This window comes from Dioscorea cayenensis, chromosome 15 (genome assembly GCF_009730915.1).
Source record: "Dioscorea cayenensis subsp. rotundata cultivar TDr96_F1 chromosome 15, TDr96_F1_v2_PseudoChromosome.rev07_lg8_w22 25.fasta, whole genome shotgun sequence".
Taxonomy (NCBI): Eukaryota; Viridiplantae; Streptophyta; class Magnoliopsida; order Dioscoreales; family Dioscoreaceae; genus Dioscorea; species Dioscorea cayenensis.
This window is the reverse complement of record NC_052485.1, coordinates 5,801,887-5,873,975: the sequence shown is the minus strand read 5'-3', so window position 1 is coordinate 5,873,975 and position 72,089 is coordinate 5,801,887. Positions and strand designations below refer to the sequence as shown.

The 72,089-nt window shown below is 33.9% G+C and overlaps 6 protein-coding genes across 7 annotated transcripts; 2 read left to right on the top strand and 4 right to left on the bottom strand.

Annotated features, from left to right (window-relative positions):
- Nucleotides 1-4,486: 4,486 nt before the first annotated feature.
- LOC120276759 (40S ribosomal protein S18-like) lies at nucleotides 4,487-6,448 on the bottom strand. Its single transcript, XM_039283450.1, has 4 exons — nucleotides 6,371-6,448; nucleotides 6,125-6,285; nucleotides 5,804-5,992; nucleotides 4,487-4,926 (listed from the first exon to the last, which is right to left on the bottom strand). Exons 1-4 carry the CDS (start codon nucleotides 6,371-6,373, stop codon nucleotides 4,821-4,823), a joined length of 459 nt encoding a protein of 152 aa, XP_039139384.1. The 5' UTR covers nucleotides 6,374-6,448; the 3' UTR covers nucleotides 4,487-4,820.
- Nucleotides 6,449-8,010: 1,562 nt separating this feature from the next.
- LOC120277461 (cysteine synthase) lies at nucleotides 8,011-12,792 on the bottom strand. The gene is made up of 11 exons (XM_039284318.1): nucleotides 12,656-12,792; nucleotides 12,383-12,437; nucleotides 12,157-12,266; nucleotides 11,984-12,041; nucleotides 11,022-11,285; nucleotides 10,807-10,944; nucleotides 10,614-10,665; nucleotides 10,152-10,231; nucleotides 9,551-9,610; nucleotides 9,359-9,439; nucleotides 8,011-8,257 (listed from the first exon to the last, which is right to left on the bottom strand). Exons 2-11 carry the CDS (start codon nucleotides 12,422-12,424, stop codon nucleotides 8,165-8,167), a joined length of 978 nt encoding a protein of 325 aa, XP_039140252.1. The 5' UTR covers nucleotides 12,425-12,437; nucleotides 12,656-12,792; the 3' UTR covers nucleotides 8,011-8,164.
- A 27,676-nt stretch (nucleotides 12,793-40,468) lies between these two features.
- On the top strand, nucleotides 40,469-42,914 carry LOC120276774. The gene is made up of 2 exons (XM_039283467.1): nucleotides 40,469-40,884; nucleotides 42,341-42,914. Exons 1-2 carry the CDS (start codon nucleotides 40,556-40,558, stop codon nucleotides 42,402-42,404), a joined length of 393 nt encoding a protein of 130 aa, XP_039139401.1. The 5' UTR covers nucleotides 40,469-40,555; the 3' UTR covers nucleotides 42,405-42,914.
- Nucleotides 42,915-44,322: 1,408 nt separating this feature from the next.
- Nucleotides 44,323-47,293, top strand: LOC120276811 (pentatricopeptide repeat-containing protein At5g03800). Of its 2 annotated transcripts, XM_039283527.1 has the most exons (3): nucleotides 44,574-44,632; nucleotides 44,730-47,178; nucleotides 47,271-47,291. In XM_039283527.1, exon 2 carries the CDS (start codon nucleotides 44,812-44,814, stop codon nucleotides 46,978-46,980), a length of 2,169 nt encoding a protein of 722 aa, XP_039139461.1. In that variant the 5' UTR covers nucleotides 44,574-44,632; nucleotides 44,730-44,811; the 3' UTR covers nucleotides 46,981-47,178; nucleotides 47,271-47,291. The 2 variants fall into 2 exon arrangements, with proteins under 2 accessions (XP_039139460.1, XP_039139461.1); XM_039283526.1 differs by having other exon boundaries at nucleotides 44,323-47,178; nucleotides 47,271-47,293.
- Nucleotides 47,294-47,501: 208 nt separating this feature from the next.
- LOC120276847 (protein MET1, chloroplastic) lies at nucleotides 47,502-49,464 on the bottom strand. The gene is made up of 7 exons (XM_039283570.1): nucleotides 48,908-49,464; nucleotides 48,724-48,830; nucleotides 48,548-48,642; nucleotides 48,388-48,464; nucleotides 48,197-48,317; nucleotides 48,043-48,102; nucleotides 47,502-47,974 (listed from the first exon to the last, which is right to left on the bottom strand). The coding sequence occupies exons 1-7, from the start codon at nucleotides 49,279-49,281 to the stop codon at nucleotides 47,831-47,833; spliced, it is 978 nt and encodes a 325-aa protein (XP_039139504.1). The 5' UTR covers nucleotides 49,282-49,464; the 3' UTR covers nucleotides 47,502-47,830.
- An 11,046-nt stretch (nucleotides 49,465-60,510) lies between these two features.
- On the bottom strand, nucleotides 60,511-64,967 carry LOC120277630. The gene is made up of 7 exons (XM_039284487.1): nucleotides 64,886-64,967; nucleotides 61,927-62,243; nucleotides 61,608-61,670; nucleotides 61,461-61,538; nucleotides 61,116-61,376; nucleotides 60,842-61,016; nucleotides 60,511-60,734 (listed from the first exon to the last, which is right to left on the bottom strand). The coding sequence occupies exons 1-7, from the start codon at nucleotides 64,935-64,937 to the stop codon at nucleotides 60,511-60,513; spliced, it is 1,170 nt and encodes a 389-aa protein (XP_039140421.1). The 5' UTR covers nucleotides 64,938-64,967.
- Nucleotides 64,968-72,089: the final 7,122 nt, after the last annotated feature.

Here is a 72,089-nt window from a genome sequence, read left to right as displayed (position 1 = left end):
CTTTGAGCATAAAGCGCGTAAGCGGATACGGTGATGGGCGCGCTTCTTGTGAGGATATGGCTCTTTGCTCGGCGACTTTTTGTATTATGCATCTGAGCGTCCATCACATCATCGGTGACCGTCTCCTTCCCCTCAGCGCGTGTATAATGCATCGGCGTGTGGTCTCGGCGATCATTCTTCCACACGACGGTCTTTCGAGGTTAGCGATAACGAGATATAATAAGACCATATTGTAAATATTTAAATGATATTATCAATTGTTACATGATATTATATATAATTAAACGATAAGTAGAAAACTTAAATGATAACATAAAGGTATTAAACACTATTAGGTAATAGTTGAACACTATAAGAAACTCTTTAAACAATATCATAAAAACGTTACACTTACCGATCCATAGAAGCGGTTGAGGAAGATCCTCATCAACTCACTGCTCGTATTTGTTAAAACGACTCGAGGCCAACCCATTTCTTCTTCTTGAATAAAAAGCTTTTCGAGCAAAAGTGCAGTCAATTTTTGATTGGCCTTGATCATCTCTCTCGTTGCTCGGTCGGGGTCTTCATCGGCATCTTCCTTCGATGCGGGGGACGATGGCGGCGACATCAGCTAGCAAACACATCACTTACATGGTTGTTCTTGTTGTGGGATTGTGTCACGGCTTCGATCGAGGGGGGACGAGCGGCAGACATCAACCATGAGACACTTCCTTACATGGTTCTTGTTGTGGTGGGATTGTGTCCTGCTTGGCTGCGGTACTGTCGGCCACGGCAACGGATTCGACGATCTTCTCAGCCGTGGCCGTGACAACGGCATCGTTAGGAGACACGCCCTTAACTTGTTCTTGATCTTCAGGGATTGTGTCCATCTTTGATCGCATGATCTCGGCGGCCGATTCCACGGGTCGGCGATTTCATCGAGAAGAGTCGACGACCTTCTCAGCCGCGGCAACGCCAGCATCATCTCCGATGTCCTCCAGCGTCGTAGCCATGTCATCAGCGGCGGCAGACTTCGATACTGACGTCGGTACCGCCCGATGGTGTTGCTATTGTTTCATCGTCGGCCCGGCGGTGGAGAGCGAGGCGATTATTCTCCTCTTTTTCGCAAGTCTCTTCGAATGTGGCCGCCTTGAATGACCTTCCGATGATGTCATCGTCGTCCAAATTCCCGACGCCTCGTTCGTCCGGGTGCTTCGATTCTTTCGAGGGATGGCGCGGCCGATTGTGAAACGTCCTTCGAGCGCCTCCCACGGCGACAATGCGGGAAACTTCGATCGTCAATATCTGGCATGACTGCATAAGAGTTGCTGGTGACATCTTAGCCCAATGTCACCGGTGGAAAGTGCTGCGGTCGGAGGGGTTGCCATGGTCGAGGGCCCATCGTTGTCGTGGTAGGGGGTTGTTGCGATCTGCGGGGTAGGGGAGGGCTTCTCGGTCGAGGGAATGCGTCGCGGCGTGGTGGGGTGGAAGTAGGAGAACGGCGTCCGGTGCGCAGCGATAGAGGTCGCCCTCTCATCACGCCTTGAGCAAGTGGTTCGGGAGCAATGGCATCCATCCGTCGGTTGGCTCCGACAAATATTTCTTCTTCGACGTTCGCGGAACCATCTCGAGGAAACTAACATATGTAAACCAAACAATTTCAGTGAGATCATTCATTTTTAAACTATAAAAAAACTATATTTAAAGCAGTGTTTATATATTTAAACGTTATAGAATATAATTAAACGGAGAACAGAATATTTAAACCAGTATGAATAATAGTTAAACGGTAAATACTAAAGTTAAACGCTAAATAAACTGTTTAAACATTAAAGACTTATATTAAACATTGTCCATGATTTATTACCTCTTTTCCATCGAGCGATGACAAGCTCGTTTCTCACCGTCGCTTGCTTCGGTAAGTACTTTCACCGTAGTAGCGAGCATCCTTGGGATCTTACCGAAAGCGGACTTTCTTCCCCGTTCCGGTCAGCTCGTAAAACCAGGCGTTAAGCGCGACCGAGCAACCCTTAATGTACCATGTGTTGGTCTTCTTCCCGGCGCATCTATCTTGCACTCGGGCGGCCGCTTGTGGAATATCCTCCATAAGCCAGCGTGCAGTCGCCTCGCGCCCTATGCGTGATCGCCCCCATGGGTCGGTAGATCATCGGCGTAATCAGCGATCCGATTCGGAACCGAGCATGATGTATTTGGGAAGAGGGCGTCCCCGTGAGGTACACCATCGGGAGTTTGACAAAAATTATCTTCTTCTCCCCTCCGTCGAACAAGTTGCACCCGAGTGTTCTTGATGGAGTCTCTCGTGTCTCGCAGGTCTTTGATAGATACCGCCCTTGAGCGACCGACTGGTTTTCTTCTTACGAAAGACCAGCTGCGTCGCCATCGCAACGCGAGACCGAGAACGAGGGCCACATCTTGAGGTGCTGAAACTCGGCAGGCTTTCCCGATCCTCGAATTTATTGGTGCGGCCATCGCATCTTTGCAAAAGAGAATCAAGAAGGGCCTCTCTTGGTATATGGCTTCGACTCGATGAGCAGCGCAAAGCGGTGTCCTTCGAATAATCTCCCGAGTGTCGAGGGGTCATGTTAACTTTCAATTCGACTAAGGTCTCCATAGCCGGTGTCAAATAGCAACGCCCATTAACTAGGTTGACCGCCATAATCACAAGCTGCTGACAATAACAACACATTCAACATGCGGTATTGACAAAAAGTTTAAGCGGAAATATAAGGTTTTTAAAGCGGTAAACTCTCGGTTATTAAATAGAGATATAAAATGTTAAGCAGAGACCCATTTTTGTTAAGCAGAGGCGAGAATACTTAAGCAGAGACAACAAATGTTAAAGCTGTAACATCTCATTTCTTAAAGCGTCAACCTCGTTTGTAAAAAGCTGCAACCATATCAAGCGAAGCGGAAATGTACATTATAAATATTACACAAATCATAACAATCGAAAAAAACTATTTTCGATAGTGTATACATCTGAAAATGCAAAAACAAAAACCCTAGCCAGAAATCTCCTGCAGACTAACAAAACCCCGAGTAGAAATCCCCTGCGGACTTTCGATATCTTCCAACAAAAAGCAGGAGCACAAAACAAAACCGAAAAAAATCTTTCTTTGTAATGAGCAGTTAACATAAAAACCATACTCAATACCTTAGATTGCAAAGTCGATGAAATGCCAACTAGTTGCGCGGGGGACTTCTCCTTGAGATACCCGTGGAAAGGGAAAAGGCGATGAAATGCCAATTCACGGGAGGCTTCTCCGGTAGAGACAACTCGGAGGCGAGCTGGAAATGGAAAAGGCGAAGGCGTGAGTTGAGAAAAAGCGATTAAAGCGGCTCCGATAAATTCGTCTCTCGGGGTTACCCTACGGAAAAACCCCCACTTCCTCTCAAATCGCCGAGATAGGGTGCAGCCCACGACTCCCCATGCAAGGGCATTTTCGTCCAAAAAAATTTGAAACTCACTCCGTTCACATCCGTTCTAGGGGTTTGGGGGTTTGAAAAACATAGACTTTTAAAAAGGAGGGGGTTTTTGGGGATTGCAAAACTAACGGGGTGTTTTTGGCAATTTTACAAACTTAAAGGGTTTTTTTGGCAATTTCCACTTCTTTTTTTCATATTTTCATTATAGTTAAATACTATAAAATTCTATTTGCATGTAAATTAATTAAAATATATCTTAATTGGAATAATTGTGGTTAATTATCAGATATCAATGTATCATTAATTAAAATATATCTCCAAAAAGAAATTAACTATGATTGAGGTTATTGGTTGAAACATTTGACCAATAAATAGGTCCTTTTCAAAGAATAAACAAAGATTAAATTATATGACTAAATGTTATCATTTGGTCAAATTAAGATTATGATTTCATCATCATATAATAATAAGTATGAATTTGAAGAATTGTACCAAAAATTTTTATTTGTCACCCACCCATTTAAATATGGCTGAATATAACTTATATATAAAATAGGTAACTTGATATCACCCATCTCTCTTTCTAATACTACATCGTTTTACAATCATTCTTTGATAAAAACCCAAAAGTAGATCTTGCAGGGTTTTCTTTCTTCTTGTGTTTTTGGTAACTTCTTTAATGGTCTTTTGCAAAGTAAAAATTACAAAAAATAAAAATAAGGCCTCCTTAGTTTTTACTTTTTATTCAAGAACCTTTGTTTAGCAATGCATTAATAAATCCATATAAACAAGACAAATATCACAATCTAGCAAACAAATTGGCCTCTGCTCTAGAATCAAAGATGGCCTAGCTAGGACTAACTCCAAAATATTGAAATCAGAGTATCACAATCATCATCATCACACAAAGTAATTGAAAACCATTTTAAAACTCAAGGGTTCCTGCAATAATATTTTCTTGCAATCATTTACAACCACCAAAAGCAAATATAAATATACCACACAATAAAGAAAAGCATAACAAGTAATAGATACAAATATGGAGGCCGCCATTCATGTATAGAATTTAATTCTGGTTATAGCCAACATAATTCTTCTCATGTTCTAAACAAAGATTCAAAAACAAATTATGAAGACAACCATGGAAGAAGCTCACATAACACACATGGGAAAAGACATTCAAAACAAAGATTCAAAAGTAAAAGATTACATGGTTGCCAAACATCAATATTGCAGCAAGGAAACATGGATTCATGAGACACTAACTCAAGTTGCTAAAAACTCAAACATAACGTAGAAAGCATTCACGAAAAGACAAATCCTATGATAGAATGGTGAATTGCTCTCTTAACTAAAGTTCAAAAACAAATTATGAAGACAAGCATGGAAGAAGCTCAACGTTTCTTTGAGACACCAACGGTCTTTCCCCTTCTGCCGGTGGTCTTGGTGTGCTGACCCCGGACACGAAGACCCCAGTAGTGTCGCAGACCACGGTGATTCCTACAATAGAACAATATTTCACATTCTTTTAGTTACAAGTGATGGCCTAGAAATGTAAATGCTTCAATTAAATTAAGCAGTTGCTTGTTACTCAACAACCAAGGAAGGAATAGCATCAACTATTTACCAAAAGAATAAAAGGTCAAGAGAACATTTTGATAAAACCCACCCATGAAAACGGCTTAAAAGATCACAAGCAAACAAATACACACAAGAGGAGCTGGATTTTGAAAACTCATATTGCACTCCAAATTCAACAAAGGGGCACAAGTGAGTCATGCTGCCCTCATCCCAACATTTGTATTTTGAACATCAATGAACTTAAAATATTCAAAATTTAAACTTCCAGCATTTAAAGCCCTCAAGGAACAAAAGTATCATTGAAACTCAAAAATAAATTACCATCTTTGATCAAAAGAACAAAAAAAAGAAAAAAACACGCAACTTGTAAATCTACAAATTTCCAAAACCCACAATAACATCTACTTCACATATCTAAAATTTTATAATGATCAATGAGTAAAACAGGCATTCTAAAGCAAAAGGCATGAAAGTACACATGCCATATAAGAAGTTGTCATACAATACATACAAAATCACCACAAGAAGAAGCAGATTAGAAATATAATCATCTTGAGGTTTTTATCAAGTATACGTCTTCCAAAACTGAGAGACTGAAAGCCCCAATTCATATAAACTACTAAAGATTTTTATGAGTTCAACCCAAATACTTTTAGAAAAACCATCAATTTGAGTAGCATTAACAGTTCAAACAATTAAACTAAAGCGATATCATATCAAACATACAATAAGATCAGAATCAAATTATGACACATAAATTCAAAGATAGATACCGAAAGAAACAAAAATTACAAACCTGATCTTCTTCAACCGCTCAAGATCATCCCTCAGCTTCATGTCCAGAGCATTGGAAACCACCTGAGAGTACCTGCCATCCTTGTAATCCTTCTTCCTGTTCAGAAACCAATCCGGGATCTTGAACTGGCGAGGATTAGCAACAACTGTCATGATATTCTCAAGTTCCGCCGCAGAAAGCTCACCAGCCCTAAAAATTTCCAATAAAAATTTGATCTTTCAACATCTCAAAGCACCACAACCAATCCAAAATCAAGATCCCACACAATTTATCCAACAAAAAAAGAACCCTAAAAACTAAAACAATAGCAACAAAACGAACCTCTTGTTCATATCGACATCGGCCTTCTTGCAACAAATATTCGCAAATCGGCGACCAATACCCTTGATCGATGTCAACGCGAACATGATCTTCTGCTTCCCATCAACGTTGGTGTTCAGAACACGCAAAATGTGCTGGAAATCTTCGTTCGCGACCAGAGACTGCAAGATCACAGATCAAAACCATTAAAGAACCATTAGAGAGATCAAGGAGAACAAGAAGACGATCTGGAAGCTCAGATATTACCATGGCGGCGGATTAGGGTTCTCTAGCCCAAGCTCTCGCACTCGCTGAGCCGTGTCACTGAACTCAGAGAAACCCTAGATATATTAGAATGATGATATTTATAGATAAACCCTTGGTTTATCTATTAATGCCGAAAACACCCTGTGATTTCATTATTACTAATAAGTCCTTTGATTTTTATTTTTTCCATAGGGAAAAAAGAAAGTTTAGAAAATTAGTTCTAGATAGTAAATAGTTGAGAATGAAAAATAAAATTAATTGGTTTGTTTAAATTATGGTGAAGTAAAATAATTCTTAATTTTTTTTTTACTTTATATGATGAATTTAATGAATGCTTTGGTAATTTATACAGTGTAAATAATTATGTTATTTGGTTCACTCTTATTCATTTAATTGATAGATAAACTAAATATTAGTCAAAATTTTGAACTCCATTATATATGTTTATATACCATATATATATATATATGCTTATATACTGTATATATATATATATATAGTGACATATACAAGCATACTTTTTTTTTATTGTGAACAAACTATATATATTAGAGACAACCACATGTGTGTAGTGTAATCACAAACTTAACAACACATGTGTGATCATCCTGTGTGAGTTACGTTTTAAACTCATCTTAACAAGACACGAATATTTTATACAAAAAATCTAATATCAATATATATATATATATATATATATATATATCTATATTTTGGCAATGTATACAAACCACCGTATATATAAACCCTAAAATTTCAGTCATGTTTTGGAAGAAAATCAAACTCTCTATCACACTATCGCTCACTAATTGTATTATTGTAATAATAGCATGACATATACACTAACAATTGTATGTTCAGTATAATGGTATATTTTGATAAAATAAATTATCTATGTTTATAAAGCAGCAACAATTTAAAGGATATACCAATCCTATACTAAGACAATTGATGCTTTTTTCTTCTTCAAAGCCGAAGGTCAAAAGAACAGGCCAAGAACGAAATGACTATTGGTTTGTGGCTGCTCACATTTATACAAAATAATATTATAGTTTAAAGGGCATAATTACCGGTTTTCTTTTAAGAAAGGTTATATAGCATGTAAAACCAAATTTTATTAGAAAGAGCTAAATTATTGTTATCATTATTACCATTTCAATAAAAATTACCTTAACGCTTTAAGTATTAAAACTTTAAAAATTCCTTTAATTACAAGAACTACTGTTGCAAACTTTTATAGTCAATTTCTTAATTATTCTTACTCAAGTTTGGCTTTAATTACATCCTTAATTCGATTTGTCATTTATTCCATCAAACCAGATACTAAACCTAACAATCAAATTTTCCATAGCAAAACATCACAATCTAAATATAATTCAAATGACTTCCAATAATAAATGATCAAACATCTACCACTAATACCAAAAATCAATCAATAATCATCTCTATAACAAGCTCAAACCCCTAATTATGTTGAACAAGAGCTTAACTATTACCACCTGTCTTCAGGAGTACCTAATTCCAAGCACAACAAAAACAATTCAACCATTTCCTTTGATCTACTAAGTCAAGAAGCACACAAATTAAAATTTTGCTAGTCTGTGTCAAGAGCATTCATTCATAGAAATCAGGCAAAAATCTAATTAAAAGATTTAATGCTTAACTTTTAACTAATGCAAGAACATTATTGAACACATTGTTTTTATTCTGAAACAAGTCATACAAACACATTCAAAGCAATCCCAAAGATAGACAAGCCAATGTCTGGCAAGACCATGCAGATTCATCGATCTCTCAAGGCTCAACAATCATGGTCTCTGCTTCCTTCCTGATTGACTGGAAGAGCACAGAGGAAAGATAACGCTCTCCGAAACTAGGAAAAACCACCTGCATCCATAGAAGACATTGACTTAGAAACAGTATCAAGGACCCCAGATAATTATATTGTAGCTCGCCTTCATGAAAGACTTTCTCTTGATCCTCTCATGGCTATGCGAAACAGTTGAACAATGAAAATAGATGGCGAGCCAGGCCTGACGATTGATTAAGGAGGTGTTCTTCTGCTCGGTAAAAGCTTGAGCTTGAAATTAATTACAAGCCAAGATTGGCTTGAGCTTAAATTATTATATTTGTAATATAAAATATTTCATTTGAGTCATATAATCCTAATTATGAAATGTAAAATTTGGTTATATTGAAAATACAATATAGCTTATATTGTTTAGTGCATAGAACAATTTAATTTCAAGCTTTCAAGGCAAATTCAAGCTCTTAACGAAACCGAGCTAGGTTCCCGCTTTTGAAAGAGCTAAGAACAAATATATCTCAAGCTAATTTTGAGCACAAGCTGAGCCTGGCTTGTTTATAATCCTAATCTTACACTGCTGCCATGGGGGATAAAGAAAGTTCTTCAGATTTTATGAATAGTTCCCAACGAAAGTAGCAAAAGTTAAATATGGTAACCATATGTAAACTCAAAATCAACATTATCGGGTGAGATTCTCAAAGTACTTTTGAAAGCATTCACCAAGGGAAGGGATTTGTGTTGGTCAAGGTCTGAAACAAAAGGAGACTACCAAGAAATGATTTACCTCTTTTCAGATCTTTGGACCACCACAATAGTGAATAATTTTGGAGCAATAGAACTAGGGGCTGCACTTTCTATACTCCACATATGGGACAGGAAATTAAATAACTGGATTCTTTATAAGTCTTCACAGGACTAAAAAAGTTCAATGCTAACAGCAACAAAGAAGCGAGCACTGCATTTAACGACTATGTACGCTCTGGAAGAATAAGGATTGATTATCAGCAAAACATTAGCTGCCTATGTTTCACAAGTGAAGTTTTGCAAAGATATGCAATGCAATATTCATCTTGAAGGACATAGATTTTCTCAGCAATTTACTTATTTTCAGAGAACTTTCAGGATAGGAAAATTAAGATGCCAAAATAATCTCTAAAGGAATAGAAAAGGTAGATGCTTACAACAATGAGTTTCCCCTCCATTTCTGGTCTCTGGGCAAGCCTAATAGCAGCAGCAGCAGCAGCCCCAGATGAAATACCAACCTACAAAATATGTTCTACTTAGCTTCACAAACAAGAGACAAATGGCTCATCACAAGACAACATACAAACTATTACAGTACACTAAAAAGAAGAGAGCATTGACAAACTCACCAACAACCCTTCCTTCAGGGCAAGAATTTTTGCTGTCTCAATAGCTTCATCACTTGAAACCTTGCCAAGTCACCAACACAAAAATTTAGCTGTTTTGAATAATAAGATGCAAACAAATCTAGAGTAAAAGAAGTCAGAAAAAATAAATTCCACAAACTAAATCAAAATCAAGAAACAGCAAGTCGGTGGCAACATTTTTTATACATCCTCTAGCTGTCTACAAGTCAGCCCAACCCCTCTAAACTCAATGAATTAACCTCATTTTCACGTGCTTGCTAGGTTATAGGAAAATTCAACTTGTAAACTGAAGGAACTGTGGTAATGCGGATAAACAAATAAAATAATAAATAAATCCAAAACAATGTATTGTTGCATTAATGACCATATTTGTTCTTTTTATATACTTAATATTTTATGTAAGCTCACACACAAAATAAATAGTCTTATATTGCATAGAAACAATATATGCCTTCCTGAACTGATGTATTAGCCTTCCATCAGACCATGTCAAAAATTTGTCAAAGCAAATAAACCATTTCAAATTGCAAAATAAAATCATGAATGCGCACAACGTTGCCAAATGAGAATTTTGATGGCTTACCTGGACAACTTCATCAATAATATCAACATCCAAAACTCCAGGAACAAAGCCAGCCCCAATCCCCTGGATCTTGTGTGGGCCTAGAAAGCACGTATTTGGTCAAATCAAATCAAGAAAATATTGTCTAAAAATTAGTTTCCATTCCTCCAGACAGAAGGATTTATAATCTAATCTCTTTATATAAGTACAGAACGACCACCATGGGAAACATCGGAAAAAAAGGGGAACAGCTTACTGTACAAAAGTTATGGTGCAAATCAAATCCAGTTTAAACTGACGAATAAGATCTAGAAATAGCTGAAATTATTAATTGGGGGGCAATTTCTATTGGCAGCAATCAGCATAGTAATACCAAACTTGACAAACAAGTATGACATTTTTACTAGAAAAGTCAAAATTCCATTTTATCGAAATAATTCAATGGAAAATAGATAACACAATAAATAGAAAGATAAAACACACCAGGTTTTCCTCCGGATAGAATTGCACTTTCAGTTGGCTCCACACCATAGAGCTTGATTAAAAGAGAGAAAAAAAATTAGTGGAATATGTCCAGGTCAAGAAAATTGGATTTTACCTCATGAAATCCACTAGATCAATGTCTGCTCTAATTAAAAATCAATGAGGACTCTACATGGCAGCTATCAAAACAAACCTTAATATTTGGATTTTGCTCTTTGAGATACTTCCCACTTCCAGTGATTGTGCCTCCGGTCCCAATACCAGAAACAAGACCATCAATCTTACCACCGGTTGCTTTCCAGATCTCAGGCCCAGTTGTCTCGTAGTGAATCTACAGATCCATACAAATAATATCAATGAAACTATTCAAGAAAAATAAAAGCACAGTTCTTAACAACAATGTAATACCTTTGGGTTGGCAGGATTTTCAAATTGCTGAAGAATGTATGAATGGGGTGTTTTTGCTGCCAACTCCTCAGCCTTTGCAACAGCACCTTTCATGCCTGAAGCTGGATCAGTAAGAACCAACTCAGCACCAAATGCTTTCAGAATGATCCTTCTCTCAAGGGTCATAGAGGCTGGCATTGTGAGAACAAGTTTGTAACCCTTTGCAGCCGCCATGAAGGCCAGACCAATGCCAGTGTTACCACTAGTGGGCTCAATCAGGACACTCTTAACAATTCATAACACCAAAGAAAAGGAAACTGTCAGCTAAACATTCCAGCTATGAAAATAGACATGGACTTAGAAGAAATCAGTACTGAAAGTAAAGATTCAGCAAACAATCTAAATATGCTCAGGGCCAATCTAGTTACATAAAGACAGCTTTATCATAACGGCTGGTCTATAGAATTTGAGATAAACCCAGCCATATATTACCGCCTTAAGAAAAGTGACATGAACATTAGCAAATAAAATTCCTTTGCTAAAATCCTCCTGACACTTTGAAATTCACAGATGTATGGGCCAACATAGGCACTTGAAACCATGATCTTGATTGATATATTAAGCAATTAGAATGACTTTTCCACCAATGATCAATGATGAAAATGATGTTTACACAAATAACTAGCAGTCAGCACATACCAAATCTCTAGTATATGCTAATTTTGAAACTCAAATGAAAAGAGCTATCAAGTTTGTCATCCAAACATGCTATAGCTAAGAATATTATGAACAAAGGCAGATCATTCATGGACATCATGCTAAACACCCAAATTAGTCGCATTAGGTACAAAAAACAACCTTACATGCTTAGAGAAAAAAAATGAGTGTGCAAAACCAAAGTCTAACACTCTTCCTTCAATTATTATCTTCTAAAGAAAAGGTCAGAATTTGACTAGTCATTTTCAAGTCCTAAAGTTGCTAACCTTGCCAGGTGTGATAAGGCCCTTCTCCTCAGCATCAGTAATCATACTATATCCAATCCTGGTAAACAAAACATGCCGAAATCAATCAAATGTCTCCGAGCTACAACAAATCATACACAAGTTGTGATTTTTTCTCGGTAAAAAAACAAAAAGAAGGGATAAAAAGCCATTGCCTGTCCTTAACACTGGAGCAAGGCTCCATCGTCTCCAGCTTAGCAGCAATTCTAGCTCGGCAGCCAGTCACAATATTGTTTAGATACACCAACGGTGTATTCCCAATCAACTACCCATTCCAAACATGAAAAAATACTCAAAATTCAACTCCAAAACAACTCTTCACAGAAAAATTCATTGATTCAATAAATATTCTCAAAAAAATAAAAAAATAAAAAAACTCACCTCAGTGACATCCTTGGCGATCGAAGCACCAGCTTCCCCCATTTCTTCCGATTAACTGCAAATTCACCAACAAAAAAAAATACAACCACTTAAAATCCCAAAAAAATAAAGAAAAAAACGCATCAAACAAATCGAATTAGGGAGAAAGACGCCCATAAAACCAAATGTTATACCTATAAAAATCGCAGAAAAAAATCCAAGATAAACATAGATGAAACAGCATGAAACACTTGGGATCAGAACCAAAAACATCAAAAGAACCGAAGATCTCACCCAAGAGATAAAAGAAATCAAGGCGACGAGATGAAGAGAGACGATGAGGAGGAAGACCCTCAGCAAAGTCTCTCTTATAAATATATCTAAAGTCGAGCCCACGAGAAAAGGAATAAGAAAGAAAGATCCAAAAGTCATCGGGGGAATCCACAGAGCCGTCCGATCGAAACACTGAAGAGCCGGGTTGAATTTAACCGTTATTACGTTCTTGATTCACTTGGCTTGTCTTACAAGTTATTAGGATTTTTTTTTTTCTTTTAATAAATAAAGAATTTAGATTTCTTTTTATTTGGGTTTTTATTAGGTTAATTAATATCAATATTAAGTGAAATAATGATATGGATATTAGAATTTAGTGTTTTTTTTAACCTTTTTTGGTTCACAGTTTTTTTTTTTTGGGCTATTTATTGCTGTTGTTTTAATTTTTTGTAGGATTAAAGTCATTTTTTAAATTTTTTCAGATTAATTTAAATAAGAAATTTTTACTGATTTTGTTGTAATGGAAACAAATTAAAAAAAATGTAATGCTCATGGATATAAATAATTATTTTAATATATAAAAATATAAAAATATAGCACCAAAACTGATTTATACGTACAGGTTGCATATATTCTTCCAAGAAAATTCATATTTATTTTTAAACATCCACAGAAAATATGTTTATAGATATACTCCATTTGTATTTACGTATATATACATACATATTAATGTTTTAAATGTTTTTGTTATATTAAAAGTGTAAATATTATTTTATACATATAATTATGAGTTGATTTTTCAAGGGTGTATATGTAAAAATCATGATTGTTCAATAGTAAACAGTTTAGTCTTACAAAGAAATAATCAAATGAATTCAATTTTGTAGTGGTTACTATAGAAAGAAGTTTTGGTTCATCATCACCCATTAGATTGCCTCAATTTAATGATTTCTAAAATAAAAAGCAATAATATTTTAATGTAATTACTAACCGATCTATATATTATATGATTAAAAAAAAAAATTTATAAACCTATAATTAAGAATGAGCCATGTCTCAATTTTGTGGTAACTACTACGAAACCGAATCCACTAAATTATTTTTCTAATCGTCTTACATTAAAAAGAGTATGGCTAATTGGTGGGACCGATTTTTTTTTTTTTTTAAGGTATGGGTCTCACCTTTGTTTGTGTATAACAGGTCCCCCCTTCAAGTTTTCAACATTTCGTACTTTCAAATCTCGTCCTCATCCGCATGCACGACCAACCCATAAATAGACAAGCATCAAATTGCACTTTGATTTCATAGCAATAAATTACAATTGAACACTTCATCCTATAACTAATTACAACATAACTTCTATTTAATTTTTTTCTAATATAATTTCCAAATATAAACAATATAAGTTTTTCTAGCAAAGGACCATTTGGAGAATGTCAAACATATATAAATATATTTTCAAAAAAAATTATTTATTGAGTTTTTCAACATCTTATACTTGTCTTTAATCAGTCAAATAAACTTATCAATCAAATCATAATCATCATTTAGTATGTGTGATGTTGCTTTGGAAGTTATTTCAAAAATGTTGCTTTGAAAGTGGATTGATTAAAATTGGGATTTGATCTTGTGCTCAATACATAAAATATAAGATCTTGGTGGTGTTCGCAAGGTAATGAGATGTATAAATCTATAAAATATTAAGCATCGATTACACAAGACTTGTTATTTTCATACAATATATATTAATTAATATGTCCATCACGCTTGATATATTCCTATGAACATTAAAGAATTATATTAGGAATGCATAATAATTGCATGGTTTACATCTAAGCTTCTTGTTTAATTAGCTGTAACATTTAGATATATTATATAACACTAAAATATCACAAGGTAAAAATCTTTTGCTCTGTATCAAATTTTTACAATTTTGAGGGGTTGAGACAATATTGTATATTGATATAAATAAAAATTCTAACGTTATGCTTAAATGAATACCTTACAATTGAAATTAGAAATTGTTGACAAACCTTGATTTTGAAAAATCTCACAAATATTTATTATACAAGTAAATAAGTGTAATTAAAAAAAATTAAATATTAACGCTATATTTAATATAATTTTTTTTAAATGTAATAAAAAAAATTTAAATTTGTTTTTAGAAATACTCCAGGATAAGCTTATAAATCTACCTTAATATTATATAGATTAGAGTCTGGGTGTTTTTAACTTTTATTTATAAGTTGCTATTAAAGAGGATAAAAATTAATATCACTTTAGATAAGTGACTTGTTTTAGTAAAAACAAAGGCCCAATGAAATTGCAACAAAAATTTTACTTATTTTTATTAAATAATCAATAATTTAATAAAAAATTAAGAAAAAAATATAGTGTCATAAGGGACCGATACCGACTAAGAAAGGAAACATTCAAATTTTAGGTAATTACTTGTATATCAACTCATAAATCAATATGAATAAAATAGAAGCATTAATTGTCTTAATTTTAATAATTGAAAATTTTGATATGATTATATAGTTTTAATTTTTTTTTTTCTTTCATTTATAGTGAATGGTTATACTTTTCTAGGGTGTTGATATCGCATGAGACTTGACTTTAGAAACAAACAAACAAAAATATTAAATCAAGAGTTTCTATTGAGAAAGATGTTAGTAAACATTCAAAATTAGTTGTTTGTTATCAGTGGCGGAACTAGGGTCAAAACCAGTGGGTGCTAACTTTAATTTTAAAAAAATTATATTACTTCAAACTTAAAATTATAATAATTAATATTTCAAAAAATATACCATGATTATATCACTATGGGATAAGAGTTTAATTATTCCGTCAAATCCAATCTGGTTTCAATTTAAATATGAAATATTTTTATATTAATTCAAACTAAATAATAATAATAATAATAAATTTTTTAAAAAATATAAAATATATATACAGCTAACAACTATCATTACTAAGTAAAAGTTGAATCATTCGACCAAATACAATCTAGTTTTAACTAGTTCAATAATAAGACTCGTAAGATTACGACATTCAACAAAATCAAAACTGATTATAAAATTGTTTTTTAAAATTTGAAGATTTTATATAAAAAAATTATTAGAGTAAATTTTTAATTGGGTGAAGTAGCTTGTTACTATAGAATCTAAAAAATAAGTCCATGATATCCAAGATTATATTAAATATAAACATATAAATATGTTCATATTAATTAGAAATATAAATATAATATATATATATAAGTATATATGTGATATATGTGTGTGTGTATATATATATATATATATTGTACAAGATGGGGCCAAGGGGTGCTTGAGCACCCCCTTGACCCCCCTCCTTACGCCCCTGTTTGGAGTTACTATTTTATTTTATTTTATATTTTTTATGAAACAAAAATATTAAATCCAGAGTTTCTATTTGAGAAAGATGTTAGGAAACATTCAAATTAGTAGTTTGTTATAATTACATTTGTTTTGGTTTCTTGTGAAAAGAGACTTCATGGAATATTATCATGTCATTGTTTTTATTGTTATTATCTTTTAACCTTCCACAGTGGGGTAAGCCCTACTGGAACAACAGTCTTTTAATTGTTAATATTTAAAAATAAGAGTATCTTGTAAACACAATTTGAAAATACATTATCATGGGAATAAGAATTTTTTTTTTTTTTTTTACTTTTAAACTCTTGTAAAATAGATAATTATTAATATAATCTCATAAAAATTATATTGGTTTATAATCACTCCTTAAAAGATATTTTTATTTGCTTATATTTTTTAAAGTCAAAAATCAATTTGTAATCTTTATGAAAATATAGATTTATTTTTGTTTTTTTTTCTCAAAATGATTGAAGAAAATAATAATATTTTGGTTTTTTTTATAAAAATTTTGTTGACTTTTGGTCCAAGGCTAAATAAGTAATTTTTTGTAAGTAAATATCTGTTTTATAGGAGCATACAATTAATTTTTTATATGTTTGTGGGGGCATGTAGGGGGGACAAAGAGATTTTTTTTAATTGGGTTTTTTTGACAATAACTCTTTGTTCCCTAATCTAGAAATGGTCATACTTTGTTATGTATTTTTTGGAAGCTTATCTCATGTTATTTGCATCAAAAACAACACTTCATGCAGGTTCATGAATAGATATTTCAGAAATAACACAAGCATGAATAGATATTTCAGAAATAACACAAGTTATAGTCTACAAGTTTTGATTGACAAGTACATGCAAATCTATTCCCACCAATAAATGTTTATGGACTTCAAGTCTATTGAATAATGATGTTGAAAATGCCAACCAAGTGCCTTGATTTTCATTGGACCACAAAAATGGAACATTTCCAAGTCCATCATATTTAATTATTAAAGTTTATACCAGTTTTTTTTTATTGCCATATGTAGCTCACAAAAATGGAACATTTCCAAATCCAACTTATTAATGATGCAGCTCACATCATTTAATCATGTGAATTGTTCTCGGGTGTTTTACAATTTCCTCAAGGGCAAATAGGGCATGAGCAATTTATAATTCAATTATCTATAGTAATCTAATCCCATGTTTGGGCAACCAACTATTAGAACGGTAATGGCACTGTAGATAATCCAATTATCTACAGTTAAGGAGTTGTATTACCCCCAAAATTGGGAGGAATGTGGAGTAATGAATAGTTTTCATGATGAAATGACATTTTACCCCTAATTAGATTTAATTAAATATATTAGTAATTTAAATAATTAATTATAATAATTAAAATAAATAATACTTAACAAAATGGACTAATTTAAGTATTTAGTTAGAATAATTAAAAAATTATAAGTAATATGAATTATGTAATATAGTCATTAAAGTGAAATGACGTTTTTGCCCTTAATGGATATCTAATCAAATAAAATAATTAATTTACGTATTTAATTAGTATAATTAAAGTGAAATGACACTTTTACCCTTGAGACATATTTAATTAAGTAAAAATTATTAAATAATTATAATAATCATGAAAGAGATATTGGTAATAATGATGAAAGAGATATTTAATTTAAATATTTAATCATAATAATTATTTTTAACAATGATATTGAAATATTTTATAAATAAAAAAATTATCATTGAATATTATTCATTATTATATATATATTATTTATTTGTATTAAGGGCATTAAGGTAATTTTGTCACATTTTTAAATTTTACATCTTTTCATTCCCTATGACACTACTTCCAACCAAACACAATTTTTATTCACAATCCTATTTCTACAGTTTTATTCTCTTTCCCTTTCCCATTCCCATTCACATTCCCATTTCATGAACCAAACGCCATATAAGAGTTGTGGGGTGTGTAGTTCACTTTCATAGAAAAAAAAAAAATTGGTAGAATACCTTATTTAATCTATATAATATATTTCTCTTTATTATAATTTTTCCTCAAAAGGTCATTTTATCTAAAAATGTCATGTCAGCATGACAAAATAGGACGGATGCCAGGGTGAGGGACTTGATTTATCACATCTGAATAATAAAGGGATTTTTTGAGGACAAATTATACTCGAGGGACTAAAGGGAAAGTCGAATATATTATAGGGACTAAATAGAATATTCTAAAATTTTTTTGAAAATGGTAAACTCATGTCACATAAAACTCTTGTTTTTAAAAATCCTTAAATATGAGTATACAAATTTATTTTTCTGAGTTACTTTGTTATTTATCATGGAGATTGTTTAATTAAATGAGCTATTCAACAAGTATTCTGGTCAAGTTTTTGTTCACTCATTCATATTTGATGGATTAAGACAATATGAGTAAATATTTCAAAATCCATTTGCATGTATATATATACATAAAAATTTGTATTTTTTTATAAAATAAATTACAAGGTTGGTTAGTTAAAATGGGGCCTTAAGCAAAATAATATATATATTTTTAATTATTTTTATTAAATAATAAATTATATAATAAAAATTATGCACATTAAATCTGATGATTAGATAAAATGAATGTAATTTAATATATAGGGTACAAATCTTAAGAGGGTACCAAACTATGGCTAAATATCAAAATGGATGCCACACTTCAATTCATATCTTTTTAAATACCACACTTTAATTTCGTTTTGACGGGAGGATTAGGGGTGAGCAAAAAAATCCGGATCCGATGATCCGATCTTTTATTCGATTTTTTAACCCAAATTTTTTGGATATCCGATCCAAATTTTTTAAATGAAAACCAAGTCGGATCCGGATCGGGAGAAATTAAAAATCGGGTATGTGAATCCAATCCGGTTTTTACTTTTTATATTCTTATATATGGATATATAATAATTTTAAATTTTATATGGTCTAAAAAGTAAAAAAAAATTAAAATTAAAATCCCTCATCATATATATATATATATATATATATATATATATATATATATATATATATATATATATATATATATATATATATATATTATAATAAATTTAAATTCTTGGGGAGTTAAAAAGTAAAAATCCAAATCCCTACCTCGGGCCATCACCCTGCCTATTCTCAGTAGCCTCCATCCAAATCTTTTCTATCTCTAGCAACCAATGATCTTGATGCTTCTGGAGATATTTGATTTTTTTTTTTTTATCTAATGCCTAAAATTGATAAAGCTCTTTATTTGTTATGACTTTTGTTGTGTGGAGAAATAATATAAGAGTTTAATGTCTTTTATAAGTTATAAATTTTTCATATTTGTTTTTTTATGTAATGTTATATAAAACAAATTTAGTAGATAAAACTTAAATTTGGATCCAGATATCCGATTCGGTTCTAACCGGGTACCTAATTTTCGATACCCGATTTAAATCGGATCAGATACGTGTCAAGTTTTTGCGGATCCCAAAAACCAGGTAAAAATCAGATCAAGTACTTGGTTTTACTCACCCCTAATAAGAGGTGCATAGTTTGTTTCTGAAATAAAAATAAATAAAGAAAAATAGATAAAGAAGAGAGTACCTTTAATAGAATAGAAAGCGTTGTATCACAGAGGAGAAGATGTGATGTGAGATGAGGGAGGAGAAACAAATGTCCTTATCTTTTCAGACGAGTAGAATTAAATTAAGATAGTAATGCTTGAACCTATTGTTATATAACATATAGAGATTGCACCCCCAAATAAAATTACAAGAGGCTAGAAATAAAAACAAAACTTTGTGCAGCATTAGCTGTTGTGATCTTTCTGGTCTTCTTGCTGAACAATTGCATGTTGAGCCTTTGCCAAAAAAGGCAAGTTTATTCAATTAAATATTATCGCTGACCTTTACCACGGCCTCTTCCTCGGCATCTACCTCCATCTCCATATTTTACCTTAGCAAAGAACTCTGAAGCAAAATAGAAACAATCAATTTTCTGACCACAAATTTAAGATTGTTGTTATATATCATATGTCAGTGATCTGATTTTGTAGTGAATTTTAGAAAGGTTATAAATATGCAATGCTAGGTGTAGCTTCACAAGGAAAGAATACATGATGTGATTGTCTGTTTGTTTATATTGAAGCAAATCAGCAACAAAAGATGCAAATTAAAGAGAAAACTTCCAATCTTTTAAAAAAGCAAGGTATTAGTCCCATCGTGAAAAGGAGCTATAAAATAGTCTATAAACATTTCATTGAAGACCCCAATTCAATTCACACCTAATAAAACCATTTGTAAGCCAATAGGTTTGTTGGATGAAAATCCCCAATTAATCTACCATGATGAACAATATGGTTATCTTTAAGATACAAGAAGCATACAAAGTACTACACTAGATTAATCAATATAGAAGAAAACAACCTTGGAATCCGTAAGCTGCGGTGACTTCCATATTTTGCCTGTAGGCATACTGAACGATCAGAGCATAGAAAAGTAATTTTGAAATAATCATCAGACAACACCTGAGGAAATTTTTACACCATCATTACTCTAAAAAGAACATTCAGAAGTTCACTTCAATGAACAATGTGAACTTCTCTTAAAGACATATTTTCCAAGCACAAGAATAAATCTAGAAGGCATGTCCATGAAACCAAATAACAATGGCAGCAAAAGCAATACCATGGAAAAAGACACCCCTTTCAAAATGTAACATATGAAAAGTTTTAGTTAAGTTTTCCAAAGATATTTATGAAAACAAACCTCCCAGATACCATAATAGAAAGTTTATTTTCAAACAAAGCCATCCCAAAGAGGTCCTTTTCCTCAATTAAACCATAAAAGAAAGTTCACTTTTTTTACTGAAGTCAAAGATTCTTCAGATCATTACAAAGAAGGGTTGTCGAGTAAAAAACCAAATACTCAGTGACTCAGTGTTTGAAGCGAACATGCATTCAATTTGCAGAACTAAGCCTTTCAACGGCTTCGAACAAGGTGTCAATAATTTCTGAAACAAGGTGTCTTTCAAACTTTAGTGACAGTTCCCTCAATTCTTACACTTTAACTTGTGGAGGGTATATACCTAAATGTCAATGTCAAATGATCAAATTAAACATGAACCCTCCATAAGAATAGAGACAATGTAAGTTCATCATACAGCGGTTTGTACACATTATGCAACTTAGCACATTAATCTGTGATGCCGGCATCAACTTGTAAGCATTGAAATAAAGATTTAAAACTCAAAAAGCACATGATGCAACAACATAATCTCCATCAGAAGTCACCTTAATTTTTGTTGTGGTAGTCTCAAACTTCAAATCTTGGATCAAATCCACCCTTTGTAGATAACCTAGCATTATTTAAAAATTGGTTAAAGGGAAATTCCACCATTAAACCAAATAGCACCAAAAACTACACTAAACTATCCGAACATTAAAAAAAGACAATATCAGTGGATATTATTGAATCTTTCACAAGAAAACAATAGTATGAATTCATTCTATTCTTATGTTTCCCTAGAAAAGATCAAATATGCCAACTTTACTAGTTATATTTCACATAAAAGCATGATTCTAACCGACAAAATAACATAATAATTCTAAGTATTATAAGAACATCTTTGTCTTTGCGAAGGGATTTGAACTTCTTGGGAGTGAGCCATGAGGCTAGAGAGCGTTGGCCAGAGATGGAGTAGAGCTTCACACCATTAATGGAAGTGGAGTTGATCTTCCCACCATAGCTTGCCATGGACGGCACACTAGGGTTTGCCACCAAAATCAAAAGGTTATTAATATGCATGGTTCATTCATAACAATGTCAGAAGGTTAAAATATTTCTGCGTTGGACTATTATGTGCTTTGATTAACAATGAATAGAAAAAGTTACAGAGTATTATAAGGCAACAAGACATGCAAGCACCAGTACAGTTATTCTTATTGTAAATCAACAAAAAGTTTTACTAAAGTGTGCATGGAATAAGCATCATTGTTTAAAGAAATACATATATTCTTTCTTTCTTGAACCAAGAGCTAAAACCTCAAACTAGATAATTAATACATAGGATGAATAATCAAATTCAATTGCTTCTTCAATCATATTCAAGTCGAACTTCAAATTTAAAGATATTTTCAGGCTGACTAGTCAAGTAGGGTGCATAATTAAACTAAACAATTGACAACCAAGTAGAAGAGTAAGTAAAGACTTGGGATGGAACCTGAGTAAGCTGCCAAAGGAGTAGACTTGGGGAATCTACCAATTTAGCAGACTTGGGATGGAACCAAATAAGCAGGCTGCCAATTGAGTAGTAGACTTGGGCAGACTTGGGATGGAAATAATTTTAGTTGAAATATAAATGCGGACATTAAATATAATAACAGTGAGTGAAAAAAAGACAAGTCAACCAACAATTTGAAAAAAGTAATGGAGCTAATGGAAAATACATGGGATGAATTCAGTCACTACAAGGACACAAAGATGTAAAACTTATATATTCTCTTGGTGGGTCTCATCAACTCAGATTGGTAAATGATACTTGTATAGTTTCCTTACTTTATATAAAATAAGCAGCACATTTAATTAAAATATAAAAAATAAAAACTAAAAAAACATGTTGGAATGGTTCCCACACAAAAATGTAATGACATTATCACGGAGAAGACAGATTCAATGCCTGGATTCTATCCGCAGGGAGATTTGTCACACTTCTATGACGCTTGCTCAATTGTGTTGTCCGTGACTTTGGATTCTTTCTTTACTGAACACCAGGTGCAGCAACTTGTCCATCTTAAGCTTTTTAATTCAATTATAAAAGAATATTTGAGATCGTTTGTAGTCTATGATCATGAATCATATCAATTAATTCAAAGTATGCAAAAAACCTAATTGGCACTTCAAATAATTTATTCATCATATGGCCTTCCACCAAAAAAACTAGAGAAACTTCAGGGAAAATGCAGGCCTTTGTGAAGTTATTCTACAACATTCATTATGGCATTGTTTTGATCTAACAACAGCAAAAAGAATGGCAATGGCTCACCAGTTAGCAAGTGAGTGTAGTATAATAAATCATTCCCAGCAAGGCCTTCAATCAGATCCCACAATTGCTTCCCATCCAGAACCTTCCTTAAAACTTGGATACCCTGCAAAAGGGGGAAAATCATTTTTTAGGCAAAAAAAAATCAATAAATAGATTAAAAACACAATAAATCATTCACCCAGCCAAGCGACTACATTCAATGGTGAAAACGCACCAAATTCTAACGCATGGCAAGAAAATTATATAAAGCATCTGGCTTATATGATTAGAGACCTACACTGAATTGATCAGATCCACATCATAGTAATTCATTTTAAATATTTTACTATAATCGTTGTTTGCATCCTCGCAATCCATCAACATCTCAATGGTCACCAGTGCTAAACTCATTACTCCTTTTTCAAAATCCTAGTCCTTCTCCTTTTTCCCAAATCCTAAGGCTTGGTCAAAAACTCTGCCACAATGCCGTAAGTTCATGACGTCTGCCTCAACATTCGCCGCGACACGATCCAGCTGCCTCACCACGCTAGCTACCACAATTGCCCCGCCTGCCTCACTGCATTGGGTGCCAAAACTACCACGCCGACCTGGTGTTGAGATGTAAGTAGTTCATACCTGCTCATTTCCTCAAAAGTCCTAGCTTTTGTGTGCTTTTCTTTTGATTTTGTACACAATGTGTTTGTTTTACTGATTCTTTGGATTCTTCAATGTGGGATTGGTGACTGTAAATTCTAGGGATATGCTGGCAATAAGTCAGCAGTGTTTTCTTTGCAGCTTCTAGGCTATGATGTGGATCCAATCAATTCAATGCGGTTCTATGATCATATTGGCAAGATGCTTTATATAATTCCCTTGCCAGGGCCTTAGAATTTGGTGTGTTTTCACCATTGAAAATAAAACTATCAATCACAATTATACATGTAAATGAAAATAGATTTATTCCATGTGGTGGGAAAAGGACTAAAGGGAGGCATGGTACCAACTCCGGAAGCTCTCGCCGGTGTTGCGTAACATCCGATCTCCGAATGCCCAATCCAAACCCGATGGACACGAGCCCCCTGCCCAAGCAAGCTCTCTGAACATAAAAAAAATATAATTTGTTATATCATTTTCTTATAATTAATTTCAAGCCATTAATTTAGATGAGTTCTATAGCCAGTGAAGTAGGACAACTCAAGTTCATGTAAACACTCACCCACATGGTTTCAAAAGTCTACAAAGTTAATGTTTATTACTAATCTTAAATTGATACAACTATAATATGATGTTATATAGTTCGGGTACCAAATAAAGTTTGAAAGTTGATTGGAACAAAATTGCATCTTATTCATCTTTAACTTATTAATTAATGATGTTTGTTAAGAATTATAACTAAAAAAATTCAAGAGAAAGTAAAGTTATTAACATAACAATAAAAGTCATAATTATTGTTTTACATGAAACTAAACAGACATCTAATAAATGATAAAACAAGAACATTTCAAAAGTAGCACCAATAAAGCTCTATGGTCTTCTATTAAGATACACATGGAAACAGTGAAGCTTAGGCAAAAATTTTATGACTTAGCGTACCTACATTAAGACCATTGATGATTTAAACTTTGCAATTGAAAGCACAACTCATTTTAACCCCCCCTGAAACTAACAAACTCAAAGTATGATTACAAATTAGATTTCTCTTCTTCGGTAAGATCTTTAATAAACTAAAATTCCAAGATGAAAAGCCATGGTGATGGGCCTTAGATGAATTCTTGATCTGACATGCAAACAAAAATTAGTTGATATCGCATGAGACTTGACTTTAGAAACAAACAAACAAAAATATTAAATCAAGAGTTTCTAATGAGAAATATGTTAGGAAACATTCAAAATTAGTTGTTTGTTATAATTGCATTTATTTTGATTTCTTGTGAAAAGAGTCTTCATGGAATATTATCATGTTATTGTGAGTTACTATTATTACGTTTGAAATACAATGTTAATAATAAATATTAAATCAAGAGTTTCTATATGAGAAAGATGTTGGAAACATTCAAAATTAGTAGTTTGTTATAATTGCATTTGTTTTGGTTTCTTGTGAAAAGAGTCTTCATTGAATATTATCATGTCATTAATTATTTGTTTTGGTTTCTCATGAAAAGAGTCTTAATTGAATATTATCATGTCATTGTCTTTATTGTTATTATCTTTTAACACAATGTTATTATTATTTTTTTAAAATGCGACAAGTGCATAAACAACTAGGGGTATGCTCACAAGGGCAATATAGATCGGTCCATGCGCTCTCAACTAGTTGAAAAGAGGATTAAGCTACAAGCCCGCATAATTAAACCTTTCGCAGTGGGGTAAGCACTACTGGACCAAAAGTCGTTTGATTGTTAATATTTAAAAATAAGAGTAACTTGTCAACACAATTTGAACACATTTCTCAAAACTAATACATTTGCCTGGAAATAAGTTTATTTTTAAATTACTTTTATACTCTTGTAAAATAGATAATTACTAATATAATCTCATAAAAACCATATTGGTTTATAATTATTCCTTAAAAGATATTTTTATATGCTTATATTTTTTAAAGTCAAAAAATCAATTTATAAGCTTTATGAAAATTTGTTTTTCTCTCAAAATGATTGAAGAAAATAATAATATTTTGGTTTTTTTCATAAAAATTTTGTTGACTTTTGGTCCAAGGCTAAATAAGTAAATTTTTGTAAGTAAATATCTGTTGTATAGGGGCATATAATTAATTTTTTATATGTTTGTAGGGGCATGTAAGGGCATGTAAGGGGGAAAAGAGACTTTTTGTATTCTTTTGAAAATTTTTTTGACAAAAACTCTTTGCTTCCTAATTTAGAAATGGTCATACTTTGTTATATATTTTTTGGAAACTTATCTCGTGTTATTTGGATAAAAAACAACACTTCATGCAGGTTCATAAATATGTATTTTAGAAACAACACAAGTTATAGTCCACAAGTTTTGATTAACAAGTACTTGCAGATCTATTCCCACTAAGGGTGGACATGGGCTGAGCTGGGTCAGGTTTGGGCTCGGCCAGACTAAAAAATGCAACCCATATATTCAGGTCGGGTTGGGCTGGGTCATGTTCGGGCCAAATTATTTCGGGCCAAACCTGACCCATTTGATTTTCATTGGCCCGGTCCCAACTTAGCCCGACGCAAAAAATAAATAAGTTTTTATAAAATAATAAAAATAACTAAATAAAACCATTATTACAACCCCTCAAATTTTGTTACACAATTAAATAAAAAGACAAAATTAGATGAATAAGAATGCACATATCCCTACACATACATATATTAAAAAACCAAAAGCAAAGTCTAGAAAGTTACATAGTATTTTCAAACATATATTTTTTTTATTATATATATTATAAATATATATATTATTTATTTATTCGGGTCAGGTCGGATTGGGTTGGGCTAAAATTCATCTAACCCAAGCCCAACCCGAAATTCACTCAGGCCTACATATTTTAGCCCAACCCGACTCTTTGAACCAACTTTTTAAACCCATATTTTATATTTTTTGGGCTAGGCTCGGGCCAGCCCATGGGTCACCCAGCCCATGTCCACCCCTAATTCCCACCAATAAATGTTTTGGACTTCAAGTCTAGTGAACAATGATGTTGAAAATGCCAACCAAGTGCCTTGATTTTTATTGGACCACAAAAATGGAATATTTCCAAGTCCAACATATTAATTAGGGAAAATTACTGTTTACCCCTCGTGAATTTTAACTTCCCTTTTACCCCATATCGTTCACTTGAAATGCGACCATGTCAATTCAGCCACGGTCTCCACTACCGATGTCAAGTAACATCACCCATTAACTAGATTGACAGCCATAATCACAAGCTTGTGACAATAACAACACATTCAGCCATCCGTATTCACAAATTGTTAAGCGGAAATATAAGTTGTTAAACGGTAAACTCTCAAGTCTTAAACAGTGATATCACTTGTTAAACATAGACCTATATTATTAAATAGGGATGCCAATATTTAAATGGAGACGACAAAACTTAAACGATAAAAGCTCATTCTTTAAACGGAGACCTCATTTGTACAACTGTAACCATATCAATTGAAAGGGGAAACATACATTATAAACATTACATAAATCACAACAATCGAAAAACTATTTCGATCGTGTACACAGACAAAAATGTAAAACAAAACAAAACCCTAGCTGAGAAATCTCCCTGCAGACTAACAAAACCCCAGCCGATAAATTCCTCTGTAGGCTTCAATGTCTTCCAGTAAAAACAAAATCACAAAACAAAACCGAAAAATGTTTCTTTGTAACAGAATAGTTAACATAAAACCATAATCAATACCTTAGATTGTAAACTGATGAAATGCCGAATACTTGCGCGGGACTTCTCCTTCGAGACACCGGTGGAAAGGAAAAAGCTGAATTTTACAGAGAATGTGCAAAAATGGCTGGAGACACGAGTTGAGAGAAGACAAGCAAATGGCTCAAATGGCTGTAGCCCTAAGAAACCCCCCCTCCCCCTACTTCCTCTCACACCGCCGAAATGGCTGCAGCCACGACTTCACGTGCAAGGGTATTTTCGTCCATAAAATTTAAAAATCACTCTGTTAACCACCGTTACATACTTTGGGGGTTTCAAAATCATGGAGTGTAAAAGGAAGGGGGTTTTGGGGATTGCAAAATTATGGGGGTTTTTTGGTAATATGGCAAACTTAGGGGTTTTTTTTTGCAATTTCCACTATTAATTATTAAAGTTTATAGGTTTTTTTATTGTCATATGTAGCTCACAAAAATGGAACATTTACAAATTCAACTTATTAAATGATGCAGCTCACATCATTTAATCATGTGAATTGTTCATGGGTGCTTTACACTTTCCTCAAGCGCAAATAGGGCACGAGCAATTTATAGGAGTCGAGGGGTTTGTAGTTCACTCTCGTAGAAAAAAAATACTGGAAACTGTTAAGTCACCTTACATAAAACTTCTGTTTTTAAAAGTTCTTAAATATAAGAATGATAATTTATTTTTCTTTCAAATAAAAGCTTAAAAGTTTGATTTCTTTCTAATTCAATGCTTCATAGGTCATGACTAATCCATGTTTGTATATAAAAAATTCATACTTCTAATGATTTTTAGTGATTTGATAAATTGAGAAGGCAAATGTTGTACCCAGTCCAAATTTGGACCTAGAATCTTCTCTTATTTATGTGAATGCATTAGGGTAAAATGGTCATTCTGCATTAATAGATTTTTACTGGATTGCACAGTGGGTTATGTTCGAAAATCCTGCCAAAAACAGGGGGCAATTCGGTCATTTGGATTTTGTTCACATTCTTGTGTTAGAGGGGCAATAGAGTAATTTAGAAAAGAAGAAAACTTTATAGCAGCCATTACTGTAGTTAAAACAGCATATTCCTGTAGTTTTGCAGCCCAACACTATTGATTCTGTTTGGTACTGTAGCATCGCGATACTGTAGCAAGTATGTCACTGTAGCACCTCAAAACTGTAGCAGACAGAGAGTTAATATCCAAATCCTTTTATTTTCCTTCTTCTTTCCTTCTCCTACTTTACTTCTTCATGCCGCCCGAACCCTCAAAATATAGAAAATATTTCCGGCGAACCAACATCGAAAATTTACTTCTCATATCCTCTAGAGTAAAGTAAGAGCCTTTATTCGAGTTTTTAGTATGTATTTTTTCCGTATTTTCATTGTATTCATTGTTTAGAAACCTAGACTAAACCCTTAGATTTTCCATGATTTGTGGGAGTTTTTGGGCTTAAAATGAAGCCCTTGATGTTGTCAATAGTTATTCATGAAAATTGTGGCGAAATTCCATCGTTTGATGTTGTAAAATGAGAGAAAATCATTCGTAAGGTTCGGGTTTTACTGTAGCAATCCGAAGGTACTGTAGCACCAAAAAACTTTGGCTTTTTCTTGTATTTCTTTGATTCAAATTGAAGCTCTTCATTCACTTAACTTATCAGTACTAGGTTTACTCCATTCTGAGGTCGTTTGAGTCCAAAATGACAATGTTTTGCCCCAAAACCCTAAGGTTTCGTATTAGACATATATAAATGCATTTGCATGCATTTTCTTTTAGCTATCATTCTTGTGTTCATTAGTATATGAATTCTCTGCTTGTATCTAGGTGGCGAAGCATCCTCCAAGGGGAAGGAAACCGCCAATCAGTGTGCGCGTCTCCACGCGAGGCAACATGTTCTGTGAGTGGGTTATGTTGAGTGCACAATTCTAATTGAGTATTGAAAATAATTTATTTGTTTTTCTGAAATGATTTCCATAGCTTTATCATGTTTTTAAATCACTAGCTATAGGAGAAAAGAAAGTGTAGACAGTGGCGGACCTAGGAATTTAGTTCAGCCCGGGCTTAAATAAAAGTCAATATTCTCATATTCATCACCTTTTAATTTTCCGGCATTTTTAGCCCAACCATGACCTCTCCTCAGTCCAACCACGACCAGTGGCAAAACCAAAACTCATCGGTAAAGGGGTTGAAGTCAACTACTATAATTGTGAGGGATGTTTTGAACAATTTTTCAAACTTTATTAAAACTTAAAAAAATTTAGTAATTTTTAAATAAGAAAAAATTTTCAATGCCATATTATTAATTTAATTTTTTCTTGATTATTAAAAAAATCATAAAGTTTAGATCATTATTTTTGTTATATAATTTTTAAAATTTCCACAATTTTTTGAAAGAAAAACCTTGTTTTTAATTACTAAAATTATTATAAACTTACAATTGCAAACTCTAGGATTTGAACCATGGTGGGCTCCTATCATTCAATTCCCACAAACCACTCAAGCACATACTCATTACATATTAGCTAAATACAAACAAAATATTATTAAACATTAATATTCATATAAAAAATATTATTGGACACGGTTCTTCTAAAGTTTTCCTGCCGGCCAGCCCGGGCTTCAGCCCGGGCTGGCCCCCATGTGGGTCTGCCCCTGAGTGTAGATGACCACTAGAGACTATGGTTTATTTGGAATGACTTATGGTTTATTTTTGAAAAATCATGAGAAAGCTTACTGATGATGTACTTGTGTTAGTTGAGATTGAACTTGAGAACATACATGCTTGGTGGATGAATGGAATTTGTTGATTATTACAACGAGTTCATTGAGTTTATGTGTTATAAGTGAAATTGATTATGTATGTTCAATGGATGATTTAATCTCTCTAGTGACATATAATTTCTAAAGTTTGAGGCATGATATGATACATATGGTACATGGAACCTGATGAAGCCTTAAATGCTAAGATATATAATTACACTAGTATGTTGGAAATTGAATGACTTGTGGAACCTTATACATGATTTTGGCTAGTAAGTGAGATTTATGCTAATATCTTCTTTGCAATATTTGAGAACCATGGATGACATAATTACACTTATGATGTAGGATTCTCAAAAATTAATGAGGTTTGTTTTTGTGAGCATAGTGTAGGGTGCTTAATTGTAGTTTGATCATATTGTGGTACCTATCGGGTGAATGTCAATGATTATGATTATTTTTGTTTAAAATGGAATTTCTTTAGAAGTTTGATGATGAATAGCTTGAGTTATATATATATATATATATATATATATATATATATATATGACAAGTGTTGGATTGCAAAACTGAATATTTTTGTGAATTTCTAATAATAGTTTGATTTAATACTCTTAAGAGGAGATAGTCAACTTGTGAGCATTTTGACAATGGGATTATTATAGATGAAGTAAATATTGATGTTGAGGTAATGACATTATGATAAGGATCTAAGATATGGTTAAGTATAAGGAAGGGTTAAATAGTAAAGACTTGTGAAAGTAAATATCTGATGATGTGTAAGCAGGATTAAATCAATATATATATATTGGCATCTGCTTTTAGAAATGGTTTGTAAAACCTCTTACTTGTATAAGTATGCTTTTGATATTTATGGTTACGAAGACAAAAGGTTTTCATTTCTGAATGACATGTTCTTCTGGATGGTGGATATTACAGTGAATTTAATGTTATTTGGTTTTATTGTCTAAAGAAATGTTTCAATCAACTTGCAAAGCTTCACGTGTTATTGTGTTATTCTTGGCATTTGGACAGAAACATTTTTTAACATATTGACATATAGGGATCGAAATACTTTATGAAAGTTGATATGTTTTGTTATGCTTTTGACATTGGCTTTGTGGGAAATCATGTGTATTTCTGAGATGTGAATGCTTGTCCTGGATAAGGACCATGTGATATGATTTATACAGATTATATTATTGCTACATTTACATGATGGTTTGGATGGTGACGACGGGCTAAGACCCGACTACTGCAGTAGTGGATCCCTACGGGCCAGCCTTTAGAGGTGGCGTGGTGGACCTGAGTGTTGATCTGTCTAGATCAGGTGGGAGCGTAGAGCCCTGATTGGATGATACATCGGGATCCCAGGGTCACCACACGGGACCGGTGGGCCAACGTCAAGGGTACGAAGACCTTGACAGCTCTCAACTTAGTCGCGACGGTGGCTAATGTTGGGGAGAGTGATTTTAGGCCAATGCTTATTTGATCGAGAAATTTATTTGTTTAAGTTGGTTCTTTTACTCATTTTGGTAACTTATATCCAAGCATTTGTTTTTTTTTTTACATGCTAATGTTTTATCTATACTCGTGAGAGCCTATGTTTTGGTTTTTAAATACCAAGGTTTCTTATCTTGCACTTTCATTGTGTTGTAAATGTGAAACGTTCCAGTTTATTTATGTTATTGTAAATCGTGTTTAATCTATTTCATCGATTTGTTTTGATATTCTTTTAGATTTGTGCTAACCCATTCACTGAGTGACTATGGTTACTCACCCCCTCCTCCCTTCCAGGTTTTAGTGGTTTTGGTCGTCAGAGCGAGACGAAGTGCTTGGCAATTTGTATTCCAAGTCAGGTTGTTTATTTACTATTAATCAGGTTGCATTGTATGATTGCAGTGGATCCACTAGTGTTCTTAACCCTGTATCTGTGATTTGTATATCTTTCACTATACGGTTGGTTTTTTGAGTGAAAGTTTTGCTTTTGGTACCTTTGTTATTGTGGTGTTGCTTAGCAGGAGTTTGTGAGCCTTGCGATGACTTGAGGGTTGAGTGGTGTGTATCCCTCCTCGGGATCGCCGCGGCGATTGTCACGTGGCGGGCCCGCGGGTTAGGGCGTGATAGCAAATATATAAAAGTAAGACTTTGATTATTTTTTGGTGTTTAGATGACAAAATTGATGTAAAAAAAGTAGAGTGTGATTATGTCTAAATTTGTCTCTATTTTTTTTAAATTCTATATATATATATATATATAATATGGAAAAAAAAATTACCTATAGGTTTCAATTAAAAAAGTTATATTTACATTATCGTAATAAATAATATAATTGTATATATTCTATAAAATTAATTTTTTATATATCAATATTGGTAAAATTGTTTTTTGTAGCATTGCAAATTAAAGTATTTAAAATATCTATCTCTTCTTATTCTTTCTTTTTCACTTGCATTAACATTGTTTCTAAGCATTATTTTTGTGTTTGGTAAAGTCTAGATTTAGAAATTTTATTTATTTATTATGAAATATTTTGAAGTTTTGTGTTTTGATGAGTGGAAGTGTTTTGATGGGAGTATACAGTGAAGGTGGTGAATTCACCCCAAAATTTCTCTATTTAAAAATTTTTTACTTTTAATTACTAAATTCAGTCTCAGGTTCACACAACAGTTACAATTAAAGATTGTATCATGTAATAGATGAACAAAATTTGTTCCATGTAGAGTTATATACTTCTTGATAATTGAAAATATAGGAATTAGTTGACAATTTAAATTAGTAATTAGCTCTTATTATTATTATTAGTTAAGCATGAAAACAAAATTAACTGGTTAATTAGAACTAAGTAATTACTTACTTTTTATGATGAATTCTAGGCATTTTATAAATTATAAATTTAGTTAGTTTATACAATTTTAGGTGGAGTACAAAATCTCAAGAATAACATAATTCTGAGTTACTTTGTTATTTATCATGGAGATTGTTTAATTAAATGAGCTATTCAAGAAGCATTCTGGCCAAGTTTTGGTTCACTCATAATATTTGATAGATGAAGACAATCTGAGTAAAGATTCCAAGCTCCATTTTTTTGTATAATCATATATATATATATATATATATATATATATATATATATATATATAGGAAAAAAAAACACCAAAATTTTTATGATATTGGCTTGTGGATAAAATACTAATAAATAAAAACTTTAAGTATACTTTTGTTTTTTTTGGCAAATGAGGCCTCAAGATGCCGCCTATCTAGGAATGGGGGGTGGGCGGGGCGGGGTGGGGAAAAAAATCCTCCCCGCTCATTTCCCCTGGGATCCCCGTCCCCATGGGAATCCCCTCACTCAAAAACATTAATATAAAAAAATTTTTCTATAAATAACTATAATATTTCTAACGCATTTATATTACATACGCTAAAAGACGCTTATATACAATCGAAAAATAAAAAAAATATAATGTATGATGGAAAAAAATCTAGATAAAATGGATATTTGAATAAAAATATAATGCTTATATGTAGCAACACATGGATATTTGAATAAAAAAATCTAGACAAATTACAATTATCTAATTATCCAATTCATTTAAATTAAATAAATAATTAGTTTTTTTATGAATATTAGAAATTTGAAAAATTAGAAGTTTGAATTTTTAATTTTTGTAGATATATTATATAATAATTTTTATTAAAAATAATTTAAGATTTTTATTAAATAAATATGTTTTTAATGAAATATATAAATTTAAATAGTTAATAAGTTGTATGAAATAATTGTGAGTTCCATAATAATGACTAAAAATATTAACAAATAAATATTTATTGACTATATATATATATATAATATTATGTTAATGTTGAAATAATCTCTAATAGATATATTAAAAATATATAATATATTCCTTTGGGGAATCCCCGCGGGGAGCGGGGCGGGGATCCCCGTGGGACGGGGAGACCATTCCCGGCCCCCGCCCGCCCCGCTAGGCGGGGAGGAATTTTTTACCGCTCCCGCCTGCTGGGATGTTCGGGAATCCCCGCCTGTCGAGCGGGGCCCTCACTGGGAACGGGATTCCCCGCCCCGCCCCCATTCCTACGCCTATCCCTATGGCCTTCCTTGATAAATTATGGACTAAAATGAATTATAAAATTTATAAATTATTAACGGTTTAAATGATTTTAGTAGTGACCTCAACAGTCCATTGCATTTGTGATAGCACAAGTGTGTTGAGAGATTAATTTCGCGTTATACACGGCCTTGACGTGGTTTGTCAATCCACACACACACACATATATAAATATATATGAGAATTCATCATCTAGGGTAGATTTGAAATCTATGAACGTCCATAGTACTCATTGGATTACCATCCAATGGCTATGATCCATTCATAAATAGTATTAAACAATGACACAATGTGTTACACAGTAAAATCATGGAAGCATCATGTTTTTTTTTAAAATTGTAGGAGCTATGGCAGATTATGCAAATCTTCTGAAAGATATGTTGGAAGAAATAATATAGTTTCTCTCATTTGGGGAATATATTCCATTTAGTTCAGTGTGTTCATATTGGTTTGAAATGACAAAAGAGAGGTGCAATTCTCTTCAAAAACAACTTCCTTATATTTGTGAAGTCTAAACTCTTTTAAATTTAGTTGTATTTGTATGTTCTTGGTAAATACACTAATACAGTGGTAATTTTTTTTTTTCCATATCTTGTTCTTTACCTTCTTGTAGGGAGATAATATGACCAGCACTAAGCCAAATATAGGAGCAATCAATGATGTATGTATGTTCCGCGAAAGAAGCTTGCTGTTGGCTACTTTGGACTACAACCAGAAACTAGCTTATTTCATACCTGCTTTAGGACTTGCCCCCAAGTGGTGCTCCTACCTTGAAAACTTAACGGTTTGTGGTTTTTCCCTAGTTACTATTAATTATGCACCTGAAGATTACATTTTTGTCTTTGAGATCACTATTTTATGTTGTTTCTCACTAGATACAGGAAGAAATGGAAGAAGGATAGCAAACGACCATATATGATGACTACAAGTTCTCAACTAAAGAGGGTATTGAACGGTTAAATTTGACACATTTGATAGGAAGCAACCTCTTGAGAACCTATATGCATGGATCTTTATAGATTACAAATTATACAAAACGGTAAATCATTGCCTTCTCATTTTAAACTTGGAACTTTATTAATGCATTTGTGGCTTCCCGGGAAATTACCTTATTTTGTCAGCTAAGCCGAAATTATGTCAAGGTTTAGCCTTTGAGGAAGGTGTTGTCTTGGTTTTTTTCCTAGTTATTAACATGAAGCTCAGTCAGTTTTGGAAAAAGTCATGAGCATATCCTTTGAATTGGTTGACCCTCAAGTCTCAATACCCTCTTTAGTTGAGAACTTGTAGTCATCATATATGGTTGTTTGCTATCCTTCTTCCATTTCTTCCTGTATCCAGTGATAAACAACATAAAATAGTGATCTCAAAGACAAAAATGCAATCTTCAGGTGCATAATTAATAGTAACTAGGGAAAAACCACAAACCGTTAAGTTTTCAAGGTAGGAGCACCACTTGGGGGCAAGTCCTAAAGCATGTATGAAATAAGCTAGTTTCTGGATGTAGTCCAAAGTAGCCAACAACAAGCTTTCTTCGCGGAACATACATACATCATTGATTGCTCCTATATTTGGCTTAGTGCTTGTCATATTATCTCCCTACAAGAAGGTAAAGAACAAGATATGGAAAAAAAATTACCACTGTATTAGTGTATTTACCAAGAACATACAAATACAACTAAATTTAAAAGAGGCTAGACTTCACAAATACATGGAAGTTGTTTTTGAAGAGAAATTGCGCCTCTCTTTTGTCACATCAAACCAATATGAACACACTTAACTAAATAGAATATAATCCCCAAATGAGAGAAACTATATTATTTCTTCCAACATGTCTTTCAGAAGATTTGCATAATCTGCCATAGCTCCTGCAATTTTTTTAAAAAAAGGAAAAATTAAAACATGATGCTTCCATGATTTTACAAAGAGAAAATATTAATTTAAATCATTCCATTCTAACGGAACAACGATATGGAAATTCTACATCTAATTTATTCAGTAAGCTCCTTCAATTTACATGTTATTTTTTTATATTGAATTCAATTTTTTTTAAGAAAAAAGGATTTTCATTAATATTTATATTTATCTTTAGATAATTTAGAGAAAAGTATTACAAATGTAATTGATCTTAAAAAAATCAACACATGTATCAAAAATCCCCAAAACATCATGAGAGTTATATAGTTTGTTTCTGACATTAAATAAAATAAAAATAGATAAAGAAGACAGTAACTTTAATAGATAGAAGGTGATGTGTCACAAAGGAGAAGATCTGATGTGAGGTGAGGGAGGAGAAACAGTTTTCATTTTATTAATTTTAAATTATCTAATCCTAATCAAACTATAACAAAACACCGCGATATTTTCAGATGCGTAGAATTAAATTAATAAAGTAACGCTTGAACCTGTTGTTATATAACATACAGATATTTCACCCCCAAAATTAAATTACAGGAAGCCAGAAAACAAATACAAAAACTTTGTGCAGCATTAGCTGTTGTGATCTTCCTGGTATTCTTGCCATTTGCATGAACCCGCTGGACAATTGTAGTATGAGACTTTGCCGAGAAAGGCAAGTTCATTCAATTAAGCATTATCACCGACCTTTACCCCGGCCTCTTCCTCGGCCTGTACCCCTACCTCTACCTCCACCTCCGTGCTTTACCCTAGCAAGGAACTTTGCTTTGTCTCGCTTCAAGTCAAGAGGATGTATGCCCCGCCGTTTCTTTCAATCTAGAGGCTCCTCCTCATCGTCATCTTCTTTCTTTGCACCCTTCCTAGGTACAAACGATATTTCCTGCGAACCACCGCGTCCAAATCTTACCACATTATGTTTAGTAGAAGATTGATGCTGCTCGAGAGCGGCTACCCTCTCACAAAGTGGGAGGGCATCCACTTTCGCAAGAAAGACTTGGTTCAGAAACGATTCAGCATGGAACTCATCCCTAACTTCGTAGAACCTGCATGTTCGTTGAATTTTTTTTGAGTATATTTGTCTCACCAAATCATGTCAGTGAAAGATTAGGTTAACCTCATATCATATATTAATTTTTATATTTAAAAAATTGATGATGTATCCACGTGCATAATGAATCCCTTGCCTCACACGTTTAGAATTCTTCTTTTATTCCTTATCATTCTCAAAATCATCTTCTGAGGTTGCCAAACCTTAAGAATCACTGTTTCCTTCTTCATGGTGCTGTATGATTGGCTCAAAGTGTTCCTCGATCAAGGATGGGTGCTTCTTGGCTGCTTGCTTTGCTAGAGGATGCAGTGAGAGATGCTCAGCTGGCTGGTCATCTATTTCAAAGTCCTGCAGAGAATGCAAATGTTATAGCATAAAAGTGACCAAGAATGGTATGACTCCACACACAGGTGAAATGGAAAATATGCCTTATCCTCAAACATTGCCTTAAAACGTTCATCCTGCAAGATCTCACTGCTTAACCCTTTGTTTTTTTTTTTTTCTACTTTGTGAGAAGTTCATCAACACTTTGTTGCTTAGCTTCTTTGGCTTCTTCATTTTCAAGCAAGCGGGTTACAAGAAGCTTATTTATTTTAGGTAATTTAATCTTAATCTACAAAAGTGAAACCAGAAACCCAATAAGATTAGAAAAATAAAATAAAATAAAATAAAAGGATAACGCAAAACATAAACTTACGGTAATACGAGAAGTGTGTTCAGCCTTCATCTTCTCCTGCTTTCACTTACCCGTGTAGGCATCATATGCAAAAGGATCAGCCAATGCTTGAGCCTGCAAATCAAACATTAAAACACAGTCATTCACTCTAGAATCAAGTCAAACAACAAAACCAATCATCAGACAATAAAAGGCGGGTATATGCCTTGGAGAATGTAATGAACTAGAAAGATAGAAGTAATCAATAACATAAGAGGAAACATGATCTTAAAATCTTCAGTCACAGTGGCATAAATTTGTCCTATATTACTCTGTTGAGAATCACTTTTCTTGTAATAACGTTAATGTGCTTATAATTTTAGAGGGCAATAACTAAAAGTGCAGTGTTCTTCAAGTGATTTGATGTTTCTTTTCTGAGGATGAATGTTGTCCTTTACTATTTATGCCCTTTTGTTTGTATGATACCTTTTGAGCAGCTTGGTAGTGTCCCCTTTATGCTCTTCCTGGTCATTTGACATCATAAGTACAATTGTCATCTGAGGATTGTCCTTCCTCAATACCTTTACTGAATTTACATAATTACATACATGCCCTTTATAAAAATTTAGGTTTTGGTTGTTCCATGCATTGGAATAAAATGGTAAAATATTGTAAATTTTCAAATAAAAACATTTATATTTGCAAAAATAATATTATATGTATAAAATTGTCATAAAATACAATTTATAGCTTCAAGGGCATTTTAGTAATATTAATATAAAACTTTATCTTCTATTACCTTCAATCCAAACACTAGAAGGTTTGATAACCTCCATTTACCTTACCTTCAATCCAAACAATGTATAACTTAAAACTTTATTTTACCTTACTTTACCCTACTCTACCCTATCCTGCCATACTTTACAAAACCCTTCCTCACCTTATTCAAGCAAAGCCTTACATCCCTCAAAAACCCTCCTTCCAAACATTGGGGTTTTAAAAACCCTTACTTTATTTTCATTTACCTCCAACCAAACAGACCCTTAGAAAATGAATGATGTTAATCATTGGATTTCAATCCAACGATTGAAGAGAACATTCGTAGATAAATTATTTACAAACATTCTTAGACAACCGGTCCTCTATATATATTATCGCAAAATTATGTGAGCTGATTAGTTGAAAAATATATTGTATAATAAGTAATTTAGTGAAACTCCATTGTCAATTTTGTCAATTTTATTTTATATAAATATTTTATAAAAATAAAATTCTTTTATTATTTCCACCCTAACTTTTATTTATTGTTTTTTAAAAAAATCTTCCATAATTAGGCATGCTTCATGAGTTCCATTGTTCCAACCACGTTCAAATCCAGGTAATTAAAAAGAAGCAAAAACAAAGAGAAGAAGAAAATGACTCTTCAGCATTCCTATCCATCCATTGTACCTAGATGATTAGCAAGGGCCCAACCCTATCTTTGGATAGATTTGTCTCAAAAACTCCCAATTGATTTACAAAATCAAGTCATTTATCAAGCTCCCTCTACATTAAAACAAAACAAATTATTATTATTATATTCAATTATTGCAAGTATTAAATAGAAATCCTTTTCATCCAATGATTCTAAAATATTCTTTGAAAATTTATAAAATTTTTTTTATCAAAAAAAAAATATATACCATTTTCACTCTCTATTTCCCAAAATTACAAATTAAAAATTATTTAGATTTATTTAATTATAAAAAATATTTTTGAATAATAAAATTACCTGATATATAATAATATTATCTAATACAATTACCAATCGGTAATTTATTTTTAAAAATAAATTCAAAATTCTTCTCACAAATTTCCACCACCAAGTGCATTTAGCACCATACATATCTATTATACATATTATTATTCTTTTAAAATAGTTGTAGAATATAGTATGAGAGAATTTCAAAAAATAAATTTTAAATTTTTTTGTAAGAATTTTTTAATTAAAATAACTGAAAAATTAATATTTCTTATTTATATTTTAAATTATTTATTTTTATGTAATATTATCTCAAAATCACCAAAATTCCAATTGCCCCTCTCTAAGCAATTTAACTAGTTCTCATTAAACTCATGCCAATTAAGTATTCAAAAATCTGATGGTGGGCTATGATTGGCCTCTTTCTAAGAATTTCTTATCATTCATGAACCAAACTAAAAAGTCATCAAAAAAGACCAAGGGTAGCCAGCCATGCCTATAAACTTTTATCATTTTATCTAAAAATAATAATAATAATTATTATTAAATAAATAAATAATTTTTTAATTTAAATTAAAAAAAAAAACCTACCAAGATAAAAGCAACAACCACAAGAAAGTGACACAAAAAGGCCATTAAAATGGAATGTCCTTCCACTCTTGATTGATTCTCAAAAACGAAAGGGTTTTTTGTTCATCCATGGATGTTAAATTGAGCTCCACTTTGTGTGATTTTGTTTGATTCATGCAATTTTTATGCATGCACTGTTGCTCAACTGTTGTTCACCAACTTTTAGGAGAATTGGATTCTTAATTTTGGTGGAATTGATCTGTTTTGGGGAGATTTGGTTTGTGTTGTTTAGAAAGTAGCCATTTTTTTTTTCATGAGGGTTTGTTCTTGTGAATTTCAATGGCCTTTGATCTGCTCCTCCAAATCATCCATCAACCATTGCTCACCTCAGGGCTTGAGATTGGATGGTGCTCAGAATGTGGTGGGTGTTGTTGTGGAGAAGAAGGGTTCTTCTTGTGAGAAGAGTGAGGTAGAGAAGAGTGATTTGGAGTCTTTGGATGGTGGCAAGGTTGAGGTTGTTCCCAAGAGTAGTTTGAAGAAGCAAGTGGAGGGTTGCAATCCAAAGGGGGTTGGAGAGGTGAGAGTGAAATGGATGGATTTGGTTGGCAAGGATCTTGTCCAGATTAGAGAATTTGAAACCAAGTAGGTTGCTTTTCTCAATTCCCATTCTTGTTCTTCTTGCTTGTTTGATTCGAGATGTTGGTGTTGTTATGATATTCAATTTCTGATGCTCTGTTATAAATCTTTGGGAAATTTTGGTGTGTGGAATTTGGAACCAAGAAGGTTGCTTTCTGAATTTCACTTGTTGTTCATTCTGTCTGTTTGATTCTAGATGGTTTTGATATTGTATTGATATGCGATTTCTGATGCTATGTTGAATCATTTGGGAAATTTCAGTGTGGATGGAATTTTTTTGCAAGTGGGTGAAATGATATAAAGTTGGATGAAGAATAGGAAATTTTTTTATGGTAAATCTTGTCAAAATTTGTTAACTATTTGTAGAAATTTGTTCTTTTTCCTTGATCTATGTTACACATAACATAGATCAAAGGAGGAGCAAATGCTTTTAAATGTAATAATTGTAAAATTTCATTGTTAGGGTAGAATGCTGAAATGCTCTCAAGTTTTGTTCTTTTATTTAATCAACTATAATATTTTTAGGTTTTGAACTAAAGTTCTATGAGACTGATATTTGTTGCCTGTTTGAAGTTACACCGTTAGGTTACAATGAAAAGTTCTGCTCATGCTATTTGACAATGTGAGGACATTGCAGAGATCTTCAATCAAACCACACAAATATTTACATTTTGTGTGGTACTACATCTCACTGTTTTTGTTGAACTTCTTGTTGTAATGGTCTTTAGGACATAAATAAGTCATTAATGGTAATATAAACTGTGTCTCGATGAACCAAATTCAACTTTACAATTGGATTGTCAACATTCAGTTCCTTTCCTTATTTATGACTCCACTGCCATTTAGTCAATACTTGGATGATTTGGAAGTTTAGATCTTTTGACATTTCAACTGCAACATCAATTTGTTCTCTAGGGTGAATCTGTACTTCTTGGATAATTCAAAAAGTTGAAGAGTCTATTTTATAAAAATTAAGACTGGCGAGGTGATGATTCTATATGTCCATGAATTTGATGCTATACCAATAGTATCCTCTATAAGCGCTATGTTGGACCAGAGCAAGCTCATAGTTTGATCATTGCTCTGATATATTTATCTTGTTTGATGCATAATTGAGGTGTCCTTTAAGTTTCTTAGTTTTAAAACTGGTAATACTTAATTCTTTCGACAGCTTTATCAGCATCTTGCCATCAGTGTACATTAACTTGATCGTCTATGTAAACGAGAATGGTAGTAACTCTCACGTCATGCCGGAAAACTCCAAATGGAAGCTTCCATTGAATTAGATATGCAAATTCGCAGATATTCAGTGAATTTATTCGACGAGCAATAACCTTTCTATTTTTTTCCCCCGGAACTTCATGCTTTTCTTAATAAAGTGAATTGTGATAGAATAAATTCCATTCCAACTAGTACTATGTCTTCTAACTTGAAGTTTGACAATTTTCTCATGCACATGCAGTGATTTGTGTGAATCAGATGACAATTCTGATGCCAACCCAGCCTGCAAGTGTGTAATTCAATGAGCCAATAACTGAGATCCTTGAAATTTCTGCTGCACTGAGCCATCTGAATCCAGTTCTCCCTCATCATCAATGCAATCATGTACACTGAAATTCAGTTAACTGAATGGATGTATCACATTCTTGAATGTTGAATGTATCTTTCCAAGATTCAGAAATGGTGGATGGCATGATAAAACCTCTTGTAGTTATGTGTCGGCAGAAAAGGATCTTTGAAGAGTGTCCCCATGCATGTTGGATTCTCTCATTGTACCGACATTGATATTCTTGGAGCTTGTTGCACAGAAAAGTAATACAGAATCAGACCAGAAGTTTAGATTTTTAGAATACTGTTTTGGATTTGACTTTTTTTTCTTGTTGGTGGAGTGGTGGTGTTGACTGTTGAGCTCTCTTGTTTAATGTAAATTGATCAAACAATAGACCATCACTGTCATGTCAAAATCCACAGTGTATTTCTTTGTTGGACTTTGTATGAACATTCAGGAAATTAATAAATCATTTAAGCTTTCTCAATCCTCGTATCATTTTATACTGTTCATCACTGCTCTTGGCTCTTATTACTTGCATAATAATCAGTGAAGATTGATAGTAATTTATCTTTAGATGAGGGGTAAAAAAAAAAAAAATGATATGAAGTCTACATTATAGAAAATCTGGGTTTTATTTTATGGACTTTGTCTATATTCTAAAAATATATATTCTTTCTTCAGTTTCTTATTTATATCTGAGAATTTTTTATGTTAAAGTAAGAAGTTACTTGGTGCTAATATTCTTAAATTTATTTAAAAATAATTGTTGAGTTTTATATATGAGTTTTAAAGCTTAGAGAATTATACAAAATAATAAAAAAAATGTAAACATTAAAATAGTGCCTAATTATTGTATTTTCATGGAACCCCTAATTTAAGAAAATTGCATAAAAAATCGTGAAAAAAATAAAGGCCAAATCTATAGCTTGTCCATATTTAAAAAAAAAAAACTCAGAAACCATTGAGTCTAGGAGTAATTACAGAAAAAACTAAAAGTAACAAAATAATTTTTTTTCTTGAAAAAAAGTGATAATTAATTTAATTTCTTACTTATTACTACTATTTAATAAAATAAAATAAATTATCCTCACAACCTTTTATATTTTTCTATTTTTACTTTTCAACCTTTCAAAAAGAACTCCAAATAATTTTAAATAAACCAGGGAGTTTAACAAACAAAAAGAGCTTTTTAAGAAAATCCTTGAAATTTTTTTAGGGTTTTTGTACAAATAACTCTCTCAAAATTTTATTTTTAAACTATCTTCACAATAGGATAGTGGTAATTTATTTACCTCCCCAATTGAGAGATTGAGATTTTAAAATCTCCATAACTTAAAATAAAATTTTTTTAAAAAAAATCCATAACCTCAAACTCATGAAATCTTTGAGCATGTCTAGATATCTTGAAGATTAATAAAAAAAATCAAAATGAAAAAAACATTTTAATAACATTCTACTCCCACTGTTCATTTTTATCTGTCATAAATCCGTGTTCCTTTTTATCTGTCATTTTTTAACATCAAGAAGCATTATGTGAATATATAAATTTTGGGTAATTTTGGAAAGATAACTAATTTTTTTATCAAATTATGTGAAATAACCAACTTTCTGAGATTCGCTTATTTACGACAGATAAAAAAGAATGGAGGGAGTATTTAACAACATTAGTTTGAAATTTTTTTAAAACAACCCTTATGATCTGAAAAATTAAAATACATCTCCCAATATACCTGTAGATCACATAGGAGAGAAAAACTTTGAAGAAAGAATTATAAAGATTTCACGGAGTTACATATAATTATGAAAAAAAAAATGAGGGAGTTTTCGGGTAAAGCTCAAAGTTTCAGGGGGGTCTATATAAAATCTCTTATATTCTCCCTCCTCTTCGCGGTTCCCTCCTCGCGAACTCCTCGAATGCATCATCAATGGCGACCATCCACCACTCTCCCATCCCTTTCTCCCCTCTCTTCAACCCTAAACCTCTTCATCACCACCACCACCACCTTCAATCCCCCTTTCCCAAGCCCAAACCCACAAACCTCTCCATTTCCACTCCCTCTCGCGTCGCCATCGTCGAGCACAAAGCTCCCGACCATCACCAGCTCCGCGCTCTTCTTCGCCTCGCCTCCCGTCACCGGGACCTTGCTCTTGGCCGAGCCATCCACGCCCGCATTACCAAGAGTCAGCACCATGAAGACACAGGTGAAATAACCCATCTTTTCAACATTCTCATCTCCATGTATCTCAAAGTTGGCCGCCTCTTTGATGCCCGCAAGGTGTTTGATGTTATGCCTTTTAGAGATGTTGTTTCTTATTCCTCTCTGGTGTCCGCGTATGCCAAGTGTGGATTGGAGAATGATGCAGTTGAGCTTTTTGATGAAATGCGTGAATCTGGGATTGAGCCGAATGAGCATAGTTTTGTTGCAGTGCTTACGAATTGCATACGAAGAATGAATGACCGATTGGGTTCTCAGGTTCATGGGTTGGCAATCAAAAGTCTTCACTGGTCTTGTGTGTATGTTGCGAATGCAATAATGGGGTTGTATGTGAAGTGTGGGCGTTTGGATGATGCTCTTCGGGTATTTGTTGAAATGCCTGAGAGGGATGTGTCATCATGGAATGCCGTTATTTTGGGTATGGTTGAGGATTTTAGATATCGTCAAGCATTTGAGGTGTTTCATGATATGAGAATGGATGGAATTGATGGAGATCGTTTCTCGTTGTCTACCCTTTTGACGGCTGTTTCGGAGGGGTTTAGCTTGGTTGAAGGACATGCTGTTCATGCTTATGCTCTTAAGGTTGGGTTGGAGCTTGATATAAGTGTGGGTAATGCGCTTGTAGGGTTCTATACTAGATTTAGATGTTTGGAGGATGTGGTTGACGTGTTCCAAAGAATGCCGGTGAAGGATGTGATATCCTGGACTGGGATGCTTACGGGGTTCATGGAATTTGGTATGGTGGAAGCAGCTTTGGAGATCTTTGATCAGATGCCAGAGAGGAACTCCATTTCATATAATGCCCTTTTAGCTGGATTCTGCCGAAATGGTGAAGGTTATCGAGGCCTGGAGTTGTTTCAAAGAATTATGGAGAATGGTGTGGAGATATCAGATTTCACATTGACGAGTGCTATTAATGCTTGTGCATTGTTCTCTGACAAAGAATCTAGTGAGCAAATACATGCATTTGTTGTCAAGGTTGGGTTCAGATCAAATCCTTGGATTGAAGCAGCTTTGCTGGATATGTGTGCCAGATGTGGCAGAATGGAAGATTCACAGAAGTTGTTTAAGAATTTGGTCCATGAAGAAAGCTTTTTGGTTGCATGGACTTCTCTGATTTGTGCATATGTGAGAAATGGACAACCTGATGAGGCATTGTCCCTTTTTAACACAATTTTAAAAGGCAATGATGCAGTAGTTTTGGATGAAATCATGTTGGCTACTATCCTTGGAGTTTGTGGGACCTTGGGATTTGAAGAGATGGGAAAGCAAATCCACAACCTTGTTATCAAATCTGGGGTCTCATCCGATTCAGCAGTATGCAATGCAGTCTTAAGCATGTACGCAAAGTGTGGGAACTTGGAAGATGCAATTTGCCTGTTTGGTTCAATGCCCCAACATGATATAGTGACGATGAATGCATTGATCAATGCTCACCTCCTCCACCGGCAAGGAGATGAGGTTTTGTCTATCTGGGGTGATATGGAGGAGTTGGGTGTGAAGCCGGATGGCATTACCTTTCTTTTGCTAATCTCAGCTTGCAAATGTACAAAATCAAAGTCCATTGATACCTGCTGGAGGTTGTTTCACTCTATGGCAAGCTCTTACAAATTAGAGCCATCATCTGAGCACTATGCTGCCATGGTTGATGTTCTAGGCTATTGGAGTTGCTTTGATGAAGCAGCGAAACTGATTCATAACATGCCTTTCAAACCAAATGCATTAGTCTGGCGTGCTTTACTTGATAGCTGCAGACTTAGATCAAATATTACTCTGGGGAAGCAAGTCATCCAAGAACTACTTGTTATGGAACCACAAGATCCATCAACATATGTACTTGTGTCAAATCTTTATTTGGCTTCTGGTAGATGGCACTGCTCGGAGAAGGTGAGGGAGGAGATGCGAGGAAAGGGGTTGCAGAAACATCCAACACGTAGCTGGATTATTCATTCAAAAATAGTTCACTCCTTCTACACAAGAGATAGATCACATCCGCAATCCAAAGACATTTACAGTGGTCTCGAGGTACTGATATTGGAGTGCATGAAAGCTGGGTATGAGCCTGATACAAGCTTTGTATTGCAAGATGTCGAGGAGTATCAGAAGAAGGATTTCCTATGCTATCACAGTGCCAAACTGGCTGCTACTTACGGGCATCTTGTCACAGAATTGGGACAACCGGTGCAGGTTGTGAAAAACATTCGTCTATGTGGAGATTGCCACACATTTCTGAAGTTTGTTTCATCTGTGACTAGGCGAGAGATCTCTTTTAGAGATGCCACTGGCTTTCATCGTTTTAAGAATGGCAAGTGCTCTTGCGGGGATTACTGGTGATTGAAATGGAAAGATTGTTTGTTACATATGATCTCTTTTACCCATTTTGTCAAGTGTAGAGATAATTGTACATTATATTAATTCAAGGAAAAAATTGAGAAAATTTTCCTCTTATCATCCTTTTCTTTCTGTGATACATACTGATGGTCTCAACTTGTTGCTGAAGATTAGAGAACACTTCCAAGAAGAAAGTGAAAGGTATGTGTTTCACTAAATGTTCATTTTGTTTACTGTTGCTTCAGAGCAAATCATTTTAATAGTCAATTAATAGAGCTTTTCGTATTTATCAGCTTCTAGATGAATGATGTCCGATAGAGCTTTTAGACATGCTAGCTTACGAATGCTTGAATAGCATCATCAGCAGGAACAACACCTGGTATTGTTGTTGCATAAACGTGTTTCTTATGCTTCTGAATAGTTTATAGACCATTGATTTTTAGGCTCAGTACAAATCATTAGTGCATTTCATCTCTTATTAGAAAACTAGATCGGAAGAATGTATCGCTTGTTCTACACCAACCTGTTGCACATTCTGTATATTTTGGTGAGCAAAAAATACATATTTTTTGGGTGAACAGAGCTCACACTTTTTTAAATGTACAAGAATTTAATTTGTTTCATCAAATAAAATAGATTCATCTTGCCATGACCTTCATGTGCAATTTCTCATGAACTATCCGTTATAGTACAGAAAAATGAACAATATCTGCAGTGTAAGCTATGTATATATGGAAGAGCTTGGCATTCTCTAAAATAGTAAGACCTTTGCATGAATCAACAGGAAATAGAAAATGATCAGCCTGAGTATTGTGTCAAATTGCCAGTTGCCTAATGATTAGCCACTGGCTGCTTATTCCTTGTTGAATATGCCAAAAATTGATTTAATAGCATTGATGGCATTCTCATTGATAAATGATTCATCATACTTCTTCATCAGGGGCTCGAATTCTTCAGCAGTTCTTACATTGGCCAAGTCAGGATCAGTCCTAATTCTCTGCAGCAACAGGTGTCAGATGTATAACATTAAAATCCATCAGGTAATGGAATTGAAAGGTTCGTCACCTTGAAATCGTCATATCCTGCTTTTAATGCTTCATCTAACGCAGAAATTGCAGCTTGTATCTACCAAAGGAATTGAGGATAACAAATTCTTCAGTAAACCATCTGTGTTTCAGAATGAAAAAAAAGAACTTTTAGCTTGTCATTTCACAAATACCTGATTTAGCTTGGAATAGCAGCATGCTACATTGTAACAAGCCACCGAGGTTTCATCAGTTTCTGGTTTCGATCCTAAAACTGATTCAAATTTCTCCAATGCTTCCTCATATTTCCCACTCCTTTGTTTCAGGGAAAGTACAGTCACCAAAAGATATTTGAATGTAGTGCAACCGAATTCAATCAACTTACTTGTAGAGCTTTAGACCTTCACTAAGGTCTTTCTCCCGGCGCTCCTTCCGTTCCTTCTTCCGCAGGTAATTTTGCACCTGCAAATCAGTTTTTCGATATTTAGGAATTCAATCATATCTGCAAATTTGTTTCATTTTGCTTCATTGATCATGGAACTTACTTGAATTTCTCTCACTGTGTTACTAATCACACCAGAATTCCTCTCGGCTCTTATGATCTCTTTCTCTGTGAGCTCACCACCATCCTCTATCTTCCCTGCATCTCATTTGAACACAACATGAATTTTGACAAACATTCAAACAACCATAATTTGCATAAATTGCATAAATTGCATACCGTATCTCTTCTCCATCTTCATCAGCAGTGGTCCAATTCTCTGTCTAATAGTGTACATTGTCCTTCCATACTCTGCAGCAGGCCATATCTCTTCTCCAAACACAGCACTGCACAAAGAGATGTATATAAAACAACATGTTCATATTATTTTCCAACAACTTAGGACACAAACAGAGAATGTAACCTGGTGGCGATGACTTTGTCTCCGACAGTGAACTTCCCGGACTTATCAGCAGAGCTCCCGGGAGCAATGGCGTCTATGTAAGTGCCCCCATCTCTCCCCTTCATGAACCTCAAACCATAAGGTTTGTCCAACTCCACCTCATACTTATCTTCTCCTCCTTCCCCACCTTCAGACTTTGATGGCTGAGACTCAGTAGCTGGAGTTGCTTTGGCTACAAGCACACTAAGCTTCATTGCCCTGCCACTGAGTGAACAACATGCTTGTGAATCAGAGAAAGGGAAGGCCTTGTTGATCAATGAGTACTTGGTGAGCTTTTTTCTTGGAATTGGAGAAGATAAGCAGAGTGATGGGTTGGTTATTGAAGTTATGGACATTGTTGGTTTGCTTGTTTTCTCAGCTTCTTCTTCTTCTTCTTCTTCTTCTTCTTCTTCTTCTTTCTGTGTCTCTAAAGCTTAAACATGAAGTTTATGTGAAGTTTATGTGTATGGATGGAAACAGTTAAGAGTTAGAGAGAAGAAAGGAGATATGGAGAGAAGAAGAATGGTGTGTTCTTGTGGTTCATTTTAGTTGGAGTATTCAAGACTAGGCACGCTTGCAATGGAGGCCTCTCATCTCACCGTTTGGTAGGGCCTATCTTTTTATTTCTTTTTATTTTATTTTATTTATTTTAGGTGTAATTCCCAAAATGGTCCCTGTACTTATGCAAGTGTTTCTTTTTGGTCCCTCTACTTCAATTTATATCTTTCATGTCCCTCTACTATTTTAATTGGGCAATCTTAGTCCAAATATAGACGGACGTTTTTTCTCCCGTCTGTAATGGCTGACGTGGATTAATTTACGCTTACGTGGATTAATTTATGATGATGTGGATTTGTTTATGTTTTAAAATATATTAAAAAAAAAATCTTTTTTAATAAAAAAATATATTAAAATAATAATAACGGTTCGGATCTTTTTGTTTGGATCCAAACCCCGTTCACCCAACTCTCATCCTCGTCATCCCCGTTGAAGAACTCAAAACCTAGTTTACTCTCCCAATTCACCGCCGATCGCCGTCACCTTCGTCCCCGTTGGAAGCCTTTAAAACCCGACATTTATCCTTGCTCATCTCAAGACGCCGTTGTTGTGCACCCATTGAGGCGTCCCAATTGCGCGCAAGGCCCCGATTAGGTACCCTTCACTTTCTCATCTCAGTCCATGGTGGAAATGTCTCCATCAATGTGCTATAATTTGCCATTATGACACTATTTTGTTAAAATTTTTAATATGTTCTGGCTTGCATTGGAATCCTACTCTTGTTTTTTATTGTAGTTCATATCCTGTAACTTGTTAAGTATTAAAGGTTTTGTGTGTGTGAGAGTGGGGACCAGAGAGATGATAAAATTATTTTAGTAGTTGATAAGCCAGTTAATGTAAGTATTAAAGCATGGGAACTTCTGTTTAAGATTAGTTCATAGAATGCTTTCTTTTCAATAAAGTATGGTTTATTTACATTAAAAAAAAATCTATATGTTTACAGGAGGAAGAACTTGTCAAGTTTTGTCATTAATTGTATACAAGGAAACCAAAAGGGCAATTGTTACACCAAGTAACAAAGTCCAGAGTAGTGAGGGTCACATCTTAGATCAATTTGCAATAAAAAAAAATGGTTAGAAAGGACAAAGAATTGACCAAACCACCATTCACTACACTCTTCATAAAAGTTAATAATTTGGAGGAAGACATAAATTATGATTGCTAATCAAACATACATCAATGGATCATGGAGAGTCCTCGGAGATAGGAAAGGATCCATTAGAGTCTTTGCGTGATAAGGTACATCTTCATATTAATGTCTAATTCTTGCAAATAATTAATTAACTTCTTTTTGTCAGAAAACATCATCTCAATTTTAAGAAAAATCCCATTTACAGCAGCCCATTATTATAGTTCATGTCCTATAACTTGGTTAGTATTAAGGGTTTTGTGTGTGTGAGAGAGTGGGGATTAGAGAGATGATAAAATTATTTCAGTAGTTGAGAAGCATGATAACTAAATCTGTTTAAGAATTAGTTAATTATTATCATAGTATAACTTCCTTTCTTCATTCCTTTTAGTTGTATCTAATTTCTAACTGATAAAGTAATTAATTAGTTTGCATTTATTTGTTGTGTGATATACCATCCAAATTGGCATTTGTCATGCCCACATCCAAATTGGCACTGTTTCTTTAAGTGAATTAGATTAATTTTTTATTTTTTACTTTGTCGTGGGCCTTGTGGCTTGCATTAGCATGATATTGTTCTGTTTTATCATAAGTTGTAGTTAATGTAATGTAATTTATCATAGATTAATTTATCTATGATTGGTAGTTTGTATGCCTAGTAACATAGAAACAATGAATGGTTGTGTGAGGATGAGGGAATGCTCAACATGATTTGGTCCTACTTTTAATAAAGTAGTGGGGACCACAAAGAGATGTTTCAATTTAATACAACTTAGTACGATTTTTTTAAAATGATATGATACTAAATTTATTTGTTGTACAACTTGGTAGATTTTTCCTTGACAACTTCCTTGCATTTATTTGTTGTGCAGCATCATGGAGGATTACATAATTAAGTACCATCATGGAGGGATAATGTTAAAAGAAGATGCCAAATATGTCAATGGGTCAGTTGTGGAATTTGCAGTAGACCCTGATAAATTGTGTTATTGGGATATGTTAGGAGATTTGAAGGAGCTCGGGTATGATATTCAGAGATGTTTCAATTTATTTTTTGTGGATGATGGGAGGACACTAAAAAGTATTACGAATGATGAAGGTATTGTATCTTTATGTGATAAATTAAGAAGGCATGGCACAGTAGATATTTTTGTTGAATCATTAGACATTAGCCATGAGGATACCTTGCCAGATGTCTTATTGCCTAATTCTCAAGGTGTTGTGGAGTTGGAAATGGGTGAAGATGATGATGATAGAAGTAGCAGTGCCTTGGGTGAAGATGATGAGGGTCAAGATGATGAAGAAAGATTAGTGAGTGTGCCCTTTATTAACTATAGCTCAGATGAAGATGAAGAAAGAAACCAAGCTAGGGATAAGGTGGCCAAATATATCCAACTTAAGAAAACAATCCAGAAGGATGTTTGTGAAAGAAACAATGAAGATGGAGATGCATGTAGACTTGGTAATGTTTCAGAATCCAGTGCAAGAAACAATATGGCATCTACGATTGAGAGTGGTAAAGTGATTGGGTATGAGAGTGATTATATAGACTCCTCAGATCCTGGCAGTTATGAAGAAACTAGTGGGAATTCTGATGCCGATGATGCAATTAGGCATAGGTCTAGTAACAAACACTATGATCCTAATGCTCCATTGGCTGAATTTTTTTTAGACCTTAGGTTTGTAGACCTAAAACAATTTAAGAGGGAGCTTGTGGAGTTCTCAACTAGAAAAGGGTTTGAGTTTAAATATATTAAAAATGATGCAAAGAGGGTGAGAGCTAGATGTTCTGCTAAGGGGTGCAAATGGTTGATTCTATGCTCATGGTGCAATGGGAAAAAGTTGTATGTTGTTAAAAACTATATTGCAGAACACTCATGTCTCCTCAAGGCTACAAAAAATAAAAGGGTAACTTCTAATGTGGTTGCGAGAAGGTTTGGTGATATAATCAGTAGCATGCCTTTCATTAGGCCTAGCAATTTAAAGGTGATGGTTAGGAGAGAGCTAGGGGTTTTTGTTACAAGCAAAGTATGCAGAAATGCCAAGGGTTTGGTGCTCAAAAAAATTGAAGAACAATTTCGGGAGGATTTCAGGGTGCTGCACAATTATGCAATGGAGTTGAAGGACACAAATCCTGGTACTAATGTGGTCATTGTCTCTAAAAGGAAGAATCCAAATGAGCTACCTATGTTCCAAAAGATGTACATTTGTTTAACAGCTACTAGAGAAGGGTTTATTGCTGGCTGTAGGAGGCTTATAGGTTTGGATGGGTGTTTTTTGAAGGGTTTAATGAAAGGCATGCTTCTAGTAGCAGTAGGAAGAGATGGGAACAATCAAATGTTCCCTATAGCATGGGCTGTGGTAGAGAAGGAAACAAATGAAAGTTGGACCTGGTTTATAGAGCATCTCAAAGTTGACTTATGCATTGGCGATGGACTTGGATGGGCTATTGTCAGTGACATGCAAAAGGTTTCCTAAAACTTTATTTAATTTTTTCCTTCACCTGAAACTTAATTTTAATTGCATGATTGTTTTTTATACAGGGTCTAATCCATGCAGTGAATGTACTTTTACCCCTAATTGAGCATAGGATGTGTGCGAGGCATGTTTATGCTAGATGGGGGAAGAAATATCAAGGTAAAGAACTTCAACTTCATTTTTTTGAGCTCGTGCCAGTCAACTAGTCGACCCGGAGATGCAAAAGACATTTGCAAAATATGAGAAATCTAAAGGGAGGAGTGATGGCTGTGGATGAATTATTGGAGAGATGGCCAATTAATGGTTGGTGTCAAGCTTTTTTCAGTGACCTGATTAAGTGTGAGAGTATAGATAACAACATGTGTGAGACCTTTAATGGGGTGTTGTTAGAAGCCAGGAGCAAGCCTATAATTTCCATGTTTGAAGATATGAGGAGATATGTGATGACTAGGGTTGTTGTCAAGAGAGAATATGCTATGAAGTGGAGATTTGATTGTGGCCCCAACATTGTTTCCAAAATTCAGAAAGAAAGGAGTAAGAGTGTAAAGTGGCAGGTGGAATGGAATGGAGGTACAAGCCATGAAGTGTTTTTGGGATGACCTAGTGCAACATGTGAGAGAGGTTTATGTTATTAGATTAGCTAACCGAGCTGCACATGTGGAAAAATGGGATAAAAAGTGGTGTCCCTTGTCGAGCATGGCATGGTCAGTAATTGCATTTTGTGGTGAAGACCCAGTGAATTATATCTCTGACTGGTTCAAAAAGGAAACATACTTAAGAGCCTATCAGTTTACTGTAAGCCCATTAAAAGGCAGGACATATTGGCCAATAAGTGAAGCAGGTCCACTATTGCCACCTATAGTTAAAAGGATGCCTGGAAGGCCTGCAAAGAAAAGGAAAAGGGAACCACTAGAGAGCAAGAATAGAAGCACAACAAAACTTTCTAGGGCAGGCAGGGTTATGAAATGTGGAATATGTCATACTCAGGGGCACAACAAAGTTGGGTGTCCAAGAAGAGTTAATATTGTAAGTTTCTCACATCTCTTTTGACTAGCTAATCTTTATTCTCATTTTACTTAATTGGGCATACTAATCATAATGTAGGCAACAAGTGATGGCTCCCAGCTTGATACACCCCAGACAACAATTGATACAACAATTAATTCAACTAGGCAAGAGACACACAGAGGAAAATCTATTGGTACTCAATCATCAAAGGGACAAAACATTACAGCTAGATCAAAGAAAAATCAGAAGACAGTTATTTTGAGAGTTAGTAACAATTCTCATGGTTCAACAAATTACCGCCCATTGATGAATTTTCTTTCATGTAATATGTTGTGTTAGTTACAAAAGGATGAAAATTTGTTTTGTTAATCATTTGTAGGGTGCCCACACGGGTGAATTTATTATTGGAAAGGAACCAACGCCTGGTTATTCATTCATTACTCCCAGTGGATTAATGGTAATACATCTTTTCCCCCTTTTAAATCCATCTTACTAAACCATGTATCATTTTTTGTGTTACTAAAACATGTTCTCTGGTGAATATCTAATATCTAATGCTCAGGAAAAAAGGAATAGGATGGCTACTCAAAAGGAAAAATGTAATGAAGAAGGAGCAAGCCAGCCTATATCTACAACAATTGAGGTTCCAGACCACTTGTCAACACAACAAAGTATAACAAGGGATGCAAATACAGAAGATCCTCATATCTGAGTCAATAGTTATGCTTGGTTTTTTTTTTTTTTGTCTCAATCTGCACAAATGATGTGTGAAACCTAATGACATGCAATTTTGGGATGCTTTTTTTGTAACTGTATGTCAGTATGGGCCACATGATCATTGGTGATAAACTAATGTTGTTGCTCTGTTACTCAATTAAACATGTACCAATGTCTGAAGTGCTTGGATGTAATATGTAAAACAAAAATGCTTGGATTTATAAGTGTTGTTAAGAATGTAGTTTTTTGTAACAGATTATGAGTGTATTTTTAATATGAAATTGTGTAATTTCCAAATTAATATGATCAATGAAGTACATGTGTTACCTTTGTTTATTAATATGTGTAACAAATTTTGAGCAGATGGAAGTTTGTTTTTTATTTCCTTTACAATTTTAGATTTTTATGACACCAATAATTTATCTGTTGTTAAGGTGAGCAACACATTACATGGTTGTCATCCAATTTCACATTACTTGTCACTTGTGTACTCTCTTTACTCTAGAGTGTAGAATGAAAGACAAGTATTTTTGTTTTTTTATGTATTTTTAAACTCAACCGATTTTTGAATCTTTGTCCCGACAACACCTCAATCTCATTTTTATTTAATTCTTTTTAATTCCTTTTTATTCTCTTATATCGAAAACACAAAATTACAAATTTAGTCACTTCATCGAGCAAAAATCGGAACAATAGATACATCACCAAAAACAATAGATACAATGGAACAAAGAAATTATGAAAAATAAAATCATTAAAAGGAACTTATGCTCAAACATCAAGCACAATGCCTCATTTAGCCATTTGTTATATGTTTTAAAAATTGGCTATTTATCGGTCTCGGAGCATGATGGTGAAGTCTCGACAACGAGTTGCTATGGGGTGGACAATATTGGGGAATTGGAAGGAGATAAGGGTGATGGTAAGGATGATCGTGGGATTGATATCTGTGAGAGTTTCACCATGGATGAGGAAGATGATGAGCAAGGATAAATGTCGGGTTTTAAAGGCTTCCAACGGGGACGAAGGTGACGGCGATCGGCGGTGAATTGGGAGAGTAAACTAGGTTTTGAGTTCTTCAACGGGGATGACGAGGATGAGAGTTGGGTGAACGGGGTTTGGATCCAAACAAAAAGATCCGAACCGTTATTATTATTTTAATATATTTTTTTATTAAAAAAGATTTTTTTTTTAATATATTTTAAAACATAAACAAATCCACATCATCATAAATTAATCCACGTAAGCGTAAATTAATCCACGTCAGCCATTACAGACGGGAGAAAAAACGTCCGTCTATATTTGGACTAAGATTGCCCAATTAAAATAGTAGAGGGACATGAAAGATATAAATTGAAGTAGAGGGACCAAAAAGACACACTTGCATAAGTACAGGGACCATTTTGGGAATTACACCTTTATTTTAAGAAGGAAAGCACAAAGCTTGGTTACTGGACACTTGGTAGGAAGCATATTCTCAATTTCTTGTCAAACATGATGGCATGTGTCACTAATCTCAAAGCGACATGGGTGGTCTATGATGTTTTAAAGTAGCTTAGTATATCTTCTTGTAATATGGTTTCTTTAGTTTTTATTTTTTATTTTTAATTTCTTTATTACATACATGCCCCTTGCTAACCCTTATAATACACATGCGCTCTCAAAAGCTCTTTAGTTTTTTCGTTGCATGTATATATAGTCAGGTACTTAATTGGATATTGTATTAGATTATTTTACAAAAATTTTCTTTCATTTAAAGGTTTGAGTTTTTATAGATAAATTCATTTTTGGTTCATCCAAATTGTCTCAATGTTTTGTTTTATTTTTATATTTTTAAAATGTTTAATATAATCCATAAATTAGTTTTTTCTTATTTTATCATCATATCAAATATTTAATATGGGTTTCATCTTTCTATTTTTTTAGGATAAATATGGCTGTAATTTGATAAAAGTAAATAGTGATACAAAAGTGGATTAAATTTTGTCATCTAAAAATAACAGAGTTATGGGAATTAAGATATATTTTTTGGTAGGCGCCATGTTTTTTTCCCCATTTTTTTTCAAATTTCATTTGAATTAAAATGATTGTTTTACCAGGAGGTCACTCGAGGGATTTCACCACTTCTTTGATGATGTGGATGTCTTAAAGTCTTTTTCAACAAGCCGATGGCACGCAATTTATCTAGTTAGCACTTCCACATCACTCATGGATGCCACGTCAACACTCATGTGTCACAAAACCCTCTTCTTCTCGGGTGAGAGAGAAAGGGGGAGATGGGCTTTCCTCATTCTAGCAAGGAAGAGAGCAAGTGCGAGAAAGTAGAGGACATGGCCTTGCAGTCTTCGACAAGCAAGAAGGAGAGACTGCTGACCTATCACTATGGCAACACATCTTGAGAGAGTTGCATTCTCCTTGCTTTAGTTTCTTTTTTTGGTTAATATGTTGTATTTTTTTTCTTTTGGGTTATTGTTTATTCAGAATTGAGAATTGACATTTGGTTTATTCTCTATTTATTGTATTCTCAATTGCGTTTGTTTTTGAATGAGTTAAATTTTAGTTGCAAATACATATATATATATATATATATATATAGCGATAAAACAAGCAGTTTGAAGTAAACTGGGTTTCCCTATGATAGTATATTTTGTCAACTCTTACATTTCACTAAACTATGAATAATTTCAGTGAATCAATTTTATTTTAAGTATACTAAAAAAAAAACTCAAATAATTAAATCTGCGAAGAAGAAGAGCTGAGCATGCATTCGTGAAAACGTGGAATATATTCATTCAAATTTGCAACATGAAAGTATTCTAATAAATATATTCATTTATATCGGAAAGCCAATTTAAAATTTACAAAATATGTCATAATAATCAGCATCCTCAATTGACAGTATTTTATTGAAACTACAAGGTTACAAAACATATTTACTGTAGAAGTAAAACTATTCTATCACTAAATGTTACGCCCCAACTCGCCGGACCGGCACACGAAAACCATAGCGGCAACCCGGGGAGGGATTCACATATCACTCAACCCTCGAGTCACTACAAGACTAACAAAACCCTGGATTTCCATAATCCTAATCACAAATAACAAGAATACATAATATATAAGCAATGTAGTACAACAATAGTACAAATGAAGCAACAAAATCAAAACCTAATAATGGAGTTCAAGAAATATACTAGTCACAAATACAACAAGGTTTTCAAGAATAATAGACAACATACAAATTATGCATATAGAGTGTTAAGCACTCTAGAGGATTCATGTCCTTATACAATGCAACATGTTCAAGAAGAAACATACATAAAACTGGAAATAAAAAGGATATATAGAGAATGCCCAGCACTCCGCCTCGTCATAACACTACTGGCCGCTAAAGCCTCCAAGGGAGGGAGAGGGTGAGTAACCAAAGTCACTTAGTGAATGCGTTATCACAATCCTAAAAGAATATAAAAACAAGTCGATGAATTGTCAATAACCAAACTTTTATAATAATACATATAGCTCTAAATAATTCAGCATGTATATATATATATATATATATATATATATATATATATGAGAAACATTGTTAGCATAAAAGGTTCATTTGGCTTAAAGAAGGGTTTTCATGTTTAAAAAATCATAACCGAGTATAATACAAGTTTTTAATACATTACACCATAAAACTTGTCATAAAATCCATTTTTCTTTTCAAGAGTATACAAGGGATCATAACAAAAAGAGTTGATCACAAGAAACATGAATTTCTCAATTACCTATGTTTACATCTCAATCAATCGATCAATGGTCTAGATAGCCCCCTAAACAATAGTTGTGGCCGCAGCTAAGTACAGAACAGTCAAGGCCCTAATGTCCTTGACATTGACCCACTTGGTCAGTGTGGTGATCCTGGACTCCCAGTGCACATCCAGTCGGGCCTCTACGCACCACCTGAGGTGAATAAATAAAACCATGTCCTCCACGCCACCTTTATAAGCTAGCCCGTGGAGACCCCCTACTGCAACAGGCGGGTTACAATCTCATCACCATCAAAATCACCTGTAGGCGTATCAATAATACCATCCATGTAACTCATATCTCATGGTCCCTATCTAGGAAAATATTCAAATGTCATGAATGAACATCATTTCCATATACATAAATGCCACAAGTATAATATGAGTATAAAGTTTCACACTTCATTTCAAACCAATATACCAACATAGTCATAAGTATTCTCATCAAACATCAGAGTTTCTCTCATAATTCAATAGCATAGAAATTCATTTCCAAACCAATCAAAGCATCGATTCATGATGATAAAACCATGGAAAACTCTCAAATAAAGCAATGAAGATTTTTAGGTAATACTCTAATAGAATTATGCAATCACGTAACTCACTCACAACTTAGGTGATAAAAACCTTAAGCAAGCCACTCCTCCTCCGGCTCCTTACCTCGCAACGAGCCCTCACCACCTAACCAACCATACACACACACACAAGAGCAACTAGGAAGAATTAAGCAAAGGAAATCATAAATGAAACCCATGCTTAACAATGTCATGCAACCATAACAAGACCTAGGGTAGGCTCAAAACTGGGTTCAAAGGTTTCCAAGGATTTCCTAAGGGTGATTGGCATCAATTCAAACCAAAAAAGCAAGGAAACAAGAATGGCTTTCTGAAGCTACAGTGACACTACATTGACCATGAGTTTCAGTAAGAAATGGTTCAAAGATACAACCAATCATGGAAGAATAATAATGCAAACATTCTCTCAAGTTCTAATAGCAGCAAGCAAGAATAAGAACAAGGATCAAGCCTTCAATCCTATCCCTAGATCCATCCATCCATCAACCCAACAAGGAAGACAAAGAGTAGAAGAAAGCTTACCTATAAGTTCTAGGAGAAGGATGATGGATCTTGAAGCTCCAAACTAGCAAGAAGAGGGAGTCATCCACCTTTCTTCTTGCTCCAAAAGACACCAAGGGATGAGAAGAAGAGAGAGAGAGAGAGAGAGAGAGAGAGAGAAAACAAAAAAACAAAAAAGAGAGCTAAAGAGAGGAAGTGAAAACATAAGGGAAAGAGAAGCTCTCAAAAGGATTAAAAAGGCCTGGCCTAGGCCTAGGCGTACCATGTGGCCCGTAGGAGTGCGCTTGGGCTCACCCTATGCCCACATCTCAGGCGCCGGTTGCCTGATGGCTGCCTGGTAGCCTCAACGGCTGCCTAATGGGTGCAAGCACGTGGCCTGGTCTTCAGTCCAAGCCAAGAAGGCGAACACGCATGTGCACGCTCAACTGCGTGAGTCCAAAAACAACTCGAACGCACTCCAACGGACTCAGTCTAAATACCGAGGAAAAAACAAACGAGCTCAAATAAAACTTCGAGTCAATAGACACAAAAAAACCGAAACACCACACTAAATTTGCAGATTTATAAAATACTACGAAACAAAACCACTCTTAAAACTTTGGTGGTAGCTCATAGCTACAATTTGTTCCAGAAAGAATGGTGGAGAATGTACATCAAAACTTTGTGAGCCACTTAAGCAAGGTTACAAATATGCTATCATAAAGAGAGAAAAAAAGACAACTTTCAACCAAAGACATCCACATAGAAAGGATAGTTGCAAATCCTTCAATAAGTCTTCTAGTATGATTCAGATGAAGAAGCAACAACTGCAATTCCTGGTGGTACCTATACTTTCCTCCTCTTGCAAGCACCTCTTACTTTGTTCTTTTCTTTAAGATCCTTCTTTTTCCCTTGAGATTTAAGTACATGAGCTCTTGTATCATTAGATGCAAAAGATTTGTTTGGTGGATTTTTTTTAGGCTTGCCCACTTCTGTTGCAACTTTTTTTTCATTTGTCCTTGTTTTTTTTACCCTTCTATGCAATTCTTGCCTCTTCCTTTGAGTTTCTCCTGAAGATGTTGCTTTATGAAGTGTTAGAATAGGATCTATAATTACCTAGAATGTCTTAAAAAAACAAAATTAGCAGAACAATCAAGCTCTAAAGTATGTTAATTACCTGCGCCGCTCACTTGTGAAGCAGGTTCCTCTGAGGCTTGTTTATCAATTTTTCTAGATGATGTTTCAATTGTCTTTCTTTTTAGGGCCCCTCTTGTAATTATTTCTGACCTCTTGAATTGAGTTTTCAATGCAGGTGGTGCTGTAGGGAGGGTTTGCTCAGGTTTTGTATGTACCTTGAATGTTATAACACACACACACACACACACACACACACACCAATTAGTTACATGAATATTCAGGCCCTAAAGAATAGTAACATTTGCAAGACTAACCTGTGACATGGGATCTCCCGAGACTTGTTTATTAGCTGTAGTTTCATTTGCCAGTGCTTTTTTTCCCGCTACTGTACTTAATCCTCGCCTCCTCACTATATTTTCTTTTATGGGTGTTGTTTCAAGGAATGTTTTATTTGCAGTCGTTGTCTCATTTATCAATGCCTTTTTCCCCCTTATTGTTCTTAATTTTGGCCTTCTCACTTCAAGTTCCCCTTTGTGTGTTGCTTCAATGAGGGTTTTGTTAGGTTGAGACATTACCTACAATGAATTAAAAAAATAAAATAAAATTAGTTAACATAATCAATAAAGCCCTAAAGTACATCAGCCAATTGTAAGACTCACCTGTGACACAGGATCTTCTTGGGGTTGTCTATTTGTTGCATCTTTCTCATTTTGATTTCTTGTCACTAAAGTATCAACCTTGCCATTTGCACAGAGCACAAATTAGATCTCTAAAAAAACAAGTGGATGCTCAAAACAGAAACATACCATATCCTGCTGATTGCCATGGCCTACTTGACTTTCTTGTCCACTTGAACTTTCATTCCTTCCCTGCCATACATACATATTAAATTAAATTCATAGCAATATTAGTGCGGTATATAATATATATATATATATATATATATATTAAATTCACAAACAAAGAGTAGACACTAACCTGAACTCCATTTAGTTCTTTTTCTTCTTTTTCTTCTTCTTCTTCTTCTTCTTCTTCTTCTTCTTCTTCTTCTTCTTCTTCCTCTACATATTTTAATAGTTTAACCCTACTTAACTGATCCACACCCACGCCTTCATCATTGCAAACATTAGCTCCTACTCCATGAACATTGGCACCATTGGCAAGTCTAACACAAACATATACTTCCTTACTAGACCCAACAGATATTGCCATTTTCAAGGCATCTAAATCAGTTTTTACTTCTTTCAAACCTTTTTCCTCACTAGTGACATCTAACCACCAAATACTACAACCCTCCACATCTAACTTAAATTCTTTAGCCATGCTTATTAGTTCAAGTCTGGACATTTGATCAGCACAACAATAATCTACATACCCGGCCATGCCTTCTATTTCATCCACCATGTAATGCAACCGTATTGTGAATAATTCAGCATTTGGTACTGAAAAAAAATATCTCAATGTCAATGACTGTACATGGTAGGATAGTGTGAGAAATAAATCTATGCAAATGTTCTTATGTAGCTTGCATACGTTCACTAGTACATTTTCCTATAGCCTTAACATGAAGTCAGGCTTGCAACATATTCAATGATGACAGAACATGCACAAGTTTTTTGGGTGAACATGAACAAATATTTTGACAAACATTGCAATAAATGCTATACATGACAACAACCAATTTACTTCAGGCATCTATGGCAACTAATGTAAAATACTTATTTACGCCAAAACACACATTTTTGTTGAAACCTTCAAGCATTAATGGCAACTAATTTAAAATCATAGAACATGACATGCATCATGGAAACTAATTTTAAATATATAGGGAACCTAATTTAATATACTTGGATGGCAACAACTAATTGAAAACACAATTTTTGTAACCAAGCCACAAATTCTTATAACTTAAAATTATAACTTCCAACTCAAAATTAGTAGATGACAACCAATAATGAAATTTAAGTTAAAATAACTGGAAGATGACAACCAATTCATAGTTTCATTCTTCTTGTCAAGGTCTAAAATCATAAAACTTGCCTATGCAACCAAGGAACTAATTTTAAGCATCAATGACAACTAGTTTAAAAATACAAAGATGACAACAACAAATTGAAAACTTTTTTATTATTATTAGGAGAAGTATTAAAATCATAAAACCTAAAAAATGACAACTAATTTAAAGCTTTCTTGTTGTTGTCAAGGCCTAAAATCGTAGAACATAAAAAGATGCATCAAGGAAACTAATTTTAAATGCTTAGGGAACCTAATTTAAAACTACTGGATGACAACAACTAATTGAAAACATTATTTTTGTTTAAAACTAGTAGATGATAACAACTAATTATGCCAACTAATTTAAAACTAGTAGATGATAACAACTAATTTAAAACTTTCCTCATGTTGTCAAAGCCTAGATGTTCCAAGTAAATTAGAACACCTTGAGGTCATATGCAAAATTATGACATGGCACTTTGATAAGTAAAAGCATCAAGGAAATTGATTTCAACCAAATATGCTCCAAGGAAATAGAATCACATGGCAACTTGATGAGTAAAATTATCAAAAAAATTAATTTCAATCATCTATGACAAGTAAATTAATCGCATGGCAACTTGAGAAGTAATCAAGGAAGTTAAGTTCAACCATCAGAGACAAATAAATTAAATCACATGGTAACTTGAGGAGTAAAATCATCAAGGAAATTAATCTTAGCCATCAATGACAAATAAATAAAATCACATGGCACCTTGACATGAAAAATCATCAAGGAAATTAATTTCATCCATCAATGACAAGTAAATTAAATCAAATGGCACATTGACATGTAAAATCATCAAGGAGATTAATTTCAAACATCAATGACAAATAAGCTAAAATACGTAGATGTTCAAACAAATTTAAATTAGATGTTCACAATGAACTTAAAACACCTGCTTGATGATAACTAATCTAAAACACCTACTTGATGAGAACTAATTTCATCCACCACATGGCACCTTGAGAACATGTACAAGTTTCATTGTTTTATTGCTCATGATTTTGAATAATTTCAAGCATCAATGACATCCACATTTACTTGTGTAAGGATGGAACTATTTTCTTGTAATTGTTATTAAATTAGACTTTTATTTCCAACTATTTACAATTTATCTTGATTTCTATTAGTGTCTTATGGATTCTTTCTTACAATTCATTTTTATCAATTTTTACTTTTTCTTTCTAGAGAATGACTTCAGTTTATAAATATTAGTCTCATATTTTTTGCTTATAAAAATTTTACATACTCTTTTGTTGGTTACATGGGAGGACAAATGCTATAGCAAGTTAAGAATATTACAAAATATGCATTTTAAGGAAGCAAAGTTGAACTACATAATATAACTACTCTATAAGAAGATTATATTTTATTTTTATTTGGACATAGACAATTAATGACAAATCTAAGGAATTTCATGTCATACATGAAAACTTGATTGATATACACTACTGATTATTATATTGTTTACAAATAGAATTCTATAACTAATGTTTACATGTTGATTATTATATTGTTTATGACGCTATAGATTATTATATTCGTGTACATGTCAAACTACATATTTTCTTGATGTCCTTCCAATGTTTCCATGCTAAAGTTTCTAATGGTGTTATCAAATTTGAATTTGGCATCATCTAGACATGCACATAATACTATGCACTTTTTTTCTTAACAAATAGTGCACACTTTAATTATTACATGTGTTTTTCATTAGAAGGATGTTTATTTGAAGAGTAATGTTCATGATTTCTAAGCAATAAAAGCTATTCATTACTACAATACATATATTATTCATATTTCCATCGTTATATTGGTTATAACTCCCTCCTAATACTATATACTTTATGAATTCTTCAATAACAGTTTGAAAAAAGAAGAACTCACTACATATTGACAGTTTTTGAGGCAATGTTTGAGAGTTTCATGTCATTAAAGCAAAAGGGAACCAATTAACAACTACAAACCCTAACTTCGCATAATCCTCTAATTCAAAGTTCAAAAAGAGTGCATGGTTTAGGGTTTTGGGAAAAAAAAAACACTTACAATAGGCCGGGGCTTCCTCCCCATCCCACCTTATCTCCCAATTAACTGCCATCTTCACTTGTGAGCCCTCTTTCCTTCTTGCTATCTGACGACCACGGCCTCGTCCTCCTCTGTTAGCACTTGCTCTCTCCCTCACTAGGTTCAAGAAGGCACGCGCGCTCACTATGCCATTTCTTCCCCTCTGTCTCTCTCTCTCGGTCCCAGGAATGAAAAAGATTTTGATGGCTACCTCTCAAGAAGAAGGGGCTTTTATGACACGTGGAAGGGGGTTTTGTAACACGTGACATGTCTACTGACATGGACAAACTTTGGTGATGTGCCTAACAATGGTGACATGGAAGAGCCACCTAGGTAAACAATGTGCCATGCACTTGATGACAAGGACTTTCCAAAATCCACATCATAAAAAAGTGTCAGAATCCCTCAAATGATCTCCTAGTGAAACAAAATTGAAATTAGATAATTATTTTGATAAATTGAAGTTTGTACCCTCAATTAAAAAATAAAAATAAAAACATAGTTTGGTGTCCTACAAAAAAATTACCTGAATTAGAGACCAAAAATAGCTTTTATATTTTTTTTAGAGGAAAGTAACAAGATTTCTTTGTTAATTTCCTAATTGAGCAAAAACTGCTTTAAGTTATTGATCTTCCCATAATATCCTTCCTTTTCAATATGCATACTTTACAGTCCAACTTTTTAGCAACGGTGTGATAATAAGGTTGAAGTTACCATGTTGTCCTCTACCGTAGGGATGCAAGTGGGGCGAGGCAGGGATTCCCTGCGGGGGAGAAATTCCTCCCACTCACTCCCCCACTAGGATCCCTGTGAGGTTGGGGAATCCCCGCGGGGTCGAGAAATCCCTACCCCACCAAATTTTTTTTTCCTAATTACACATGTAACACATCATATATGAAATTAAAAAAAATAAACAAAATATTCCTCAAAAAAGTATTATTTAATGTATGAAAAAACAACAAACTAACGAAGTAATCGATGGTATGAAGAATTGAATAAGTGGAATTGTGGAAGTTGGGATTTCATAAGAGATGTTCTACTTACAAGTTGAGATTTCAATAAAGTTGATAAATTAATCAATTTAATCTTAATTTTAATATAGAATATCTATCTATAATAGGAAATAAAAAAGTTTTGATTAAAATTTTTAAAACAATTTTTTATATAATTATCTCCAAGTATTGCATTGGAGTAACACTAATTTTTATTAAAAAATATAAAACATTATTAATAAATACCAAAAATAAAATTTTTAAAACCCAAATATTTGATCATTATAATATTATATCAATATTGAATTTTTTTAATAGATAAAGTTAAGTATATGAGTTATTTTTAATATATATAATATATATATAATTTAAAAATCGGGGAATCCTTCTCCCCGTGGGGATTCCCCACGGGTACTCCACGGGGAGCAGGGCGGAAAATACATTCCCCGTCCCCGCCCTACCCCGCTGGTCAGGGAATGGCTTTCCCCCATTCCCCGCCCCGCGGGGGTTTATTTTGGGGAATCCCCGCCTTGTCTGGGTGGGTCCCCGCGGAGAACGGGGATTTCCGCCCCACTTGCATCTCTATCTACCATCCAAAGACTTTAAAAGTTGGAAGTTAAAGAATTGTTTTCTGTTAAACTATTTTGTGGCCCAAGTTTTCTTAAAAACCATTTTTTTTTTCTTCTCCACAGGGCCTGCTTGGAGATGAAAGAGGTCCCCCAAAGTTCATTTCATCATGACCAAAGTTTAGATTTGAGGAAAGACAATCACTTGAAATCGTGCTTATGCTCCTTCTTACCTGTATTTGAGTCCGAATTTGGTCCTCCATGAGAGAAAAAGGTGTCTCCAACTAAAAAGGAAAGCAAAAGAGGCCCGATTAAAGGAAAAAAGAAAAAAGGAAAAGACAACGGTAATTAAAAACGAACACTACCATACCTCTAAGCCTAATAGTACACTCGAAGGCGTTTAAGGATTATGCAATGTTGTGGAAAATTATATGCAAAAATAATGATCATGAAATTGACAACACTATAACTATATTGTCTAATGGCAATTTGATTGTTTAGTAGTGCCCTACTTTCAATTTGAAAAAAAATAAGGTTTTTTGGATTTGTTATTATTATTTATTTTTTTTAAATTATCCGTGGGAATGAATGAACTTGGAAGTTTTACTGTCATTCACAATTAATCCTGGAAATATTATGAAAAAACATCAAAGCCCATAAGTCCAATTTTCACATATCTAATGTCATGCGCCATACACTAATTTATGAAACTATTTCTTTTTGTAACATGTCCAACCATCTTTTTTAGACATGATGTATATATATATAGGGTTGTGGTTAGTTTATAGAAATTTTGTATATTTAATTATAGCAGTTGTTTACTTACCACTATTAGTTGGTTATTTCTTAGAACATAACAAAAGATATGTTTACTATTTAAATAATCTTAGTTTTATACGTGAGTGTTTTAACACGTATTTGATTAGTTTTCTAAAAAATAGTGGTTAGAACATGGATATTTTCATCAAACAATAATCAAAATTTGCCTTTTTTTTCATTTTTATGTAATGGACCTACAAAGCCAAATGAATAAGGAAAGTACGTGCTCTCCTCCTTATGTCTACTAAAATATAAAGAACATAAAAATAACTTCTCAATGCAAAGCCAAAAAATAGATATGAAATTTGCATATAAAATTTAAATCACTAATCAAAATACATAACATTAACAAGACTAACAAAAAAAAAAAACCATTAAGTCTTTTGAGAGTTCACAACATCAAGTCACAACATTAATAACATTAAGAAAAATACATAAAATACTACGAACAAACAAAATGATAAATGAAAAGTGAAAACTAAAAAAAAAAATCATTCGAACTTTTCTCCAAACTACAACGCTAATTTCATTCTCATAGTAGATCATAGAACAAGTGTGCAAGGCTGCCAACCATTCATTCTCATATACAAAGGCAATCTCATTCTGATATCTTTGGATTTTGGATTAAGATGATCAATACATGCTTAATTTCAATCAAAACATTAAATAAAACTTACCACTAGTTTTGTTTTTCCGTTGAGAAGTTTTGTTGAACACCTTGTGTGCAAGGTTTTCAATCCACAATTACAACTAAAACTAAAGAAAAAAATAAGAAATCAATGCAACTATAAAGTAGATAATTACAAAATATAAATAACTACCTATAAAAATTATGGCAATACAATAATTTAAGTTACTCAAAAGATAAATGAAGATGGAGAGAGGCGATTGGAAGATTTACATTTAGAGAATGAGAGAGACAACTAGCAAGCTATGACATTGACTTAGAGATGGAGAGAAATATTCGAAACGGGAGTTCGGAGAAGATGAGAGATGAAGAAATATTTGGAATGGAAGATGAGCTCCTCCAACCCTCTTAATGAAAGGCAAGGATTTGGACTTTTTTGAACATTAGATACTGTTTTCTTCTATCATGAACATATTCATGACCATCCCAATGCCTTGGAATATGTATTTTCTTGATAGTGATAAAACAAACTAGGATAAAAATTTGAATTTTTGGTGACTTTTCAAGATCAGTAGAATTAGAATGATTTTACCAATTTTACATATATTTGAGTTTGCATCCTATTCAATACGATTTTCATGGTAAAATCATAAAATCAGACGATTTTATGGGTCAGATCACGATTTTGGCAACCTTGGTAACCATACACCGATAGAATATGTGCAAACACTTTAAACTAACTGTAAAATCACAATAAGGATCATCATCTCAGTTTACACATCATGTACATTGCATCACTTCCAAAACAAGATAAAAGAATTTTGAGGGATCAAAATTCTCTAAAAGTGGAAGAATAAATTAAATTAATATTCATAAATGCATTGACGACATAGTGCGACTCTTTATTATTCTATTCACTACCTCCACCTTCATATTCACAACATACAATGCATATTTGTAATGCTTTGCCTATTGATCTTCCAAGGCTTTCTGATTCTGATGCTCAACACCTCACTCAAACTCTTAATAAGGAAGAAGTCTTCCTTGCCCTCCTGGAGCTTCCTATTGGTAAGTTCCTTGGGCCTGATGGGTTTAATGTGGAATTTTATTTATTTTTTTGGCTTGTCATTGGTGATCAGTTGGTTTCCGCTATCAGTCTTTTCTTCGCCTTTTCAGTTCTCTCTTTCTCTTAGGGTAAGACCTTTATTACTCTAGTTCATAAGAAAGTGAATCCCAAATTGGTTTTGACTTTAGACCTATTTCCCTTTGTAATGTATGCTATAAGTTAATTTCCAAAATCCTTTCCAACCATCTTAAAGTTGTTCTCCTTCTTGTTAGTCGCGAACAAGCGGGATTTGTCTCGGATCATGGTGCCTTTGATAATATTTTAGCGGTGCAAGAAGTTGCTGATGGGAATTAAGCAACAATCTCAATAGATTAACAACAAATAAACAATCCCCAAGATTGCTAGATTAAGGAGAGCAATCTAAACAGAACAAAAATTGCAATCACACAAGACACCAAATTTTTACGTGGAAAACCCTTAAATCAAGGGCGAAAAACCACGGGTCAATCTTGACCAAGCCAAGCTCCACTATGATCAAATTCAAGGTACAAAAGAGTCTCAAGAACGAGTACAAATCAGAAAAATACAACTTGACCAAAACAATAGCTAAAACAAGCTATATTGGAAGCAAAAGCAATATTCTGCAGCTTCTGTTGTGATCCTCATATCTCGAACTAGGAGAATCCAAATCACAAACCGTCTAGTGGAAATCAAGCTCTACAAGTCTCGAACGTGCCCACAAAATTTCAGCTCAATCGGATTCATGTGACCCTCCAAACACCAGCTTGAAGTTGCTGCCCCTATCAAATCAGAACCTAAGAAAATCTGCAGTTTTTTCCTTTGCGACTGTTGTTTCTCTCAATATTTTTTCACTCTCTTAATCCTAATATGATGGAAAACACTTAATAAAGTGAACCCTAATGGGTTTGGACCATTTGGGCTTTTCTCCACATAGGAAGGGAGCCCAAAACCTAACAGTTGCCCATTCAATTAAAGTTGATCGTAATGGCCCTTCTAGGATGTTAATTAATATCGATATTGAAAAGGCATATAATACCCTTAGCTGAAGTGCAATTCTTGCCACCTTAACCAGAATGAATTTCCCTGATCTTTGGATTTCTTGGATTCGTACCTGTCTCAACTTTAGCTCTTTCTCTATCATTGTTAACGGGACTCCCTCCCCTTGGTTCTCCTTTTCTCGGGGGGTTCGCCAAGGTGACCCGATCTCTTCCTACCTCTTCATCCTTATCTCCCAAAACCTTACTTCCATGTTAAACTTTGTCTTCCGATCCAACATGATCCCCGCGTTTGATTGCAATCTTCGGTCTAATTTCAGTCACCTTATGTTTGCCGATGATCTTGTTCTAGTTTCCTATGCTTCTAGGTGTGCTACTCATAATATCAAAATATTACTTTCCATCTATGCTCAATTAACTGGTCAGAGTCTCAATCCTTCTAAGTCTCAAACCTATTTTCCTTTTAGGTTCAACAAACGGGTTTCTAGGAGTATCTGTTCCATTTGTCCTTCAGTGCTGCTTCTTTTCCTTTAACCTATCTGGGTGTTCTTATTTCCCCCAAATGGCTTACTGTTGCTTCCTTTAATCCTATGATTGCTAGGATTTGAGAATTATGTGCTCGGTGGAAGTCCTACAACCTGTTTGCTGCAATGAAGTCTACTCTGATAAATTCCACCATCCTTTCTATCCCAACCTATCTTCTCTCTGTCTATCCTGTCCCTGACTCTACCCTCCTTGAAATTTCAAAGATTGTTCGGGATTTCTTCTGGTTCAAAGGTGGCAATGGAAAGGGCATCCACACGATTGCTTGGAATTGTATTTCTGAAAATAATACTGAGGGGGTCTTGGCTGTCGTAATCTTGCACATGCTAAACATTCGCTTATTGCTAAAAATATGTTCAAATTTCTCAACTTTGATCAAGCCATTTGGGTTGAAATTATGCACCGCAAATATGGCACTCTGAATTTCTGGTTGGATTTTTCCCCTCCTAATTATTCCTGGATCTTTCGTTGACTTTATCGCACTGCCTCTGTCTTGAAACTTTTCTGTTGGATTAACACTGTTAACCACTATTGTACCTCTTTCCTCTATGACCCGTGGCTTTTTGATGTTCCCCTTGCCTTCAAACCAACCTTCTTGAATTTTTGTCTGATTTTGAGAATATTTCCATGTTGGATTTGGTTTCTGATGGCAATTGGGACATCCATCCTATGCGAGTTCTGTTTGGTGGTAATTTGGATTATCTATTTCCTATCCTTGGTTCTATTGATGTTAATTCTAACAATCATTCGGTTTTGTTTTCTAATACTTCCTCCATCAATACTTCTTCGATGGTCTATCATCATCTCAACCATAATGCCTCTCCTTCGGAGAACTGGTCGGGCTAGATTAAGCTCTGGAGCCTTGTTGTTGCTCCTCGGGTCAAGCACTTCATTTGGTTGCTTCTTCATGGGCGAATATCTACTACTAATTATCTCAACAATATCAATTTGTGTCATAGAAGCTTATGTATCCTTTGTAATATTGATCTTGAATCTCCTAATCACTTGTTCTATTATTGCAGCAAAGCTCAAATCATTTGGAACTTGCTCAAGACTCATAGTGGACTCAATCTTTCATTCCCTGAATGTATTAGCTTTGGAGCCTGGATCAGTGATTATAATCTTTCTAAGTTCTCAATTCTGTTATTGTGGCAACTATCTGGTTTATTTGGAAAGCACGTTGCAATGCTATATTTAAGAATGCCAGCCCCAATTACTTTCTTATTGTTCAGTGAGCTTTTGCTCATGCTAATCTTCATGACAGGCAACTCATCCTCAACAATTTTTTTCAATCCGAGGGCCTCTTCCTGTTCTTCACATCAAACTGGAATTTTGCCAGGCAGGTAGGTTATACCAGATTCTTTGTATCGAATTCTAATTATATCATTTCCATTGCAGGTTGTTGCACATTCACCGCTGAGTCCAATATTGATGTTGATATTCATGCTTTGGCAATCGCACTTCGCACTGCTACTGAGAATCGATTATGCATTCAACATGTCTTCAGAAGCAACTCTGATCTTCCCAATGTGCTTAATTTCAACGATAATCCTGTT

Bases quoted from the DNA above. Each gene is read 5' to 3' on its own strand.
- LOC120276759 (XM_039283450.1), bottom strand. The intron at 5,993-6,124 runs GTTCGTTTTGTT...GGAAATTTTTAG, and splicing joins GATGTCGATATGAACAAGAG to GGCTGGTGAGCTTTCTGCGG. The intron at 4,927-5,803 runs GTTTGTAATTTT...GTTCTATTGTAG, and splicing joins GAGCGGTTGAAGAAGATCAG to GAATCACCGTGGTCTGCGAC.
- LOC120277461 (XM_039284318.1), bottom strand. From the start codon at position 12,424: ATGGGGGAAGCTGGTGCTTCGATCGCCAAGGATGTCACTGAG. The intron at 10,945-11,021 runs GTATTACATTGT...ATGGATCTGTAG, and splicing joins AAAATCCTGCCAACCCAAAG to ATTCACTACGAGACAACTGG. The intron at 9,440-9,550 runs GTGAGTTTGTCA...CATATTTTGTAG, and splicing joins CCCTGAAGGAAGGGTTGTTG to GTTGGTATTTCATCTGGGGC.
- LOC120276774 (XM_039283467.1), top strand. From the start codon at position 40,556: ATGAGGGTTTGTTCTTGTGAATTTCAATGGCCTTTGATCTGCTCCTCC. The intron at 40,885-42,340 runs GTAGGTTGCTTT...ATGCACATGCAG, and splicing joins ATTAGAGAATTTGAAACCAA to TGATTTGTGTGAATCAGATG.
- LOC120276811 (XM_039283526.1), top strand. From the start codon at position 44,356: ATGGCGACCATCCACCACTCTCCCATCCCTTTCTCCCCTCTCTTCAAC.
- LOC120276847 (XM_039283570.1), bottom strand. From the start codon at position 49,281: ATGTCCATAACTTCAATAACCAACCCATCACTCTGCTTATCTTCTCCA. The intron at 48,103-48,196 runs GTATTTGTGAAA...TTCCTTTGGTAG, and splicing joins GCTATTCCAAGCTAAATCAG to ATACAAGCTGCAATTTCTGC. The intron at 47,975-48,042 runs GTGACGAACCTT...CTGTTGCTGCAG, and splicing joins CAGGATATGACGATTTCAAG to AGAATTAGGACTGATCCTGA.
- LOC120277630 (XM_039284487.1), bottom strand. From the start codon at position 64,937: ATGGCAGTTAATTGGGAGATAAGGTGGGATGGGGAGGAAGCCCCGGCC. The intron at 62,244-64,885 runs GTAAGTGTTTTT...ATTTTTTTTCAG, and splicing joins GGAGGAAGCCCCGGCCTATT to TACCAAATGCTGAATTATTC. The intron at 61,539-61,607 runs GTATGTTTCTGT...GCAAATGGCAAG, and splicing joins ATGGCAATCAGCAGGATATG to GTTGATACTTTAGTGACAAG.